This window comes from Mustela nigripes, chromosome 3 (genome assembly GCF_022355385.1).
Source record: "Mustela nigripes isolate SB6536 chromosome 3, MUSNIG.SB6536, whole genome shotgun sequence".
Classification (NCBI taxonomy): domain Eukaryota; kingdom Metazoa; phylum Chordata; class Mammalia; order Carnivora; family Mustelidae; genus Mustela; species Mustela nigripes.
This window is the reverse complement of record NC_081559.1, coordinates 161,659,240-161,731,328: the sequence shown is the minus strand read 5'-3', so window position 1 is coordinate 161,731,328 and position 72,089 is coordinate 161,659,240. Positions and strand designations below refer to the sequence as shown.

The following is a 72,089-nucleotide window of genomic DNA, read 5'->3' as shown; positions in this document are numbered from 1 at the left end:
AAGAGGAGGAAAATTGATTCCTCAAGTAAAAGGGCACCTGTGTTTATACCCAGATGCCTCTTGTCCTTCTCCCAAGGAAGGAAAGGAAGGAAAATTCTATGGAAGGCAAATGCCCAGGATCCTTTCTTCCTTCTCCAAATTCAGTAGACTCCATGCCAGACAGTGACCTTGAGAAGTCTCTGTTCTGGTGGTTCTTGGGGAGGGAGTTGACTGGCTGGTCACCAACAGCTCAGAAGGGCTGTCATTCCAATTCCGGTTTAGCCTGACGTACTGTAGGATATCTGAGGACACACGCAAGGACCTTCTCTCTGGCCTCATTAGTAAGGAGAGTTGTGCTTTTCCAGGGCTGGGTTTGTTTTTTATCTGGGAATTATGAATCTTGTAACAGTTCCGGCTTCTCCTGAGGAGGCTTAGCAAATCTGTAGCCTCCTTGTAGTGAGTTTCTGGGGCTTATCTCTTGTACTTTGTACTCACCTCACCCTAGTTCCTGACTTACTTGGCTAACTTTATTTCTTTTCTGTCATTTCTCTTACTTGTTTTATAGGATCGTCCTTACTTGTCTCATTTTGTGATATCGTACGTCCCTTTTAAAACTTCTTAACGTCTTTTTGGGGACAAGGTGGAACAATAAAGCCAAATCAACTTTTAAAATATCTGTTAGGGGTGCTCATTTTTCTACTATTTTTATCTTCTTAGCAGTTTCCCCCTAAATCCAAAAGTAGATCCCAATTCCATGATTCTCATTATGCAGATATCTTAAACTTCAAAAATGTGGTATTCATTCAACTACAAATCTTTAGCAGGCAGGGATCAGGTCAGATGAGGCATAAGGGGACTATGGAAAGCAGAAGGAGCCTTGGCCGGGAGTTTCATTTCCAGCTCTACGGAGTACTAGGTGTTTGACCTTGGGCACGGCCCTTCTCTCTGGATCTCTTTCCTTGTTTATAAAATGAAGAGGTTGGACCAGGTCACCGTTAAAATCCCTTCCAGCTCTGAAATTCATTGACTCTCTGACCCACTGCGGGCGCTTAATAAATAACAAGCGTACTCACAAGAATGGCTTGCTTTTGGACACTTTGGTCAACAAATGTTTACTTGGCATCCACTGGAATGTGGCTGCGGTGAGGGACAAATCGGAGACGGCCCCCTGCGGGTCCTGTGGAGGCCTCAAACCTAAAAGGGAGACTTAGACATGTGTTTGTCCCCATTGCCTGAGGGTGCCAAGTTTTTACAAGATCACTAGAAGCTGAAACTCCTTGCCAACAAAAAGAACCAAAGGCACAGGGAGGAAAAAGTAGCATTCATGAGAAAGGGACTTCATCTACTTTTAGACAGAGAAAATTGTGTAGTCATTTAGAGTAGAGGGGGACAGAGGCTTAAAAAAATAATAATAATAAGGTCAATGGTTGATTTTAATACTCTAGAATTCAAAAAGAACCAGCTTAAGAATATGAAAGATACTATGTGTAATTTAGTTTTGCCATAAAATTATTATGCTTGGTATAGTTCTCCTTTAAAATTAATCATTGTTCATTATAAATGTGCTGATTGTTTTTGTTCTAAATTGTTGCACTTTTTAACACACATGGAATTCTAAGCTGCTGACGGCATCTCTTAGGGCTTGCCAGTTTATGACGATTGGGGCCAAGCTAAGAATAAGCCATCAATACTATAAAGAAGCTTGTGTGTCCATTAAGTATCCCATAATTATAAGAAGGACCCCCCCCCAAATTTTCAAGGAAAAAGCCCAGAAAGAAAGAAAGGAGGAGAAAGTCTTGCCAAATATAATTTTGCCACATACACAAAGGTAACCTCCTCATATCTCTTAGTTTTACAAACCATTTCAGGAAGAGTAGTTAAACTATTTGCTGCATTTTCATCATCCCAGAGGATCTCGAAATACGGAGGATTTCTTTTGAGACAACGTGTCTTGATCTTTCTAAAGGCCATATTGTCACACTTTGCCTCATAAGTATTGACAGAGGCAGATTCGTGTTCCCGTTTTCGAGGGTCCATGTGTCCCAGGCAGAGCAGGACAAAGACTCACCATCTGGAGGAGGGAGGGACGGGTTTGCAGACTCCCAGACCCAATGTCTGGACAAAACACCTGAAAATCTTTTCCTGTCCTGCAAAATTTAAAACCCTACCCCCCACATCAGGGCCATGTGGGCTTTGTATTAAAACAAACTCAGGAGCACCCTAATTCACATGCGTGCCTTCTGCCCCAGGAGCTATGCCTCACTCTGACTACTTTCTGCTTCATAGTAAGCATTTCGATTTCCTTCCAACCTTCCAAATGGAAATAAACGGGAAGACTTTTTTTTTTTTTTTAAGATTTTATTTATTTATTTGACAGTGAGAGAGGGAACATAAGCAGCAGGAGTGGGAGAGGGCAAATCAGGATTCCCCACAGAGCGGGGAGGTTGACTGGATCCCAGGAACCTGGGATCATGACCTGAGCCAAAGGCAGACACTTAACGACTGAGCCATCCAGGCACCCAGTCTTTTTTTTTTTTTTTTTTTTTAATTGTATTTATCAAAGTCTTTCCCTGAGTGTTAGTTGGCACAGAGACACTTGGCTGTAGATATGACCTCTGGGAAATTAAAAAAGGCTGGAGTCGTTTCCCTTCTTTGAAGGTCCAGGTCTAGTTTTCTTTTAATGGAGACATTCAAAGTAGGGTAAAACTATATGGTATTTTTTTCAAATGCTGGGTTTTAAGAAGCTGAAGCTTTTAAAGCACACACACATACAGAAGTACAATGCAATAAGAAATAACGAGTAATTATAATAGTGCAATAAAATAAGGCTAGACAGTTCCAGAATGTATTAAAATATTAATTTATCACACATAACAAGTGGTGCAGCTTGTCATGGGATTAAGTCAAAGTTGCATGAAGATCATTTTATTTTGATCCCATCAGGCTTTTCTGTGATTCTGTGATTTTTTTTTTATCATGCAATATTTTCTTTTCTTTTATTATGTTCAGTTAGCTAGCCTATAGTTACTACTTCAACTAAAGATGAAGATGAAGCTCTTAAACTGAAACCCGAGGCCCCAGCACAATGCTCCCCTCCCCCACCTTTGGCCACATAAAACCCGCTTTTATTTTTATTTTTTTTAAGATTTTATTTATTTATTCGACAGAGAGAGCACACGTAGGCAGAGCGGAGAGGGGAGGATGGGAGAGGGAGAGGGAGAAGCAGGCTCTCTGCTCCATTACAAAGCCCGATTACAAAGGCCCTACATGGACCTCCATCCTAGGACCCTGGAATCAAGACCTGAGCCAAAGGCAGACGCTTAAGGGACTGAGCCATCCAGGTGGCCCTAAAACATGCTTTTAAAGTCTTCAGGGCCACTTGCAGAAAGCATCAGGTACAGTTATGTTAAAACTAAGGAACTGAAAAGTGGCCGCCCTAAATAGAGGACCGCACCTCTCCTATCAATGTGCTAGGGTTTTAAAAGACATTGTTTTATCCTACGCAATCCTTCCTTTTGAAGACAGCAGCTCTCCTATGAATAGCTTTTTATATTCCTTATCCCTTCCTTGGATCTCCCATAGCTCTGGAGAGCACCCAACTTGATGACGTCACGAGGAAGCAAGTTCGGGCCATGCAAAGAGCATCCTATGTGGTAATCCGAAGTCCTCGTTTCTGTTCTTCTCCACTGTGCCCCTGTTCTGTTCAGTCAGCAAACCAGTCACCTCTCCCTGTCTTTTGGGGGGGCCTCCCACACTGATCACTGATATCTGCAATCTTTCTGTCTTCTCTCCGTGAAACAAGCTAACCAAAAATACGTTGGGGTGTTGATATCACAGACACTGTGACCTCTCTCTCCGTTAATCTGTAAATATTTTGAAAGATAATGCTTGACGGATTGCTGCTTAAGCAGAATCCCTTCCCCAGTCATACTCTGACTCTAAGGGAAGGCTTTTCTCAGAGCCTGGCTGCAAGGCAAACAATATGCTGATCTTAATAATTAAAGCACTTCCTGCCAGGATGCATTTTTGGTTGTAGGCTGTAAGTGCTCCAGAAAATATAAATTGGTCTAGTCATTACCCTTCCTCCAGCCCCTGGATCAGTGACGAAGCCAGAAACATTTTTTTTTTTTATAGAATAGCATCAAATATTTGATTTCTTGAGACTAATGATTAGATGCTTCTGGCAATGATGCATTGAAAAAAAAATAAGAAGAAGGCAGTCGTGGGAGTTCTAGATCGAGAAGTACACGAAAAGTTAGATGGGTGGTTGCAGGGAATTATTCACTGTGAGGATCTCATAATCACGTTTAAACTTTTTTATTTTGTTGAAGATACAGCTGGAAAGCCTTATGAATAGCTCATCTTCAATTGTATTTTATCTCTTTTAAACATGCCAACACAATTTTTTTTTTTTTTTTGAGGAGGAAGAGGAGGAGGAGGTTTTCAGGAAAAACAAACAGGGCAAATGACCATACATGGCTCCCTTTTATATCCTCAACTCTTCACCCTCTCAGTGCCTGGCAGCTGCCCTCACATGAATGCCACAGAGAAAACAGAGGTAGTGAGAAGCACTCCAACAAGTCAGGGCTGGGTTCAAATTCTGACCCCAGCCATTACTAGCAGTGAGACCCAGAGCCACTTCGTGCCTCCATTTACTCCTAGAGCTTTCATGAGAATGAAAGGAAAGAAGATACCTGGTTTTCCTGAAATAAATTTGTAGTAGACCATGCTACTTCACAAGACCATTCTTGTGAGATGGTGAAGGTTCTAGAGGACATGAGGAGCTTCTTTGACAGTCTCAGTGTGGTGTGAGGTCTTAAGAAGAGGATGTAGGGGGGATGCCCGGGTGGCTCAGTTGGTTAAGCAGCTGCCTTCGGCTCAGGTCATGATCCCAGCGTCCTGGGATCGAGTCCCACACGGGCTCCTTGCTCGGCAGGGAGCCTACTTCTCCCTCTGCCTCTGCCTGCCATTCTGTCTGCCTGTGCTCGCTCTCTCTCCATCTCTCTCTCTGACAAATAAATTAAATCTTTAAAAAAAGAAGAAGAGGATGTAGGTACCGCCATAAAGAGGAGCCCTTGCCTTGTCGTGGTGGGCCATGTGGAGAACCTACCAGCCCCCACCTCTACTCATTCTCGGGTCCCTCCACCAGGCTGCCAACTGCCACCTACCTGAGTTACTGTCATTTGCCATCTCTTTGCTGTTCCTCCTCCCCGGTGGTCAAAAAGCAGGTGTGGTGGGTGCCACCATATACAGGCAAACAAGAATCCTCAACCGTGTAGGACAGATGCTAAAGACATTCAAATGATCACGATCAAATGCGGCCTTTAAAAAGAGACTTCACCCTTGCTTTTTTGACTGTTTTTGAGGAGTATTATTACGTGGCATGAGCAAAGCTTTCTGTATAGATCTAGTAAAATTTCTCATTTGCCTATTTGCGTTTTGCCCTGCTGACCTTCAGGAGCAAGGACTCGGGCCAACCCTGTGGAAAGCCCACCCCGCCCACGGTCACGGCACTTCCTGATCCACCCGTCACATAGAGTCTTGTCTAGTTGGTGCTCCTCTCCCAAGTTTGTTCTTCTGATGTCGAGGACCGTGAAGATCACTTAGGATAGTTATATTAGGTGGGAGGAGATATAAGCTCTTACTGGGCTTTTCAGGTCCCCTCTCTCTGCACCGAGGTCCTCTCTCCTGTTCTCTGAGATGCACTAGAATTAGGGTCTGGAGGCTGCTCCTATTAGGGCTCTGGTTTTTTCTACCAGTTTATTCTCTTCTTCCTTTTTCTCTGTTGTTTCTTTCTTGTTTCTGTACATTGCTTTTTCTTGTCTCCTTTCTCAACACCAGCATTATTTCTTGCCTTTCAATTCCTCATGTCTCATCTTTTCCATAGAAGGAATAAGCTTCATCATTGCTGACCAAGTCTATTTTTTGTTCTCTGTGGGCTTACGCTGAAACTCCATTCAAAACTGCCCGCATACACTGAGTCCTGATAAAACTATAGAAAGTGGAGAACCTACCCCCAAAATAAATAGTCACTTCCTTCTTGGAAGGGCCTTCAGTAGTGCAACCAATATGTCTTTCACTGAAAGCTGTGGAAGGCAAACTATTTCCATACCAAATGAGCTCCGTGAAACTAGCCTCCTGGGTGTAATCGACAAGTATTTCTGGAGCCTCAGGAGGGCCGGGCAGTATGAGAGGTGAGGAGTCCCAGACACTAACTGGTTTGGTATCTGTCCTTGAGAAGGTGAGTAAGCAAAAAGGCCCAACAATGATACCCCTTCTCCCATTCTATACCCTTTCCCCTACATTATTTTTCTCCATATCACTTGTCATCCTCTGACATGCCCTATAGTTTCCCATTGTACCGTCAGTTTTCCCACAACTAGAAGGGAGCTCCATGACAGAGGGATTTTTGCCTCTTGATTCAGGGCTGAATCCCTAGCACCTGAGCACTGCTTGGCATCTGAAGGTCCCAAACATAGACGCTGAAACAAATGAAATGCAGGTAGAATTAGAAATGTGGATGCAGGTCTATGGAATTATAGGAATCCACCTGAAACTAAGAGTCATCGTGTGTGTGTGTGTGTGTGTGTGTGTGTGTGTGTGTGTGTGTGTAAAAATGAGATTCAAAAGACCCCCCCACATGGGCTTCCTACTCAGCAGGGAATCTGCTTCTCCCTCTCCTTCTGCCCCTCCCCACACTGCTCATGCCCTCCCCACCCCACCCCCCAACCCCCACTCTCATGCTCTCAAATAAATAAAATATTTTCAAAAAATCAGATTCAAAGACAAATTTGATGCTTTTGGAGCGATGTAAGTAGATTATCAAAGAGTTCAGAAGGGGCACAGTCATCTGGTGCCAGGTCAAGATCGGCACAGGAGGAGGAAATGTGACCTTTTCTACCCTTAAAGCTTATGAAAGTGTGTGTTAGAAATGCCTACATTGTGTTAGAGTTGTGTTAGAAATGCCTACATTTTCATTCAGAAAGAGAGGAATGGGAGCATTCTCAGGGCTTCCTTAGAACACAAAAGGCAACTTAGGTCATGGCAGCCATAGGCATAGGGAAGGAGCCTAAGAACTCAGCTGCAGGTAGTCCTGGTTTCTTTCTTGGGCACTGTCTCTGCTACATGACCTTGAGTGTGTTACTTTTCCTCTCTGAGCCCTGCTTCCTCAGCATAGAATAATATAGACCTTGTAGAGGTAGCCTAAGGATTACATGAGATAATGAATGTAGCTTTTAACCCAGCTTCTGCCTTTAAGCCCACAATAATAGAAAAGGTAGCTATTCTTATAGTAATTACGATGACAAGAGCAAAAAACAGAGCTCCTATCCTTGTGGCGTCCATATCACTGAGGAATGGGGACACCACATTGCTAAGAGGACATATGTAGTTTCAATAAAATCTAAACCAATTTCCCTCCCTACCCCGCTCTTTATTCCTATACAAAGTGACACTGAAGGCAACATGAATATTAATATTCCCAACCTTTCCCAAACCTAGTAAGAAACTGAGAAGAGAGAGATCACGCTCATCTCTTTTTTCTCCTGCTCCTGAGAAGCCAGGATGGTTTTCTTCCACTCAGAATATGGTTACCTGGGTGACAACATCCTTTTCCGGCTCCTCCCCTCACACTCACACCTTTTCCACCCTCCATTACTTCTGCTAAAAAAGCTTTTAGCAGAAAAACTTTAACCCACAATTTTACAAGCTGCTATAGCCATCTATTTAAAACATTCTTGTTCTTTTCTGCATGCATGCAAAACATATTTGTAATATAGTGTAGAAAACTCCTCTTGCCTGTGGCAGAAGAAGGGAATTTAAAAAAGGCACACAAGGGAAGAGAAAGAAAGAAGGTGCTAGAAAGCAAGAAAGCCAGTGGGTCCTCTGGGCCTGCAGGGCTAACCTTCCTGGGGGTTGACTTTCTGGGATTGAATGGCTTTGTAAATTTGTGTTTGATTTCTGAAAAAAAAGGGGGAGTTCTCAAGGTCAGGCTTGGCCTCTGAGTCTTCCTTTTCCTGCTTGGACTACTTGGGCACTAGATGAAATTTTGGCCTCATAAGGTAAAGCTCTCTTCTTTCCTGAAAGTTTTAGCCTAAACTTGTTATCCTCAAGCAGAGTTTGTCAGCCTTGGCACTGTTGTTATTTGGAACCAGATAATTTTTGAGGAGCAGTCCTGTTCATGGCTATAAGATGATTGATTGGCAGAATCCCTGCTCTTCACCCACTAGATGCCAGCAGCAACTCCCCCTCCAATGCAATAGTCACAACTAAAAATGCTTCCAGACATTACCAACCAAATGTGCCCTGGGGTACAAAATTTCCCCCATTTAAGAAGCACTGCTCTAAAGTTATCATTGAAGAGAGATTAGAAGTAGGCACAATATTTGCTGGATTCGGAGATGGTACCAGATTATATAATGTTTCGAAAATATTTGATTTACAAAAGTCGAATCAACGCATACCTTATTTCTCCCCACCACCAAAAAAAGTGCTTAGTTAAGCAAAGTATACCTATATAAAAACAATCCGTTCTTGGGGAGCCTGGCTGGCTCAGTCAGTAGAGTATGACTCTTGATCTCTGGGTCCTGAGTTTAAGTCCCACATTTGGTGTAGAGTTTGCTTAAAAAAACAAAACAACACCACAACCCTTTCTTAAAAATAAATGGCACAGGGCTGCCTGGGTGGCTCACTTGGTTAAGCGACAGACTCTTGATTTTGGCTCAGGTCATGATATCAGGGTTGTGAGACTGAGCCCCACAGTCTGGCCTCCACAGGCAGCAGGGAGTCCCCGGTGGAGATTGTCTCCCTCTGCCCCTCCCCCCCAATTGTACTCTTGCACTCACTCTCACTCTCATAAATCAGTACATCCTTTTGTTTTTAAGATGGCCCAATTAATACATACTATTGCTAAGTTTGAAAAAAAGGCACCACGACGACCAATTCAACTTCAACCTTAGGATTTAAATAAAATATTGAGGTGATTTCTCCTATGAGCCTCCCTTTGAAACAGGAACAGAAGTTAGTCTTACAGTAGAGCAGTCCAAGGAACAAGTCTCCTAGAATATGTCTTTGCGTTTCCTGTTCCCTCTGGCCAGTAGACTTTTTCCAAAGAGCTATGCGTCTCGCTTACTTACTTCGTTCGGGTATCTGTTTAAATATGTCCCTATCGGAAAGGCCTCCCAAGACCAACCTTTGAAAATGGCACCTTCTCCAATCTGGCATTCCTTTTCTGGGAAGGCACCTCTCACTAGTGGATATACTGTCAATTTCATTTCTCCTTATTGTCTGCCCTCTGCACCCCTAAAATGTCAGTACCAGGTGATCAAGGTTTTTGTTTTCTTCTCTGCTGTCTCCTTGCCCCTACGAGTAGTGCCCAACACTGGAGAGTTCTTAGTAAATATTTGTAATGGAGGTAGTGAGTGGTGGGCAAGGAGATGCCTGTCAGATCCAAGGAGGTCTCGAAAGTAGTCCCCTGGGCTGGGGCAGGAGGGAGGCTTTTCACTGAGTAGGATGCCTTTTGAGTTTTGAATCCTATAAAAACAGTAGCTGCTTAAAACAACTGAAATGTAAAAGCAAAACATGGTTCATTTGGTTCTTCCTTTCACCAAAGGGGGCCAATCACTCCTGCCCCACACTACTGTGTAGGAGGGGGGTACATCAGACGTGTTTCTGCCACGTCTCATGGATCCTTGGTGTAAAACTGGCTTGTGTTTATTGTTTGCATAACATAAAATGACAAGATTGTTTTAGATCCTCATTCCTCATTTTGATGGACTTTTGGCCTCTTTTAAGTCATGTATCAGTGTTTCTTCAGTTTTTCAAGTATTTTCAGCCTTATAAAAGCAAAAAAAAAAATAGCAAAACTATCACTATGTGTCATCTACGATTATGAAGAGCAATTATTTGAAGCGTATTATATCCACTTAACTTGATAGCTGCTTTCTGAGAAAAGTGAAGTGCAAATTCAAATTTTGTAAATCAAAGAGTTTAAATGCATCATGGAGACATTCTAAGATGATCCTGTGGTGAATATTTTTATTTTTCAAAATAAGTGACAAAAATCCTTGTATGACGCAAGTAATTATTCCTGGGGTATTGTGATTTATAATATGAAATATATATTTGGTCTTTGTCCCAGGTTTCCACTGTAGAGCTCCTAAAACCCTTGGGATTTCCAAAAAGATGTGAGTGACACACGTCTTTTGTTATGTTAATAAAGTGACTTTTGGACCACACCTAAGGATGGGGGCTGGTTGCCACGGGAACCAACCTAGGGATTAGAGGGTTGGAACTCTCAGTCCCAGCTGGAACTTCCCTTCCCATCGAAGGGAAGAAGGGCTAGAATGGCCAATGATTTAATCAATCACGCCTATGTCCATTCTGGAAAAATCTAAAAGGACAGGATTCAGAGAGTACATGAACACGTGGAGGTTTGGGGAGAGTGGCATGCTTCCAGAGGGTGTGGAAGCCCCTGGTCCCTTCCCCATACCCTGCTCTACGCATTTCTAACTTCTGGCCGTTCCTGAGTTATCCTCCTTTTATAATAAACTGGTGATCTAGTAAGTAAAGGTTTCTCTGACTTCTGTGAGCCATTCCTGCAAGTTAATTGAAACCTAAGAAGGGTGTTGTGGAACCTCTGATCTACAACCCATTGGTCAAAAGCACAGGTGATAACCTGGACTTGTGGCTGGAGCCTGAAGTTGGCGGGTGGGAGCAGTCTTGTAATAGGGAGCCCTTGGCACGTGGAAGCAGATGCTATCCTCAGGTACGCAGTGTCAGAATTCAGTTGAATTGTAGGACACCCGACTGGTGGCTGAGAATTGCTTGGTGGTGTGAGGGAGAAAGCTCTACACACATTAGAAGTGGGTGTGGAACTGTAATCCCTTATTCTATCCTGGCCCATCCTTATCAGACCCAAGCTTCACACAAACATCACATCTGGCTTCTTGAGTGGCACGATTGAAAATACAAAGGGCAGGGTAGAATTACAAAGATCCTAAAATGTATCTGCCTGCTCAATGCATTTGAGCTCTGATGGGCAGGGTACATGGAATGGTCAGGGTCAGGGTGCACAAAAGTGAATAAACATATAAATGAATGAGTGACAAACAGATTTAGGACTGCTTTGTGGCAAAGCAAAAGCAGAAGTTTATTGCACAAGTCATTGCATCTTTTTGGAACTCAGTGCCAGGGAGCAATATAATGCGGAAAGCAATTTACGCAGAAAATAATCACTTTAGGCAACTTTTGGGTAGCCTGATAGTTTTTCTGGAGTGCCATAAGTATGCAGAAGACAGGCCAGCCTGACATTCAAAATTTAGAGAAGTGACAGCTCCTGCTGCGGCCAACACAACCACAGGAGGTGACGAGGCAAGCTGGGTATGCTCAAGGCATCCGAATTTGCCCAAACCGAGAACTAAGGGGTAGTACTGAGAGCCTCAGCGCCAAGCAACCTTTTCACCTGCTTTTACAAAGAAGAAATAACTATCAGCACTGTCATTTTGAAATTCAAAAACCGACTCTTTAAAGAAGCAACATGCCCAGATCACCTGCAATGATACAAGGATATTGGGTGGCAAAGGACTTGTTGCTTCTTCGGAGCTTCTAAGTCCCTCTGCTCTCTGGGCAGCTCAGTGCGGCAGGGTAGAATTACAATAGCTTAGTGTCCTTCAGGATACAGCCTGAGCACCTCCTTCAACTTCTCCATGTGCACTTAAATGTTTGAGCTTTCCAAAATGACAGTGTTGAATTGGTGTCCCCATTTAAAATGGACAGTTTCACATCAAGCTGCTATTAGTCTACATATGGCTGGCTTGGGCTGTGGACCTATCCCCTGGCCAGCCCCATCAGCTGCAGCGAAAGAGCACAGTTAGTCACTCAACATAGAAGGCACAAGCCATGACAACTTGTGCAGGAAATGATTACGCTACTTTGAGTAAAAGGCAGGTGTGCTTACGCTGGGAAGAGCTTATTTCCCAAGCAAACTGTGTCTCTTGATGGTTAGGATGTCCTAGCCTTCAGGGTTATCTGCAACCTCTTGCCTGTATATCTGACCAATCGTCAAGACTTCTCAGGACTTCTCTGTCAGATTGTTCCATTCTTCCCCTCTCAGAGCAGACAGACATGCCTTGCTCAGAGCCCGGTGCAGGAAATGATTTGCTGTCCAGCTGTGGGGAGTGTGACTGTCCAATAGCCTCCAGCAGTCGGCTGTTTCAGGCTCTGCCTCAGCTTCTCAGGTCAAAGTACACTTTTCTTGGGAGGCTCCCAAGCCAGTAACTGAACAAGATGGTGATGCAAACACCTAGCCATTTCCCCTCAGCTCAAGATTCCTCTAGCAAGCTATTGTTTTGACGGGGCTCCTCATGGGGCTAGCCAACTTGGTCAAATCTGATGGCCTTCTGACTGCACTGCCTGCCCAGCTCTGCTGCCTCCCCTACTCCTTGATAGGTCTTTTCCTCTCAGTAAACCTTTTGTAGGTATGTCTCTTTCTCAGCCTCTACTTCCTGGAGAATCTCTCTTCCCTCAACCCTGAGGGTTTGTCAGAGCCCATAGCAGGTTGTGGTGTCATTTGAAAAAGTCTCCCAAGATCCTGGACCCGTCCCAGTGATTCTCATATTTCCAGCTGGGAATGGTGGAAAATACTGCTGACTTTTTCCTTGAGAGGAGGGGTGTCAAGGGAAACACAACTGACGTGTTCAAAACTTGAATAATCAGCAGGTGAAAACAATGAAAAATGGGTACAAATCACTAGGCTTGGGTTCCATGTCAGGATTTTTTTCTTTTTTCTTTCCTTTCTTTCACGTAAAAAAAAAATAGCAGAAATATTCAGCAGCAATCAAATTAGTGGCTGTCTAAGACGGGAAACTCCAAACACTCGGCTATTCAAAAGGCTGTATTTATTCAGTGAGCGATTGGGCCTTATGAATTCTAAAGTCTAGGTTCTATGATTTGAATGAGAATTCAACTTTCTTCACCTGCTGCAGGTGACACAAAAAAGAAAACTGTCCTTGGGCGCCTGGGTGGCTCAGTGGGTTAAGCCGCTGCCTTCGGCTCAGGTCATGATCTCAGGGTCCTGGGATCGAGTCCCACATCGGGCTCTCTGCTCAGCAGGGGGCCTGCTTCCCTTCCTCTCTATCTGACTGCCTCTGTCTACTTGTGTTCTCTGTCTGTCAAATAAATAAATAAAATCTTTAAAATATATATATATATATTTAAAAAAAAGAAAACTGTCCTTGACTCTAATAGTTCACAATCTAATTAGCAGGACCCTGCCTCAAGCAGATCTCATTTAAAGTTATTCTATATAAATAGAACTGTTTACAATGCCATCTATTCTATACCAAATCTGTGTACTCCACCAATATGTAAAGTCATAAAAACATACTTAAAAACTAGAATTGAGCTACATACAACCACACACACACATATTAGAAGCAGAGACTCCTTGTTCCTGTAATTTCCTCCCTCTACTACAGGTTTGGAACTTTGACCTCCAGGTCACGGAATAAGAACCATCTATTTCTTTGAGCTTTTGTCCAGGTAGGAGCCAGACTAAAATGGAAAAGGGGAACCATCAAGGGGTTGTGTTGCAGGGGATTTTAATTTTGAAATAAAATAAAATAATTTTGAAAAAAAATTGTAGTTCAAAATTAAGATTTTAAGAAGTGCAAAGGTGAAAAAGCAAAGAGATAAGCAAAAGCTATAAGATAATACTCAAACTCGTTTGTTGTTTTTCAATATGCTAATTAAAAATTAATATTGGTCAATAGCAATATTCATCCTTTACACTAATCCTTGGGAATTTTTTAATATTTTTTAATTGGATGGAATATCAATTGGAAGAAATCAGCTTCTAGATATTAGACCTAAAGGGGAGAAAACCTAGGTATGCTTACCAGATCACATACTGTTCAATTTATACATATGAGTTTCCAAAAAATGAATAGGATAATATATATGTTGATATCTGCAAATATAGTTGAGGGCAGGTTTAAGGCAAGGTGAGTTTTAGGATAGTTCAAGCTTAGAAGTACAAATAAAGATGGGAGGCAGGAGACCGTACTGCCTAAAATCCTAGTGCTTAAAAAACCAGTGTCAGAATCTGGCTTTATTTGGATTCCTGCTCTGCCTCTTCCTAACTGAAGAATCTTGAGGGAGTTACTTTAATTTTGTCTGTCTCTGTTTTCTGTGAAATGAGAATAAAGAAACCTATTTCATATTAGTTATAAAGCACTTGGCACATAGATTGGCACATGGTAGGTGGCCAATTAATAAAAATGACCTATAAAAATGCAACATTAAAATAAAAACCTAATCACCTAATGATGACTTCTAATGTTTAAGTAGTTAAGCTATAGAATAGGAAGACTGAAATATGAAAATAATAGTTATTACTGATTGACCCTCTACTGTGAGCCAAGCATATTAGCAGATATTTTGCTTACAAAATACTAATTTTCATGTTATTCTGATATGATTATCTCCATTTTATAGATGAAGAAACCAAGGATCAGAAGTTCAGAGAGGGGGCAAGGTCCTCTACACCCCAATCTCCCTACTATGCCAATTGCCTCTAAGAATTGTGATCAATCAAATCAATCTATAAATAAAATTATGAAATTTTTAAAAAGATTTTTATTTATTTATTTGACAGACAGAGAGAGATCACAAGTAGGCAGAGGGGGAGACAGAGAGAGAGGGGGAAGCAGGCTCCCTGCTGAGTGGAGAGCCCGATGTAAGCACTGATCCCAAGACCCTGAGATCATGACCTGAGCCGAAGGCAGAGACTTTAACCCACTGAACCACCAAGGGACCCCCAAATTATGATATTTTAAACAATGTAATAAATTGCAGACTTCCACATCATTCCTGTCAGATGTCACACAACATTTGTGGGAACATTTCCAATGGTGGGAAGCTTACTATCTTTGAGGTGGCACATTTCGCTACCAAAGGGCTTCTTGCTACAGAATTCTCCTTTATTTTAGTGAAATATGCTGTAATGGTTGATTGATAGCAGTGAAAGTAGAGGAATTGCCCTCTGTTGTAGTCGGTATGTTAACACATTTTACAGTGTGATTAACTTGTATTGGCATCATAGATCTTGTAGTGCCTGGTGGACCCTGGTCTCAAGTCTACTGCCAGTTTTTAATCTACTGGATTGAAATGAAAAGCAAGATGGGAGAGCCCACTGTCCTCCCTCCCTCTCAAGTGCCTTACTTTCTGGATTTGTGGCACTTACTGCCGTTTCTAGAAGAGGCATGCATCAAGGCACATTTTTTGCAAAATAGAGAAGCTTTTCAAAGTTAGAAGAAGGAATGATTACCTTTGGGAGGGGCTGGAAAAATTACTAAGAAAAGTTATTCACTAAAATCCTAAAACACTGGCTTAAATAAGTTAATTCCTTCAACATGTAGTTAGCAGTTTGACCACCAAAATATCATGTTTATTTTAACTCATCAATGAATGAGCAGTAAGCACTCTATGTTTTTCAGTTATTCGATTATATACCCTTCTTTAAACAACTTAGTACTGTACATGGAAATCCAAATATATGTACCAGATAAATTACAATACTTCTCTCTCTCTCTCTCTTTTTTAATGAGGGGCAACATTTTGTTTTTTGTAAGACCTAAAATCTTTAGAACCTGGGAAGAAGTACTTCAAGATTCCTTTGAAGGTACGCTTCCTCAAAACACTTACTTGGTGTTTTTTAGACACATAACCAGTAAGACCAAAAAAAAAAAAAAATTTAAAAATGAGGAAAAATAAAAGTTACACAAATGGCAAGTAAATACTTGAAAAAATGCCCAACATTGTTTGTCATTAGGGAAATGCATTTTAAAACCACAAGGAGATAGCACTACACACCCAGTAGAGTGGCTATTATCAGAGACCAATAGTATTAAGTGCTGACAGGATGTAGAACAATTGGAGCTCTTATATATTGCTTGTGGGGATATAAAATTGGAAAACAGTATGGCAGTTTCGTTTCTTTTCTTCTTTTTTAAGATTTTATTTATTCATTTGACAGACAGCGATCACAAGTAGGCAGAGAGGCAGGCAGAGAGAGAGGAAGGGAAGCAGGCTCCCTGCTGAGCAGAGAGCCCAGTGCGGGGCTCAATCCTCATGACCTGAGCTGAAGGCAAAGGCTTTAACCCACTAAGCTACCCAGGTGCCCCAGTATGGTAGTTTCTTATAAAATCAAACATATACTTATCACAATCCCTCAATCCCATTCTTAGATATTTATCCAAAAGAAAAAAAAGCATATGTCCATGTAAAAACTGGTATGTGTTCACAGCAGCTTTATTCATAATAGCCAAAAACAAAAGCAACAACAAACAAAAAAAAATAGCTGAATGTCCAATATCCAGTGAATGGATAAAGACCTTCAGTATGTCCATACATGGGATACTATTCAGTAATAAAAAGAATGAACTATATAGACCAGCGCTAATAATGCCCAACTGATTTTTGGCAAAACTGCTAAAGAAATTCAATGGAAGGGGGCACCTGAGTGGCTCAGTGGGTTGAGCCTTTGCCTTCGGCTCAGGTTATGATCTCAGCGTTCTGGGATGGAGCCCCGCATTGGGCTCTCTGCTCAGTGGGGAGCCTGCTTCCCTCTCTCTCTGCCTGCCTCTCTGCCTACTTGTGATCTCTGTCTGCCAAATAAATAAATAAAATCTTAAAAAATAAAAGAAATTCAACGGAAGAAGGACAGACTTTCCAAAAAATGGTTCTAGATCAATTGGACATCTATAGTAAAAAAAAAAAAAGACCTCAACTTTGAGTCATAGCATCCATGACAAGTATACAAAATAGATAACCATTTTAGGGCTACTTATACCATTATTGGTAAGGATTAGGTATGACTTAAATGATATAAACCCCAAATTAATAGGGACTTAAATGACATAAGGGTCTAGTCATTAACAACTAAAATGTGGATTAGGGCTAGTACCCCAATTCTCATAAGTTGTGAGAGCCCCAAGCCACTTGTGCTTTGATGTTCCCTTTCCTTAGAATTCTAGCTTGGTCCAGGTTGGCTGCCTGAACCATCCCTGGGTTTACATTCTGATCATTAGGAAAGAGAAGGGACAAAGCAGTGGTCATCCTTTTCCTTTATGGACACTTGCCAAGAGTCTCATCTGAAATCTCTCCTTCCACTTCTTGGCCATCAATTAATTTACAAGGCCCACCTTGGTGAGTGGGCTGTGAGAAGTATGATCTTTATTCCAGGTAACACTGTGCCCAGATATATATTAGAAACTGCATTGCTATTGCTAAGAAAAAAGGAGGAAGGTATATTGGAGAAAACTATCAGACTCTCCCACAGGCTACATTTACATTTTCTTCTTCAAAGGTTCTCAAGCCTCTATCATCTTGAAAGCTCTGAACAAGAAATACACTTTTTCTATAAAAATCTAAACCCAACACTTACTAACTGAAGTGTCATTCATTCAATAAACATGGAAATAACACAGAAATACTTTCCTTTTTCAAGAATCTGTGCTAGTCCAGGACCAACAAAAACTAAGAATCTGTGATCACCAAACCAGCCCTACAAGAATTATTGAAAGGGGTCCTCTAAGCAAAGAGAGAGTCTAAAAGTAACATAGATCAGAAAGGAACGGAGACAATATACAGTAACAGTCACCTTACAGGCAATACAATGGCACTAAATTCATATCTTTCAATAGTTATCCTGAATGTAAATGGGCTAAATGCCCCCAATCAAAAGACACAGGGTATCAGATTGGATAAAAAAACAAGACCCATCGATATGCTGTCTGTAAGAGACTCATTTTGGACCCAAAGTGAGGGGGTGGAAAACCATTTACCATGCTAATGTACATCAAAAGAAAGCTGGGGTAGCAATCCTTATATCAAACTAATTAGATTTTAAATAGCATCCTTTCTTGATTAAAACTCTTCACAGAGTAGGCATAGAGGGTACATACCTCAATATCATAAAAGCCATCTATGAAAACACACAGCGAATATGATTCTCAATGGGGAAAAACTGAGAGCTTTTCCCCTAAGGTCAGGAACATGGCAGGGATGTCCACTATCACCACTGCTATTCAACATAGTACTAGAAGTCCTAGCCTCAGCAATCAGACAACAAAAAGAAACAAAAGTCATCCGAATTGGCAAAGAAGTCAAACTCTCACTCTTTGCAGATGATATGATACTTTATGTGGAAAACCAAAAAGACTCCACACCAAAACTGCTAGAATGCATATAAAAATTCAGTAAAGTGGCAGGATATAAAATTGATGCACAAAAATTGGTTCATTTCTATACAGCAACAACAAGACAGAAGAAAGAGAAATTAAGGAGTCAATCCCATTTACAACTGCACCCCAAACCATAAGATACCTAGGAATAAATATAACCAAAGAGGCAAAAAATTTGTACCCAGAACACTATAGACTACTCATGAAAGAAATTAAGGAAGGCAAAGAAATGGAAAAAACGTTCCATGCTCATGGATTGGAAGAACAAATAATGTGAAAATGTCTATGCTACCTAGAGCAATCTACACATTTAATGCAATCCTTATCAAAATACCATCACCTTTATTTCAAAGAAATGGAACAAATAATCCTAAAATTTATATGGAACCAGAAAAGACCCTGAATAGCCTGAGGAATGTTGAAAACAAAGGTGGAGGCATCACAATTCCAGACTTCAAGCTCTACTACAAAGCTGTAATCATCAAGACAGTATGGTACTGATACAAAAACAGACACATAGATCAATGGAACAGAATAGAGAGCCCAGAAGTAGACCCTCAACTCTATGCTCAACTAGTCTTCAACAAAATAGGAAAGAATGTCCTGTGGGGAAAAGAGTCTCTTCAACAAATGGTGCTGGGGAAAATTGGACAGCCATATGCAGAAGAATGAAACTGGGCCATTTCCTTACACCACACACAAAAATAGATGCAAAATGGATGAAAGACCTCAATGTGAGATAGGAATCCATCAAAATCCTTGAGAAGAACACAGGCAGCAACCTCTTCGACCTCAGTCACAGCAACTTCTTCCTAGACACATCACCAAAAGCAAGGGAAGAGGGGCAAAAGTGAACTTTTGGGACTTCATCACGATAAAAAGGTTCTGCACAGCAAAGGCAACAGTCCACAAAACCAAAAGACAACCGACAGAATGGGAGAAGATATTTGCAAATGACATATAAGATAAAGGGCTAATATCCAAAATCTATAAAGAACTTATCAAACTCAACACCCAAAGAACAAATAATCCAATCAAGAAATAGGCAGAGGACATAAACAGACATTTTCTGCAAGAAGACATCCAAATGGCCAAACAGACACATGAAAAAGTGCTCAACATCACTCAGCATCAAGGAAATACAGATCAAAACTTCAGTGAGATACCACCTCACACCAGCCAGAATGGCTAAAATTAACAAGTCAGGAAATGACAAATGTTGGCGAGGATGCAGAGAAAGGAGAACCCTCCTACACTGTTGGTTGGAATCCAGGCTGGTGCAGCCACTCTGGAAAACAGTATAGAGGTTCCCCATAAAGTTGAAAATAGAGGTACCCTACGACCCAGCAATTGCACCACTGGGTATTTACCCCAAAGATACAAATATAGTGATTGAAAGGGGCACATGCACGCCAATGTTTATAGCAGCAATGTCCACAGTAGTCAATAGCCAATAGCCAGAATAGCAACTGTGTTTAATCCCTACCTTCTTGTAGCCAGATTATGTAAAGAATCTGGATGTCCATCAACAGAAGAATGGAAAAAGAAGATGTGGTATATGTATACAATGGAATATTATGCAGCCATCAAAAAAATAAAATCTTGCCATTTGCAATGATGTGGTTGGAACTAGAGGGTAATATGCTAAGCAAAATAAGTCAATCAGAGAAAGATAATTATCATATAATCTCGCTGTTATGTGGAATTTGAGAAACAAGGCAGAGGATCATAGGGAAAGAGATAAAAAAATGAAACAAGATGAAACCAGAGAGGGATACAAACCATAAGAGACTCTTAATCTCAGGAAACAAATTGAGGGTTGCTGGAGTGCAGGAGGGTGGAAGGGATGGGGTGTCTGGGTGATGGACATTGGGGAGGATATGTGCTATGGTGAGTGCTATGAAATGTGTAAGCCTGATGATTCACAGACCTGTACCCCTGGGGCAAATAATACATTATATGTTAATAAATTAAAAAAAAAATCATTGCTTTGTGACAAAAAAAAAAATCAATGGAAGAATAAAAAGAATAACTGTGGTCTTTCCAGAACCCAGATCCATCGATGGTGTTCTGTTTTCCCAAAGATGATGAAAGTGATCCATGGTCATCTTGCACATTTCACCATATTCCAGAATCTCCTGGTTCCAATAATATTTACTTGCCCTTCTAGAAAGTCCTTTGAGAATTTTCAGCAAAGGAGAACAGTAGGATATCATAGTCAAGGCCTCATAATAAAACATGCTCTTCTTTCTGGCTATGCAGAAGACATCAGGTGTTTTCCCTGTGTTTAACATTCCCTTTATTCTTGGTCAAGTGCAACACCCACTTCTCCCTGACCTCTGACTCTCAATTTACTCTAAGAAAATAATCAAGCCTTTTTTTTTTTTAATCCCTACCCTCTTGTAGCCACAGATGCTGCCTAGCTGATATATTTATATATTTTAACTTATTTATGCTGCTCGTATGCATAAGCTCTTGCTGCCTGTGCTGCTGTGATAGGAAGAGTCACCAAAGGAAGGTGACCTCTTCTTATAAACTGCTTAGATAGATCTTTTAACAACTGGTGGTTTAGAGAAATGTTATATGCCTGTGTCCTTTCCTTTCACTGATCACTTACTAATTCAAATGTGCCTCTAGTTGTTATTTATCCTTTTTTTAATTGTTCAAGCCTGAAACTTACAACTATGTATTAGCCTGACTGAAAAAAATCAATGTTTAACAAATAAGTGAGGCATTAACTGTATGAAAGTTAGTCATGTCAAAAACACACATCTGACTCACCCAGAATAACCATCTTACGTCCTAGAGAGGGGGTTTGATATAAATTTCTTATCAAGTTGCTGAAATATTGAAATGTTTCAGGGATTCCTGAGGATTTCATGGCCAAGAAAGTGTGTGAACTCCTAAAAATAATTTCAAGTCGAGAGCAATTGCCCAGAGGAAGACCAGGAAAACTAGAAAACAGAAATTCTGCTCTTAGGTCCAGGAAAAATTTTATATCAGGGCCTGGGAAAACTGCCAGAAATTCACTTTGCCCTTGATTCCTTTTCCAGATGCCTGTTTTACTAGAGGGGGGATTTTTTTTTTTAAGTGCCTTCTGATATGTATGCATTCTTATTGTATTTTAAATCCTTAATGAATTCCAGATGTTCCCTTTGCTTATTCTTGGGTACTCCAAGACTGAAATACATGCCAGAAAGGAACAAATTCTTTTTCTGACCTCTTACTCCATGATTGCCACTGATCACTTCTGAATTGTAAATTATGCACTTTTGAAACTGTGAGCTCCCAGCTGCCTTTACCTTCCTCAAGCCATTGTCACCTGGTGACAAGCTCGACTGAACAAGCAGGTATGGTAGTACCTGTCTTTTTTTCCTTTTTCTTTTTTCTTTCTTTCTTTCTTTTTTTTTTTTTTTTGTACATATAAGTACCTCTCATATGAAATGACTCCTGAATTTAGACAAAATTCCTGGTATGTATTATAAACCAGTACCTTCATCTCAGATTACCACTAATCTCACTGGTGACTTCCAAAAGCTGTTCTAATACTTAACATCAAATTAAAGTCTTTACCTTTGATTTTACAAAATATAAAAACTATGATACCTTAAAAAATTTAACAGGTCAAGAGAATTAGAAGACAAGCCACATACAAGAGAAAATATTTACAAAAGACATATATGATAAAGGACTGCTATCCAAAAATATACAAAGAGCTCTTAAAACTCAACAATGAGAAAACAAAAAACCAGATTGAAAAGTGGACCAAAGACTTCACAGACACCTCACCAAAGAAGATCTACAGATGACAAATAAGTATATAAGATGTTCCATATCATATCTCATCAGGGAAATGCAAATTCAAACGGTGAGGAAAAATAACACCAATAACAACGAGGAGCTGCCACTACATACCTATTAGAATGGCCAAAATCCAGAACCCTGACAACACCAAATGCTGACAAGGATGTGGAGCAACAGGGACTCTCATTCATTGCTGGTGGGAATGCAAGATAATACAGTATCTGTGGAGGACAGTTTGGCAGTTTTTATATGAAACCAAAACATACTTTCATATACAATCCAGCAATCGTGTTCCTTAGTATTTCTCCAAAGCAGATGAGCTTTATTTATAATTGGCAAAACCTAGAAACAAATAAATAAACTGGTAGTCCAGACAATGGAACATTATTCAGCACTAAAACGAAATCAAAAGCTAGGAAGGAAAGCTATGAAAAGACATGGAGGAATGTGAAATGCATATTACTAAGGGAAGAAGTCAATGAGCAAAGTTTAGATACTCCATGACTGCAACTCTATGACACCATGGAAAAGACAAAACTATGGAGACAATATAAAGATCAGTGGTTGACATGGATACAAAGGAGAGATGAACAGGTGGAACAGAAGATTTTTGTATGATACTATACGGTATGTGTGTATGTATGTATGAGATGATTTGCATGATACTGTAATGGTGGATACATGTCATCATACCTTGTCCAAACCCACAGAAAGTACAACGCCAAAAGTGAAACTTGATGTAAAATTTGGACTTCAGGTTCACAATGATTTGTGAATTTATTTTGACAAAATAAACCATTCAATTTTAACAAATCAATTCTAGGAATTTTAACGGATATACTACTCTGGTGCAAAATGAAAACCGGGGAGGCTGTGCATGAGTTGCACATGCAACATGAGAGGCTGTGCTATGGATGAGTATCTGGGAAATCTCTGTACCTTCCTCTCAATAGTGCTGTGAATGTAAAACTGCAATAAAAAATAAGTTCTATAAAATATATGTTAAAAATATATATACATATGTTTAGAAACACAATTTAACTGAATAGATTTTAAAGATCCAATTGGCTTTATTCAATAATTCATGAATTGTGTAGCATCCTATCTGGTATATACAAAGAACCCTACAAAATGAAAGACTTTTATAGGCAGAGGGGGCAGGGCAAAACAAAAGGGGGTTAGAAGCAAAGAGTGGGTTGTTTCAGGCAAGGTCACCTTCTTTTGGGGGATGGCAGGGGTCTATCAGGTGGATTACCTCTGGAGTACTGACCAGGAAATTCCAGACTCACTGGTTGAGATTGCATTCCTGGGAAAAGCTGAAAATACAATTATATTAGGGATTAAGTCTTGGCTTAGCGACGTGGGCTTAGTACAAGTGACTCCATTTGGGGCTTGTTGTCTCTTTCAAAAATATATATATATATAAAAGTGTGTGTGTGTGTGCATGTATACACACAATTGGCTGGAGACGTGAGGGTTAAGATAATAAAAATGGTGTCAAGCTAAATTCATCTTCCCATTAAAATATCATGAAGGAGTTTCTGAAAAATAAGAGTTGACTATTTATAAGAGGAGTTTTCACTTACAGTTTGGAGGAGGCTAAATCTAGAAACTTTATCATGGATAATTTATCTTGAAAAAGAAGAGTAAGCATTCCTGACTGACTCAGTAGGTAGAGCATGGGGCACTTCATCTCAGGGTTGTGAGTTCATGCCCCACATTGGGTGTGAAGCTTACTTAAATTCAAAAAATTTTTTGAAAAAAGGAGAGCGAAGTTGTTAGGTAGAAGTTAAGCCTTCAAACTGTTACTCCGTCGGAGTCTACAACCCCCCAAAGGTGGCGGCAAAAAAGGACAGAGGGCTAGGGAGGCAGGGGAGGCAGGTTACAGAATGTGATGCCTAGGCCCCAGAAATAAGGAGCTGCAGATAAAGCAGCCTGTGGAAACCCACTGAGAGCCCACAGTATTCATCCTTGCAGTTTTTACATTTATCACGGCTGATTAAAAAAGAACCACGGAGAGGCTCTGATTGTTGACAATGCAAATTCTCATCGCAGACAACTGGACAGTGAGTCAGGACAAGATCTTGTCGTGGTGGCTGCTCAGCAGGCGATAAATGTAAACGCCTGCTGGATTCCAGAATTTGGCCAAGGGAGCATGTACTGGCATGCTCCTGCAGCTTCAGACCCAACAGTTTTCAAGAGTATGGTAAAGAGAAGCAGAGGAAATTTCATCTATCTGTTGGCCAACTCAGATTGGAAGGCACTTCCCTCCTTGACATGTAATAGGAAAACAATCATCACCACAACATAAGAACGACCAAAAATTCTACAGTTCAAGGAAACAGAACGCTATCTGAAGATTCCAATGAAGGGCACATATTTGAAAATGACTTTCTGTAGGTAAAGATTACTCTAGAAACTGTCTGTGTCCTTAATAGAATGTGAGGAGCCATGATGTCTATCAAATAGTGACCCATCAATTAAGAATGCAAGGAAACAAACAAACAAAAAAGAATGCAAGGAAACTAAAAATTTCACTGGGAAATTAAAAATTTCATTGGAGGCCAGAAAGCAAAATAGACTCTGTTGATAATCAAGTCAGTAATTCATAGGAATTAGTGTGAGTTTTTTCAGGGAATCTTCCTCACCTTTCTATGGACAGTTGGTGCTTACAGCTCAGATTTCCCCAAACACACATAGCGTTACTTCACCATCCTTCACTGTAATTGCATTTAATGTCTGTGTCTGTCCAAGACTGTGAGCTCTTTTAGGGAGGGACCATGATCTACACATTCTTATCCCCAGTGAGCAACATAACCCCTAACCAGTGGGACCTCTTTAATGAAGTGCTTAATGAATTTATGAGATGAGAGCTCACAGTTGGCTTGGTTTTGCTTATGTCTTTGACTTTTAAATCATTGTGCAAAAAACCCCATCTATGACCAAAGTATCATAGAACATAGGGCTAGAGTCTGGGCTGTGAGGCTTGAATTTAAAAGGTATGGGCTGAAAAAAATACAATTTTTTTTTTTTTTAGAAAAACAAAGCTAAAGTAACAGACAAAGGAATGAGGATGGCATCAAGAGTAAATTGTTTTAAATTTTATTTTCATTCCAGTATAATTAACATGTGGTATTAAATTAGTTTTGGTTGTACAATATAGTGATTGAGCAATTCTATATAGTACTAGTTCTCATTAAGATAAGTGTAATCTTGGGGCACCCAGCTGGCTCAGTCAGTAGGGGCACATGACTCTTCATCTCGGGATCATGAGTTTGATTCCCACAGTAGGCATAGAGGTTACTAAAAAATTTTAAAAAGATAAAATAAGTTTATCCCTCAATAAAGTCTAAAATGATCTATATATTGACCATATATATATTATATATATATATATATATATATATATATATATATATATATACCCACTTTCCTTTAAAGCCTTGCAATCCTCTCCATTCAGTTGGCAGAAAGAGGTCTATTCAGGGACTGAACAGAGGTTCAAATGGGAAGATTTTATGGGACAGGCCTACAAGTGCAGTGCGTCGCTTTGGTCATACACCATTAGTCAGTGCTCACTCACATGGCCACACCAAACAGCAAGAGAGACACAATGGAGTCCAGCTGTGGCTCTGAGAGAGCACAGTGGGTTTGGTCAAGAGCTGATGAGTCTGTCTCTGGCACAAACTCCAGATTATTCCAACAATAGATAATCATAATCTAGAGTATTATGTGCAGCTCTCTCCTTTCTTACTTAATGTTTGCAATAATCTGATGGAATTGAGTATTAGTATGTGCAGTTTAGTAGCCTAAGGTCACATAGCTCTGATAGACAAACCAAGATTTGTACCCAATTCTGATTCCAAGGCCCACTGCACTATGCTGCATTTCTCCAATTAAATCATAATGTTAGGGGCGCCTGGGTGGCTCAGTGGGTTAAGCTCTGCCTTCGGCTCAGGTCATGATCCCAGAGTCCTGGGATCGAGCCCCACATCAGGCTCTCTGCTCAGTGGGGAGCCTCCCGTGTCCCCCCACCCCACCTGCCTCTCTGCTTACTTGTGATCTCTGTCAAATAAACAAAATCCTTTAAAAAAATCATAATGTTAAAGTGAGACTATAACCTGACTGATTGGCAATTAAACTTAAAAGATCACCTAACTGTTGCTTCATCAGTACAGTCCCATCTTTTGTGGTTTTTCCAATTTGAATAATGCACCTGTGCAAATTCCCCTGAACTCTTATTTTAATATATAGCTTAGATATGAAGAGGTCACAAGAGTCCCTTGTACATGAGTGGAGCCTATTCACTGCCTCATCCCTTAATTCTCATTAGTACTAATAAACTAACACAGATTTGTTTCCGGAGGGAACATCCTTATACCTCATTTTTTCTTTTTAGAGATTTTCATTTATTTGAGAGAGAGAGAGAAAACACAACCAGGAGGGGCAGAGGGAGAGGAAGAGAGAATCTCAAGCAGGCTGCATGCTAAGCAGAGCACAATATGGGGCTCAGTCTCAGGACCCTGAAATCACGACCTGAGCCAAAACTAAGAATCAGGTGCTTAACTGACAGCAACACCCAGGTGCCCCTTATCTCACTTTTTAAAGACAACTTAAATATATCATTTATTTTATCTTCATAACCTTTTGAACAGTAGAGACATCAGATATGTCCACTTATTAATAAATAATAGTTCTATTACTTTGTGCAATGAATGATGCTAAGCAATATATATGATTATTACTTACATATCTCATAATTATGAAAGACATATCTTATATGTAAGTTATTATATATTTATATCTTATATATATATATATATAAAACTTCATTTAATCCTCAATACCACTTAATAAGTTAAGTGTTTTTATTACCAGTATTTTATTGATGTGGCAGTTAAGGCATAGAAAGTTGAGTAAATTGACGCAGGCAACAAAGTTGAGCAGTGAAGAAAATAAAATAGGTCAGGCTACATGAAATTCTCCCAGTAATTTTTCCCAAGTTCAAGTTCATAGTTCTTCTTTATCTTTTGTCATTATCCTTGCCATATATATTCCTATTCCTCAAAATACTTACCACTTGAGACTTTTGTGACTCTATTCTTGCTTCCCTGCAACTGCATTACACCTTTATTCCATGAGCTCAAATTCCTTGAGTATGTAAACCTAGTAATTCCTATTGTTTCATACACACATGCCTTTCTATTTAAAACATGAGGTGGACACCTAATTTAGCTGTTTCCTAAAGTAAGTCCACAATTTATTGATGCATAGAAATCCCTACACTTCCTCTAAAACAAAAGGGAATATTCTATCTAGACACAGGTTGAGATTAGAGAAACATCGATTTCCATTTTAAGTAAGATTTAACTTAATATCTTTTTTTATTTATTTAAGTAATCAGTACACCCCATGTGGGGCTTGAACTCATGACTCCGAGATCAAGAGCTATAGGCTCTTCCAACTGAGCCAGCCCTAACATTATCTTCTGTCAAATTTCAGGTGCCATGCTTAGCACAAAGCCAAAGACAACTTAAAAAAGGGGGGGTGAAATATTATTTTAAATAAGTCACTCTCGAAAAGACTTTACCTGGGAGTCAAAGAACAGGGACTTTAACATCTCAGAAATAAAACCCCGATCAATTAAGTCTAGTATGAATCTGTTCTGATGTGAAGTTGGGAAAAAAATAAAACACCCTGAAACCGAACTGGTCACTGGAAAACTCCCTTCCTGGTTTATACTTTACTATCTAAATGCCAGCTGGAACCTCAGGCAAAACGTAATTTGCAGAATGGTCTGGGGCAGAAATACTGTATCCAACGGAACAGAACACACAGAACAGACAAGGTGCTGGGAGAGGGAGGACGGATTTTATGTGTCCGCCACTGATAAATTCAGTCCTTTGCACAACTGGAGGCTGAACTCTTTAGTGAAGCTCCTTTGTCAGCTGTTCTTTAGGCAGGCCCCCTAGTAGGTGCTCAATAAAGGTATGTTGGGAGAAATAGACAAACCAAGAAACATACTCTTGACTACAGAGAACAACAAACTGATAGATACCATTGGGGAGGTAGGTGGAGAGATGGGGGAAATAGGGAATGGGCATTAAAGAGTACACTTACCGAGATAAGGGGGAAATGATTTTCAAAAAGGATGTTTTGGAAAACTCAGGCCAAAATGGCGTTTGCAAAGAGGTGGTAGGAACAGATTTGAGGTTTCATTGCTAACTATATAAACTCTAGATGACTTTTGCAACTGATTTTGCAGGTCACTAATCTTTTCGTAGCTCTAACGTTCAAAGGGAGAAGAGGCAGGGGCATTTTACACTGTGCATGTATCTCTCTGAACTTCCTTAAGTTGACTGGGTGGAGGCTCTACGGTTTTAGGCTGGCCCGTTGGTAGGCACCTGCAATTTCCGCTCCTCTTTCCCCCTCTTCCTGGCTCCACTGCCAGCTGGGTCAACGGGGGCCCTGGGAAATACCACATCCCTCAAACCTTGCTTCAGGAGAAAACAGGTAATGATCTTTATGTTTTAAATCACTGCAACATGAACTCTTCCAGTGGATGCTTTATTTGGATAGAAAAATCTAATCTACGAGGAACGATCCAACCTGTTCTTTGCTCAGGCCTCCACCATCCCCGGAGCCCTCCGTCTAAGAAGGCTGCCGTTTCCCCGCGGGAGCTGAAAGCGGCGGCCTCTCCTTCCAGGCCTCACCTCCCACCAGCTCCGCCCCAGCCGACCCACCTCACCCCCACTTCGCGCCCCCATTGTCCCCTTCGCAGCTGTCACTGCGCACGGATCCGGAGTCCCCGATTGGAAAACTTTCCCGTCACTCAGCCCATACACTCCGGGGCCAGACTCCTCACTCTCTCTTCCGAGCCTTAAAAGGTCTCAGGCCGCTTTCCCCCAGCCGGCAGGTAAAGCTGCCGCGGAAGGGAGGAAGGGAGGGGCCGCGCGCTCAGGTAGGCCCCGCCTGGCGACGGGGTGAGGCGGACTGGGGGTAGCGCGCCACACCGCCCCTCCTCGACCGTCTGACCGCGCCCTCCCCCGCCACCCCCAAAATCCTGATCACAATGCCAGAGCCGCGGAGCCACTCGCGTAATGCAGCCCCAGGACGGCCCAGGAGGCAGTTACCACCGCGAAGCACGGAGGGCGGGGCGGGTCAAGGCGCGGGGAGGGGGGGTGGGGGGATGTGAAAGGTCCCGGATGTTGCTGAACCGGAGCCCCTTCTAGAGGGAGTGACTGGCGCAGGCGCAGGAGGGCCGCAGGGAAAGCTAAGGTGGGGGTGGGGAGGAATTTCCTTGCTGGTTTAGAGGAAGAGTGAGTCTGTAGAGGTTGCGGGGAATTCAAGAAGGCGAGGTAGGAAGGCACTGGTAGGAAGGAGAAAAAAAAAAAAAGGGAAGGCGCTTCCTGCCCAGGCTCACTCTCCCAAGAGCAGAGAAGTTGGGAGCTGAGCGGGGTGGGGAGGAGCGTTGGTAGCGGGAGAAGTGGTACGCTCCTCCGCTCGCCCTCTAGCGCGGGCGGGCAGGACGCGCGCGCTAGGGAGCGGCGGTTGCACTGGGCCCCCAGAGCTGTGGGCACCAATCAACGGTTGCCATAGCAGCGTTTGACGTCATCGTGCGTGTGGTGCCCCTGCTGTCGGGGCTGGTGATTGGAGGAAACCCCGTGTCTGCGGAGCCGCTGTAGCCTGTGAGCAGCGAGATCTACGGACAGAGTCTCAGCCTCGCCGCTGCCGCCCGGAGACTGCTGAGCCCCCGTCCGTCCGCCGCCACCCACTCGGGACACAGGTAAGGGACCCGGCCGCCGCCACCTAGTCCCATTCCTTCCTTCCCCAGACCAACCTTCCAAAAGCCCAAGGGCCGTCCCCGCTCCACAGCCCCTCAGCCCCGCTCGCCCGGCGGTAGCGGCGCTGGGCTGAGGCGGAGTCTCCTCAGGCGGAGACGGGCGGCGGCTTTTCCGCTGGGTTCGGGCGGGCGGCTCGCGGCTGCCTAGGGCTACTTGCTTCCGGACCGATGTCTTGGCCCCGATAAGCGCCCCTTCCCAGCCCCCGTCCCCGGGCTGGAAAGGGCGCCCACACGCGAGATCCCCGGGGACCCGCCCGGTCGCCGGCTCCCGGGGGTGACCGAGGCTCCTCTGGGCGCGTTCGGTTCCCACCCGCGCCCCCTCCTCGTCGCCGCCCCTCTCCCGCCCGAGATAATGACTTGGCGACTGCGGGCATTGCAGTGGCGCAGGTGAGGCCGCCCCCTCCCCTCGCGGCCCTCCCCTCCCCCTGCTTCTCCCGCTCGCTGCTCCGCGCAGCCTCCGCGCCCCGCGCTGCGGCGACGGCACCCAGCCCTCCCCCACCCGGGCGGCGGCGCGTTAGCAGGGCCGGGCCTGGGGACCGGGCCGCGAGCCGAGGCCGTCCCGGAGGCGCCCGCCAGGTACTCTAGGGCGAGGCCTCGTTTCTGGCACGAGGGGGAGCCGGCTCTGGGGTGGGGCTGGCCTGGGACCTGGGGCCGAATTTCCTGGGTTCCTTGGCGGGGTGGGGGATGGGGCTCAGGTTTTTTTTTTTTTTTTTCTTTCTTTCTTGTTTTTTTTTTTCTTTTTTTCCTCCCCCTCACCTCATGGTGAGTGGGGGGCTCCGAGTCCTGGTGGGGATAGAGAAGAGAATGGGGGAAGGCGGTGGACCGGCGTCTGGCTCGCCTGCCCGGTGGGCTTGAACGGGAGGGTCGGCTTTTTAGACGGTGTCCCCCTCACGCACGGGGCGGGTGAGGCTGAGCGTAACAGCCGGCGGTGGCCCAGCTCGCCTGGGTGTGGCTCTTGTCCCCTCCCCCACCTGCTGCAGCTGTCGGGTCCCTACAACCTAAATGAGCACCAGTGGTGTCCGGTGGCGGAGGAGACGCGGGTGGGAGAGTGGGGTGTGTCCGCCGCCCCGCGGGTCGTGGTTCCGCTTCTGCGGGCGGCGCTGGCGTCTCTGCCCCCGGGGCGGGCGAGCGGCTCCCCCCCCTTCCCCCGTCTCGGGCGGGGGCGCGCTGCTCCTCCCTCTTGCTCTGGTGGGGGGAATTAACACTCGGCAGTAGGTTGGGCTCCTTGACACAGATCCGCCATGACAAAGAGGGAGAATCGGGGACTTGGGCGGAGCCAAGTAGGGGTGGTTGCGGATAGCGCGCATGCTAGGATTTGCACTTTAAAAGTCAAGGTCTGTGCTTGTTCGTTTCACCTCAGTCTGCGTCTCTCGTCGGCTAAGGGTTAAAATGGGTGCGGCGAGTCCTCTCCGCAATACAGAGGCGAGGCCTTGGAGTACTACTCTGTGAGAAATGCACTTCCCCTTGTACCCGAAGGGTTGGGAGAGAAACCTTTGTACTGGTGTTTTGATAATTTTTCGTTAGAAGCAGCATTAACCTGAGAGCGTTTTGAGTTCCTAAGGGAAAAATCAGTCATTTCAGGGGTGTGTGTGGGGAGGGTATGAGATCATAAATTTTAAATAGTTTTGCATTGACACGGTATACCTCACAAATAAGCTAGCTGATTACGTCTTTACCCTGTTCGATTTGGCTTTTTTTAAAAGTGTTGTGGGATTTCCCTAGGAAGTTAAAGGATGTGATACTGGAGAGTCAATAATTCTTAGACAGTGGCAGTGGCTCTTCCGTTCACCCTTTATTAGAGCACTTCAGACTGTATACTTACCTTTAAAATCACTTACTCTGTTGGATCAGTGTATGGCTTAGTATCTTTCTGTGCTGTTTTAGCACCATCCAGAAGGGTCTTTAAGGAAAAGCATAACGTTTAAATTAGAAAGGTCTAGGGAGCTTAAAAATGAAAGGATTAGGTGAGAAGTTAACGGTAAAGGCAGCTTGAATGATAATTGAATTTTGACTGCTAGAAACTGTAATTCTATATTTAAATTGGAGCAATGACAGAAAACACTGATCACACGAGATGCATTTCATATATCATACATTTTAGTGTTTGTGATGGTAAGTTGTAGGACTCGGTATGTGTTAAGCATGTATGCATATAACAAGATACAGGTAATGAGTCTTTAGGGTCTGTTAGCGATTGTGGGGGCCTGTTTTATATTCAGAATGCCTTAAATCAAGCTATTTGATCTATTCTCCCAGAAAATTGTCATGTTCAGCTGGCAAGTGTTGCAGAGATCAGTGGGTTTGGAGTGGGGGTAATACCAATAAAATTTAAACTTAAACACTTCTGACAAGAATAACAGGTATTATTAAAGTAAAAATACATGAATTACATTAAACTGACCTGAATCACATTAAACTGACCTGAATGATGATTCTGGAAGTATGGTAGAGGTTGTAATGTTGTTTGCTGACAGTGCTTTCTCAGTAAAACAAAACAAAAAAAAAATTACTTAATTTTGGATCAGTTACGATATTGGAATTGAGATTTTGGCCAAGTAAGGTAAGGGTTGGAAAGCCTCATTACCAAATGTGCTTTGGCTTTATGTGAAACTAGAATCTTCTGGACAAAGATGGTGCAGTGCAATTTTAGTTTTGCTTCTCATTTGTTTTATATTAATGTATTTAAATTTGACTCCTGAATGTTGAGTATGCCCTCTTCCTCCTTTTCCCCCCACATTCTGGCCATCCTTTTGTGAGGCTGCAGTCAGTTCCTCATGCGAAGACGCTTCCATGGGCATTTAAGTTTGAGGTGTTAATATAACTTATTTACAAAAGGTATAATTTTGAGTATATTTATTTCGATGGAAAAATCTAAATGCTGCTTTTTTTCCCTGCAGAACATCCAGTCATGGATAAAAATGAGCTGGTGCAGAAGGCCAAACTGGCCGAGCAGGCTGAGCGATATGATGACATGGCAGCCTGCATGAAGTCTGTAACTGAGCAAGGAGCTGAATTATCCAATGAGGAGAGGAATCTTCTCTCAGTTGCTTATAAAAATGTTGTAGGAGCCCGTAGGTCATCTTGGAGGGTCGTCTCGAGTATTGAGCAAAAGACGGAAGGTGCTGAGAAAAAACAGCAGATGGCTCGAGAATACAGAGAGAAAATCGAGACCGAGCTAAGAGATATCTGCAATGATGTACTGGTGAGAATCATTCAGACTAGCTTCATTATAAAATAAGGCTCCTATAATGAATATCAAGTGTTACTTTCAACTTCTTTGGTTTTTCTTTTCCTTTAAAAAATTGAATGTTCTAAATTTTGAAATCTTCAGGGTGTCATTACTAAAAGGTATTAAACAGTTGTAGTTAAATTGGTATAAAATAACTGCAGTACTGATTATCAGTTCAGGTAGACTAAGAAAGACCGGTAGTGTATTTTGTACTAATTGGAAAACTATTACAATTTCAGTTGTGGTTAAGGTATTTATAGTAGTTATAGAGCTCATTTTCTTAAGCGTACATTTGGGGATTCAGGAATTTTAGGTACCTTGTTTTATGTAAGAAAAATGTAATAGGAGACTCATTATAGATATAATATTCTCCCTGGTTTAGCCACTTAACTATGCAGAAGACTATGGCTTCAGAGTTGCTTTTTGCCTCTTCCTGCATTAAATGTTAGAAGTTAACTTTGTACACAAAGATTATGAATGAATAACAAACTTGATTTTTCTAGGTTCAATCAGGCAGTATTTTAAGAAGTTAGTACCTACTGTGTTGAAGCCCTGCTTCTCTAAAAAGCTTAAAAGAACGGAACATTGCATTTTAGCTAATTGTAATCAATCTTCTTTAAGTGATAGCTTTCTTATTTGGAAAAGTTTAAATCTCAGGATAAATTGGTAGGAGATCCAATCATTTAGCATGTAACATAGATACATTAATACTTTTCCTTTTTAATGATTCAGGAGTGATTTTACTAAATGATTACATGTAGGACTTCCAAGTTACATACATTGGGTCTCAGTATGGCAGTATTGAGTATCTCATTTTTTCTGGACAGGTTACTGATTCTGGGCCTCAGAGTAGAAATCCAGGTGTACACTTACTTGAAACTTGTTCATGGAAGGGCTACTTTAATGAGCAATATAGGATTATTTCTGATGTGGTTTTAGGGGTAGGGCTTTTGTTTAAGTTATGCTGATAATAAGATTCCTTTACACAAGTTTTAATTACTAATGGGATAGCTTTAAGTCCTGAATTATCCTCAAATGAAAATTCCTTTAAGCTATGTTTTAAAGAAAAATATTTTTTTATCTTTACATGGGCTTACAAAATCTTCTCTTGTAGTGTCTGTCTTGGGTGGGGTCTTGTGGTTTTTTTCTTTTTTTTTTTAACATGAATAGGAGTCATTTCTAAGGTGGGAAAGGATTTTCTGTGTCTTTATTAAGGCTAAATAACATGTTTATCTTGTGATTTGCTAAGGTAATAAGAATATTTAAAATTCAAAAAATATGTCTTTCTATAATAAAATGTGTTGGATTTTTCTCTCTTGCTCTCTTTATGGACTAATAACTGTACACATTACTGAATTTTGTTCACTCGGTGTATTTTCTCCAATTATTACACCTGATAGGTCAGATAATTTTTATGTTGGTTTCAAAGAGTTGGTTGTTTTGAGTTACAATTTAAGACAAAAGCCAACTTTAGGAATAAAGGGGATGAGTAACATTTACTCTTTCCTAACAAGCTTCTTTGCTATTCCAGGTAGGTATTTGCATGTTTTTCCTACACAAAATACAAAGACTGTAGCAGTTTTTATTTTGCTTCCATTTGATTTCCTTATCCAAAAAAAAAAAATTTACTGCATAAAGTGAGTGGATGGTAATAACCAGGTAATCTCTAAATAGCTTCTTTGTTGATATGATTATTAAGGGGATTTGCTATTGGTGACTTCCCATGTTCTTCAGAATAGTACTGGCCTCTTGCTAAGTCTAAATGAAATTTCCACCTTGAGCGTATCTATAAATGAGGTTAATTCCTTTGCCATACCAAAGCTAAACAGATTTTTGCTTCCAGCCTTGGTCTTTTAGTGATCTAAAAGCTAATCTTTTAGTTCTGCTCTGTTAGTGATCTTTGTGTAGTTCATGCTTTCTTACATAAAGTATCTACTCAAGTATTTACTGAATAAAAGAACAAAAAGTCTTCTTTTGGAAAAGAGGATAATAGAACTGGTCCAGCAGCACTGCTAATTTTCTAAGGCCTTTTCTGTTTCATCTTGGGAAAACTCGGTATTTACAGATACTGTGGTTTTTCAAGAAGACCTATCATCTTTTTTCAAACAGGTCCTGTTGATTCTGGAAAAATATCACATAAAATCCCATTTCCCCCTTTGAGTAAAATGGAAGAATAAAATACAGCAGAACAGATATTTCTCCTAGAGAAAAATCTTTTTGATGTACTTGATGATTAGTGAAAGTCTGCCTTAATAATATTTTAAGGTCTTAAATGGTTAAAAGAAAGAAAAATACAATTTTAGTATAGTTTTTTCCTAAGCTTTGATATCCCCCCGCTGGCCATTTGAGAAAAATAAGGAGGTAGTCCCTTTTCGGAATTAAAGTTACTGATCAATTGCATCAGTGATGAACCAGACTTAAGTATTCTGTTAAGTTTTTGAGCATCTGTATCGTACTGGCCAAAGACCTCTTTCCATAAAAAGGAGCTCAGTTTTTCTGAAGAGCTCTTTAGTCTTTTATTAAGTGGTTACTCCCATTCTGGTTATAAGCATTTATCAAGTGTTTAATTAATTAATATCATTTACTAAACAGAGAAAGGGTAGTCATGTTACTTTGTGCAAGAGTTATAGAACATTACTGTGGGAAATGGTCATAGGCATTCACAACATGGACTTCTCTTTTTGCAAGAGAACTTGGTTCTTCCTTATGTTGTTAATTTGAAGTTTGCCATATGTGAACCAAAATCTCTCTTGGTAGTGGGGTGGGGACTAAACAGTAGTGATCTCTGCTACTTCCTCTGCATAAATAGACAAGAAGCAGCCAAAAACTGGATAGTTTTGTCTTGAATGTGAAATGACAAAATACATACTAGAAAACCCAGTTCCAGCTTAAAGAAGAATGTAGTGGTGTAAAATGAACACCACGTTCTGAGTCAGACCAACTTTTACCATTTAATAATTGCAAGGCCTAAGGAAATTCTTCAGTTCTCTGAGAAAACTGAGTTCACTTAAAGGACAGTAATGTCTACCCCCATAGGATTGTTACGGAGAATGAAAATGAGGAGTCTCTTAACTCAAGTTCCGGAATGGGATTTAAAAGGTCTAGGAAGCCTTAAAAACTATTTTTGTGGGGCAGAGGGTCCATACTGACTAGTGAATTTTCCATAGTGTCATTAAAAAATCTGAAAGGCACTGGTATAAGGCAAAAAACAGCTTACAAGAGGTGAAGCAGTAAAATCTTGTATCTAGCATCTAACAGTTGGGAGCAGTAGTTGAGTAATCGTAGTAATACTTAGTTAACCTGAGTCCCATTTTATATGCTTCTCTACATTTTTATTTGCCCAAGGCAGTTTTAAGGTGTGGTTGCTGGGCACTACTTTTATCTGTAGCCTACAGAACTGCTGTTAAACAGGAACAAGCTAGGAAACCAGGTAGCTTTGGGTGCTTTGCTGGTCTGAATATATTACGTGCCTTGGGCTTTAAAAACTGCTATATGGATTGTAAGCTGACAGTCACTAGATAGTTTATTTATTGGAATTGGGTTTCTCAAAAGAATTCTACAGTGTTATGACTACTTAATATATTTACAGGTTTTTGTCAAATGGATTTTGGTATGTTTGAAAATACAAAGTCCTTTTGTTGCTTAGTAGATACCTCCATTCTTCCAGGGAGGAATACATTGGACAGAGTCTTTTTGATAATAAAATTCATTATTTTTGAGGAGTTGTCATGATAAGCAGTAAATATTGCACCTGGTGAGCAACTTCATACAGTTAGAAAGTCTAAAGTGGAAATGAAAGGAAATAGAGGAATGAAAATAGAAAGATAGGTGTTTGCTCTTTGGTGGGAAGGGAAAAAATAACCAACAACTGAAGAGCAACAGGCTACCCTATCCGTTTTCAGTATAGCAGTACTTCACTAAGAATCTCTTTCTGCCTGTTACAGTAAGAGATACAGATGATAGGAGATGTTTAGTTTTAGTGATGAGCAGTGATGGTGATGATGAAAATGGGATTAATGTGTTAAAAGTGAACTAAGAGGAAAAGTTGAAAGGATTTGAAATTAGAATTAGAGTGAAAAACCTGAGTTAAAATCTCAAGAATAGGAAGTACAGACACATAAAAAATGATTCAATTCCTAATCTACCTGAGAAAAAGAAAGAAATTGTATGTGGCCCCCCCCAGAGGCATTTTGAATTAGAAAGGTGGAAAATAAGCCAGTGTTGAGTTATAGTAGCTCACCAAGAGTAATTTTGCTTTTCATTTTTTTCTTTTAAGAGCACTCAACTTTACTAGTAAAGAAATCCTAGTGGTAACACCTCAATAGTGGTACAATAGAAGCATCTTAATTGGCTAATTGAAAAGTAGTTTTTATATGATCATACTTGTTTTAAATATTTGCTTTAAATTTAAAAAAAAATTCATGTATATGTTCATTTGTCCATTTCTAATGTGAGACCAAGTCTTTGCAAATAATTGGCTTAACTACCCTTATCAATGTATCCTTAACAAAATACAGCTTGAGTCTGCATAGTAGAGTGAGAGCTTAAATGTGTGGTATGCATTTGCTTCAGAATCCTTCTAGAAATGTGTAATTTTTTTCTTTTCATTGTTCAACCCAAGCTGTTTTTCTGTATGTAACTCCCTTTAAAAACTGGTTGCTCCTTAGTTCTTCCAAAGCACTCCATTTAGTTTTTATAGTAACATATCTTTTCACCCTTGTATATTCTAACATTTAACATAATACTTTAAGTAATTAGAGCAGTATAGTGGCATGGTTTGGGAAATAAATATCGGACTCTTAATCAGGTATCTTAATAAATAATCAGTAACTGCTATTAGAAGCTGAGGAGGATTCCAGAAAGTAGCTGAAAAGTGTATCCTCAAGCATTTAGTCTAAGTCATGGGTATTGTTGAGTTTGCTTACCTAGGAGTGAAGAATATGATGTAATCCAGGTTATCAATTAAGTGAAATTTGGTTAATCTTGCATCTTAAGGGTTTTGTAGAAGAGTTGTGGCATTCCAGATCATTCTGTTTGAACGTTGGCAGGGGGGATTGCTTTCCGTAAAAGGCTTTTTCTCAGTAATTTTCGCAAGAGATGGGACTAGGAGAGCTGGGTACTGGCTAGATTATACTATACTGTTTACATACCTTGTATAATGGTATAGAAGCTAAGGAGTGGGGGACTTCAGAGGCCATGGAAAAACTTCAGGCCCTGGAAGGTGACACCAAATTTTGCCTCTTAGGTGGTGATTGGTAGACATGCAAAAAGAGTTGTTTTTATAAAGAAAATATGCTTTTAAAATTTTACAAATTTTTTAAAGATTCGATCTGGCTTTTTGGACTCATTTTCTTTTACTAATATCAGAATAGATTCTCAGTGCCTGTATAATAGATATATATATTAATCATTGTTTATTTACTAATCTTGTTTTTTTTAACTTGAGGTTTAACCTATGAAGGACTTGGGGTTTTCCCCCCATTAATATATAGTATCTTCATATCTGGTGAGTGCTTCTAGCATATAAAGGGAGCCCAGTATATGACATAGTAATGGGTTATATTATAATATTGAGTTAAATGTTACTGGGCTATTGAGATTCATTTGACTATACATTTTTGATCCTAAAGTAAGTTGGCACATTCATAGTGAAGAATGCGCATGGATATGAGAAATTCTCTTCTAAAAGTTAAAATTAAAGATGTTCTAATGTTAGCCACATTAAAAAAAAAAAAAAACTTGTCTATTGAAATTACAATAGATTAGAATTTTTTCCCCCTAGAATTACTAAGGTCCCTGTTGTGATTTCATCCTGGTTCTTGTACTTTCTTTGGTATGACAGTTTTACATTGAGAATGAACAATGCACTTTAGGGGATTTAGAATTGCTGTAAGTTTCAGTATGCCAAAAGCCAGAGTTCATCTTTCTTTTGAAGTTCCCTCTCCTTTCTGTCGACTTAATTTTGGTAGTTCTGTGCTGCATACAGCTCTTAATTATTTCTGTAAAGCACGGATTCCCTTGTCCTTCTGTGTGATCTTTGCAATCCCATATATAGAGCCTTTCGCTGTAGTTTGGTCTTAGCGCTGTCCTTGAGACAAGCAACTGCTAATTCCCGTCTTTATGGCCTGAGGGTTTCTGCTTCATTACTCTGATTTAGAATTTACTTTAATTTTGTTCATTCCCACCCCAGCTTCAGGGGATTGATTCCATCTCATCATCCTCCTTGAAAACAGAAGGGAACTTTGATGTTTGTGGTATTTAATTCGATATTAAGCATATATATATATATTTTTTAGGTAGCACAGATTTTAATTTGGCTTGGGAGGAATGGAGTGTTTAGCCACTATATTGCAGCAGTTTCCATGGTATTAGCACATTTCTGTGCAACGGGTCATTCTTAATTTGTTCTTTCTGAATCAGAAATGTGTATCTGCAAAAATGTAGTACCGGTTGTCATTTGTCATTGATTTAGTTTTGCATTTAATGTGACATAAGTAGTAACGTGTTATAGAAATAGTCTTTTTTTTTTTTTAATTCATGTATTTGACAGAGAGGATACAAGCAAGGGGAGCTGCAGACAGAGAGAGAGGGAGAAGCAGACTCCCTGCAGCAGGGAGCCTGATACAAGGGGCTCATTCCCAGGACCCTGGGATCATGATCTGAGCCAGATGCAGTTGTTTAACCAACTGAACCACTCAGGCGTTCTATAGAATAGTCTTATATCTTGCCACAGTTCATTTTTGTTTTCTGTTGGCTTATTTATTTATTGCTACAGTTTGTCTCCTGAGGCAACAAAGCATGGATATATAGCTGATTGGGTATCAGTATGATCCTATGATATGGACATGCACATTTGTTTACACTCGAATAAATTATACTAAAAGGTTTCAGCATATAAACTTCTGCGACTCTGTTTTGATAGTATTTGTTGTGAGCATTTTTCCCTTCTCCCCCCAAATAAAAATACGCTTGCAGTGGTGTTAGCCACAGGTACGATGGCAAGGTAAGACTGTAAGGACAGTCTGTCAGATGTTAATATGTAGAGTTGAATAGACCAAAAATAAGACTTTGTTCAGTGGTTTGACACTGAACATGCCTGTTCATTTCTTTTAAATGTAGGAAAGACCCTATTGCATTTAGTTTGCAAAGAGTACTCAATTTTGTTTTATTGGGATTTCATTTACTTGAATTGTTTAAGTGGCTAAAAATGTTTTTTAGTGGAGGTTAATTCCTATCTTAGAAAACAAGTTTTGGGATCTAAGAGGATTTTTGTTTGTTTGTTTAAATTAGCAGTATTACCAAGGAACCTACTCTGAGTTGAGTGGGTTTCGTCTTAATGGATTAATTACAAATGCTTTTCTGAGAAAAACCTACTTGTTGATCCAAGACTCATGAACTGTCTGCTTATAACTTTTTTGCTTCTTTAAACATATAATAAACACGATTGCCCAGAGTTTAGGGAGGACATAGACCTAAAATTGGACCACATTTTAACATTTAACCCAGAGACATTTGGTGAAATCCTACCCCAAATGATTTATTTGTAAAATGTGACTCTGTGAAATTGACAGTTGAGGGCAGTATTACATACAGGCAGGCTGTAGTATACTTAGAACAAATTCTCAATTCAGTAATTTGAGTATTTTACTACTGTGTTTGGAAAAATATTCAGAAATAGGACTTCCTGAAGTGATCCTGTTCTTTGTTATGAGTAATGAATTTTCCCTCCAGTTTCCCCTTTGGTTGCTTTCATCTGATAGAGGGTCTTGTCATCCAACTTGTAAGATCACAGGGATAAGACTTAAAGAATAATCTTGTGTAATTTTTCTAAAAATAAAGGAAGCTAAAGTGTGTACTACCTTTAAAGGGATGATAGAATCTAAATCTAGCACAGGCAATGTAAACTTTTGGGGTTTGAAATTTTTATTCATTTTATGACTTGGGGCAAGTTATTCCATCTCTGTGACTGTTTCCACATCTTCAGAATGGGAATGATGATAGTATCTACCCCAAGGATGTTTTTGTTTTTGTTTTTAAAGATTTTATTTATTTATTTATTTGACAGAGATCACAAGTAGGCAGGGGGTGGGTGGCAGGCTCCCTGCTGAGCAGAGAGCCCAGTGTGGGGCTCAGTCCCAGGACTGCAAGATCATGACCTGAGCCAAAGGCAGAGGCTTAACCACTGAGCCACCCAGGTGTCCCTACCTCAAGGACATTTTGAGAATTATTGAGTTAACACACACCCATGGTGATAATAAATAGCAAATATACGGCTTACCTTTTTTTGTACCTGATAATTGTTTCATTGTGGTTTGATTTATTAATTTTGAGGTTAAACATAAGACTTAATTAACTGCTTAAATTCCTTTTATTAATATTTATTTCATAAGCTCCCTGTGCTTTTGAAAAAGAAATATATGTGATATGTAATATACATGTATAGAAATAAAAGAAATACATATTAAGTAAAAATTTTAATAAAAGCCCCTGCTCTTAAAAGAATCTTGATAACTTAGGGAAGTGGTCACATACACAAATAATGTAACAAAGACTTCAAGTTTGGTTGACTATAAAAGAGCTGGTCTTAAGCTTTTTTTAAAAAGCAACTGATAAAATCTAGTCCTACTAGGAAGTTTATAATCCTAGACAGTGTGCATATGCACATTAAGAAACACTAAAAATGATGTGTTTTAAGCAAAAAGTGTTTTGTGGTGGAAATACTGAGAAATGGGGCCTTGGTTGGTGGTCAGCCCAGATCAAGGTTGATGCCAACTATAAAAAGGGTTGTGTGTCAGGGAAGGAGGAGGAAAGCCCCTGAGAATGGTAGAAAAATTTTAACAGTTGTTCTTTGGTGCTCTATATATTCTTTTTGATACTTCTACAATTTACCATTTTATCATTAGGAGCTACATTTTGAATGTGAGGTAAAATATAGATTACCCTGGGATTATTTTGCCTAGTATTAAGGATCCAAAGGTAGACAGTTCTCTGAACCTGATTTAATTTATCAGTTTTTCATCCCACTTACTGTGAGTCCTTTCACCCAGTTGTTTTTTCTAAAGACATACATACAAAATGTTTTAGAACAGCAGGCCTTTTTTTTTTTTTTTAAGATTTTTATTTATTTGACAGATCACAAATAGGCAGAGGCAGGCAGAGAGAGAGGAAGAAGCAGGCTCCCCACTGATCAGAGAGCCCAATGCGGGACTGGATCCCAGGACCCGAGACAACGTCAGAGGCTTTAACCCACTGAGCCACCCAGGTGCCCCAAAAAAAAGGCTTTTTATCAGCATTAAGTTTTCTGCAGATACCTTTTGATTCATTTTAGGGAAAATTTAAGGAGCAGCTACTCTAGCTTTCAACAGGAATTAGGATAAATATTTAAGGCTTACTTTAACATTCCTTAACACCAGGGTTAATATATCTTGGTTTTCTCAAATTCGGTGATTTTTTTTAGAAACTGAATGGTGAAGATTGCCATTTATTTATTAATGGAAAATGCATTCAGCTAAGTGGTTACACACCTTTGTGATCCCATCCTTGAAGTTAAGCGGCTCTGTCTTTTCCTAGATGACCATATTCATAGGACACCTAAAATTTTACTCTTGTAGGCCAACATTTCATAGAAGGATGAGTTTAAGTCAAAATGTCTGCAAATTAATTTTTGGCAGTGGCCTGATTCATTAGCATTTCTGGTGGAGCATTTTTCTCATTGGTTGTTTGGAAGCAACTGTGGTTGAAAGAGGCCATTCCAGCCACAAGGGGGAGCAAGAGACTAATTTCCAAGTTGGCGGGCCCCAAATGCAACAAAAAGCCTGCTTGCTTTTTAGAATTTTAGATGTAGGAATGATAAAAGGCACAGTGGCTCTGCAGAATAAAGTGAAAATTCTGGTAAAATTCTCTGCACAAGGAAATTGTGCAAGACTAGAAATTCGAACTTAAACGATGTGCTTAAAATTGGAATTAAATTTCTTATTGAGGGTGTTATTAAAAATGACTTTAGGATGTTATGAGTTTTGTAATTAATAAATAAATTGGAAGTTGAGCTTTATAGAATCACTGAATTTTAGACTTGAAGCTGCGTCCATTCTAGATTTTTTATTTTCGCAGGTGAGGAACTGAAGCTCAGAGGTTCAGTGACTTACATTAGGTCATACCGTAAACATAGTATTTAGTCTTTTCCTGTATCACCTTAGTTGTAGATTGAGACATGTTTACTCTGGGTAAATGCGTAAGGTTTTAGGAGGGATTGAGGATTGTGCGAATAACTGGATAAAATTAACAACTTCAATTTCACTAAAAACAATGGCTTCAGTTTTAGGCTGTTATTTTAGTATTCTGTACCTAAATGAAAGTAATGAGAATCTCATTTGTGAAAGCCTTTGTGCCTCAGCTTCCTGCCCCCTTTTTTTCTTTTAACCACTGGCATTTTTCATGCATAATTTGTATGAAGTAGAATATCTGTATCCTAACCTCTCTCTATTCGTTTTCATGGAAGAGGGCCATGGTAGTACAGTCTAAAACAGGAATGGGTTATGGAAGCTTGATCTTTCCCATTCACATATTTGGTGAGGTTAAGTCAAAGGAGACATCCTCTAGGTATATTTTCAAATTGCAGTCTATAAATGTCTCACTAGGGGTTCTTTTGCTTTCATATTCAGGGGCTATTTACTATTTGCTAAAGACATTTTATGTATATTTATTTTAATAGAAATTAAATTTAGCATTATTAGGGGAATACTTTTTAAGAAAAAGTGGGAGCCTGCTTTCTATCCCTCATATTTTTGTTTACAGATGTATCAGCACTTGTTTTCTCCTAAATACAACTTTTTACCAATCCAGTAAGGAAGTTTGAAAAACACAGTTTAGCAAAAAAGGATATAAAGGTGGAGAACAAACTCACTGGTATTGTCATGTTTTAAAAGTAGTCACTCTTAGAAAGAATTTTTTTAACTTATTTTTATATAATATTAAATAACCAAAAGGAAAAATAACTTTTTTTTAACCTGTGTTAGTTAAATTCTTTCTAACCAGTTACCCTATTTTGAACTTTCGATTTTGAAATAATTCCAAACTTAGGGAAAAAATATATACCCTTTATCTGACTCCCTAAATATTAGCATGTCCTATATAACCACAGTATAATTGTCAAAATTAGCATTTTGTAAAATAACTGATGAAATAAACTCTATAACCTATACAGTTTATTCACAGGCAATACCACTTATAACCTCCTGGTTCACTGTACTGGTGGTCTTAATTTTGTTGACTGTCCCTCAGTTTGGATTTCTCTGGTGAGTTCTTATAATTCAGATTGTGCATTTGAGGAAGAATTCCATTTCCTAGAAGTGATAATTGTGTCCTCTAGGAGATATATGATACTGTCCTGTATCTAGATAGGATACTAATTTAAACCACTGAGGACTTGTAGAAATCAGTTGAGTTTTTTAAAGATATTTGCCCTGTTGTATGATTGTTCTGTCAAAGGTTATGAACTGAATGTATTTTGCCAAAGTACTTTCTGAATGGATTATGTCATTTTCTGATGGATTCTTCTTTGAAGAGGGGAAGATGTCTCTGTTCTATCACTTGTAATTTTACTTTGAAATACATAGTTCATTAGCTAGCTGGCTTCATGTATTCTAATTGGCAAGCCCAGATCACAGCACATAGGCCAGTGATTTAATTGAAGTGCATAGTCCCTGTTCTTTAGGGCTGAATAAATGTATATAAATACTTGATAACGGGTGTTCGTTGATTTTTAGAGCTTAGTCTAAGGACCCTTTGTCTATAAATTCTGATTGTCATTTAGGAAAGAAAGAAAGAAAAAGTAAACTTGAATTTAAAGAAAAACTAAGGAATAGCGGTGGGATAGGAAGTGCATTAGAGAAGTTTCCCTGGAATAAAATTTGGTTTTGAAATTAATGTTGGAGTGAAAAGCAGGAAGACTTTCTCTCTGGATTTTTGTCCCTCTTAGTGTCCTTCAGGGTTATCACATAGAACCCTGGAGCTTATCCAGGGGTCCTGCAAGCATATTAGGATATATATGTACCTAGCCTGCCCCTTGGCTGCTATTTCTGGATATAGTTGGCCCTTGAATGATGTGGGGGTTGAGGTGCAGACCACCCCCAATGCAGTTAAAAATTGGGTAACTCCCCAAAAACTTAACAGCCTGCTGTTGATTGGAAGCTTGACCAGTAACATAAACAGTCTTTTAACACATGTTTAGTATGCTATATGTTTTGTACAATGTATTCTTAAACTAGAGAAAATACAGTGTTATTAAGAAAATCATAAGAAAGAGAAACATGTCTCTTTTTTTTTAAAGATTTTATTTATTTGGCAGAGAGAGATCACAAGTAGGCAGAGCATCAGGGGGTTGGAGGGAGCAGGCTCCCTGCTGAGCAGAAAACCCAGTGCAGGGCTCACTCCGAGGACCCTAAGATCATGACATGTGCTGAAGGCAGGGGCTTAACCCACTGAGCCATCCGTCACCCCCAGAAACGTCATTTTTGAGCAATGTCTTAAGTCTTCAGAGAGGACAATATAGTTTTTTTTGTTTATTGGGTTTTTTTGCAGAGTAATCATGATCTAAGGTATAATACTAACCTTAAGAATTGGTATTATACCAATGATAGACATATAAAATGTCTTTCATATTTTAACTAGAAGTTTAGTGAGATGATCAACTCTTGATAGTTTTCAGGTTGCTAAACTCAGTTTATTTCCTCCTTTACTCAAGATTATTCTATGTTTCTTCTGTTTTATCAAAGTGAAGCTGTTACTATGCATATGTAATTCAGCCTGGGAATTTAATATTTAAGTGCTTAATATGTATAAAACTTGAGTCTTTAAAGAGCCTAGAAGTAGGTTAAGAATAGATACGTATGTGAAAAGTTGAAGGTATAAAATTAAATTTTTTTTATTTTAAATTATAATTACTCTGGATAATAATTTAGGTGTTACAGAGCACATAGGATACGAAGTAAAAAAATAAAGATTTCTGATTTTTGTCCTGCCTGCTCAGAGGTAATCTGTTTTAGTCCTAGTCCTATTTTTATCCTTCTGGGAATTTATCATTCCTATGCAAACAATTCTATCCTTGAAGAAGACTCATGAGTTAGTATTTATACACAAAGTATTCTGAGGGCACCTGGCTGACTCAGTGGAGTATGGGACTCTTGATTTTAGAGTTGTAAGCTCAAGCCCTATGTTGGGTGTAGGGATTGCTTAAAAATAAGAAACAAGCAAAACCAAGGAAGCCCCCCCACCCCCAGAAAATAATTCTGTAAGTTGTGCATACACGGACTTGCACACATACATGCACTTCGATGTGTGTCTTAGGCTTCATTCCATACTGACACACACCTCGTGTTTTTTTTTTTTAATGTTTTATAGTGTTATATGTGGGTGTCATATAATTTATTTAACTAGTCTATTATTGACAGAAGTAGGATATTTCCTTTTTTTCTTTAATTAAAAGCTCTTGGAGCACCTAGATGTCTCATTTGGTTAAGCATCAAACTCTGAATTTCAGCTGAGATCATGATCTTAGGGTTGTGGGATTGAGCCCCGTGTTGGGCTCTGCTCAGTGCAGTCTCTCTTGTCCCTCTCCCTCTGCTCCAGTCTCTGCTTGTGCTTGTTTGCTCATTTGCTTGCTTGCTCTATCTTTAAATAAAACCTTAAAAAAAAAAATCTTCACTTAACACTAGAGGTATAGAAAATGAAGGCCTTAACTGGATAGTTTTTAGAATTAGCTTTAGGGAGAATGTTGAATTAGAGCTGGATATTGAAAGGTGGATGGTATTTTAACACAGATAACTTTAAATTTAGTTCTTAAGAGTGATGCGTAGGCTCCTTGTAGAGGGGGTCTGTGAGGTCACAATTATCTTCATGATAATACTGAGTCACCATTGACTCCACTGTGTGGACATTAGGACTGATGGAAAAAAGTGCCGGTCCCAATACTAATAAAGATAGTGGCACCATATTGTATTTTTTTTTTTTAAAGATTTTATTTATTTATTTGACAGAGAGAAATCACAAGTAGATGGAGAGGCAGACAGAGAGAGAGAGGGAAGCAGGCTCCCTGCTGAGCAGAGAGCCCGATGCGGGACTCGATCCCAGGACCCCGAGATCATGACCTGAGCCGAAGGCAGCGGCTTAACCCACTGAGCCACCCAGGCGCCCCTTAATAATTTATATATCCCTCACCACCACCCATCTAGTTTGGCCAGGGTGGGGCGTAAATACTGGCTTTACTTACTGTTATGAAGCTATAAAATCAATACTAGCCCTTATGTAGATATCTTTTTAGTATTCTGAGGCATAATAGGAAGTCTAGCAGTTATTTCCAGGAAAATTTGGGGGGTTTGTTGTTGTTGTTGTTATTTTATTTATTTATTTTTTTGGTAAGATTTCATTTATTTATTTGACAGACAGATCACAAGTAGGCAGAGAGGCAGGCAGAGAGAGAGGGGGAAGCAGCTCCCCGCTGAGCAGAGCGCCCGATGTGGGGCTTGACCCCAGGACCCCGGGATCATGACCTGAGTTGAAGGCAGAGGCCTCAACCCACCGAACCACCCAGGTGCCCCAAGGAAAAGTTTTTGTGATTATTTGAATCATGAGCTTAACTAGCTGCTCCCTTATTTCCCCCCACAGAAAACTCTTCAAAGAATGACAGGCAAGCTGGTTATTCATACTTTTGAGTATTTGGCAGACATCTAGAAAATGAAGGAGTGAGCTTGTCACTTTAATGAAAACAAATGGTATTTGTGACCAGTGATAAAAGTTAAGCTTTGAAGCATAAATAAGAATTTTGGAAAACTCCTATTCACTTCCATGATCTTGACAGCTTTCCAAATTTTCTTAATGAGTATAAAGCAGTCCTAAAACCAAAAGTCTTTAAACCTTAAATTAGGGGGCTGTTGTTATTACTTAGTTTTTTTCCCAGAACATGTATCTATTTATTTTTTAATTTTTTAAAAGATTTTATTTATTTCGAGAGAGAATGCCCAAGCAAGGGGAGCAGCAGGCAGAGGGAGAGGGAGGAGCGGGGAGCCCAATGCGGAACTCAATCCCAGGAGCCTGGGATCGTGACTTGAGCTGAAGGCAGATGCTTAACCGACTGAGCTACCCAGGTACCCCAAAAGTGTAAGTTTAGAGAGCAGTAGTAAGTACTGTGGTTGGGAGGAATAAGTTAGCATTTTTGAAACATAAGGAAATAGAGCACCTGAGAGGAAGGGAGTCTGGAACTAAGGTGGGTTTCTGGGTTGGCTGGTTAAGGTGTCATTTTAAAGTTAATTATCTGTAGTCCAAGTATTTCCTTTGATAACTTATACTTGATTAGTTTAGACAATACTTGAAAGAAAATGGTTGGAGAATGCTGGATCAGATTATACTGTTCTGTCCTCCAAAGGGTATCCCTTCTTGCTCTCTTCTAAATGCTTTCTATATATTAACTCATGTAATCCTCTCAACATCTTTGTATATTATATCTACTAATAGTTTTACAGTTGGGAAATCTGAGGCCCAGGGAGATTTCAGAACTTTGTCAAGGTGATGGAGCTAGTAAGCAGTGAACTGGGATTTGACTTTAGGCAGTAGGCAGGCTGTCTCCATAGTTTTTTTACAAGTCCGCTATAAAAAGAATAATTAAGGAAAACGATACCTTCCCTTTTAAAAAAAAAAAAAAAAGATTTTATTTATTTATTTGATAGAGACCACAAATAGGCAAAGAGGCAGGCAGAGACAGACAGGGAAGCAGACTCCCCACTGAGCAGAGAGCCTGATGCGGGGCATGATCCCAGGACCCCAGGACCATGACCCGAGCTGAAGGCAGAGGCTTTAACCCATTGAGCCACCCAGGCACCCTGATACCTTTCCTTTGATATGACAGTACTGCTTTAAAATGAAAGCTCTTTGCATGTTATTTCACCCCCTTAATAGTTACACAAATTTAGATTATTGAACTCAGAGTGTTAAAATGAGATTATTTGAATGTCAAAATCTCATATGTTATATCTGAATAGAGTGCCTGCTCTCAGGAACTGTGATTGGTGCTCTTCTGTTTACACTGTCATTTAAACCTCATAGCAGCCTTTTGAAGTAGTTCATGTAGATCATTTTATATAAATTTTCATTTAGTTTTATAGATTAGCTCTGAGATAGAAATTTGCCCAGTATCTCAAAATTAATGATGAGCGAGGCATTCAGAATCTGTCTGATTTTAGAGTTTATGCTTTATTACACCAAGCTGATGTTCTAGGAAATGCTTGAATACCCAGAGGTTAGGGTCTTGCACCAATTCCGGTAGTAGTTTTGATGATCTGTGTGGCTTCTAGTCCAATTGTTGCCTGAAGTTTTGATATTTTACTCTTCCTCTTAATTTGAGACTGGAATCATACTAAAGAACCAATAATAATGATGTATTAGTAGAATAGAGATAGGTTTTTCAGTTTATAAACCTTTAATTAGAAATATTTGACGACAGTCAGGATTGAATGTTGAAGTTTTTGTTAATGAAGGCAGGTTGAACCTACCCCAGGAAGGGCAGTCATATTCCACAGTCAAAGCATTGATGGTATGTAGCTCATCCTTTGATCAAAGCATGTGTTAGAAACTTGCTTATATATTCTGCTTTGGTAAATTGACAGGTTGAGGGAGGATCATTACTTGACCCCATATATCTTAAGTGTTTTTACAACCTAAGAAGTTAATTGTATCTGTAAAGAGAAAACTCTTATCTCTTAAGATCTCAAGGGTCACATAATTTATTTATTGATTAGATTAAATTTCAGTGCCTTCTCAAGAACATAACATTTAGCATTGGATTATGAACCAGATGTTGGATATGGGCTTCTAGTAGCATCTTGCTGCTTCCTCTCCCACTTTACCTTATTAGGTTGACTACTGTGTAAGGTCAGAATATGTGTTAATTAACTCTAATTCTGCAAATTAATCATAGATATTTTTGCAGATGTTGGCCATGGCATCTTTAAAATACAGTGGTTGTCATCAAAAGCAGATTTTTTAAATTACTGAGGCAATACTGTGAATTTTTAAATCAAATTATATTATAGCAAGATTCATACAGATTATGTAGCCTTAGGGTTTGAGTGTAAGATGTTCTTTAATTTTGTGTTTGACTTAAATATCCTTTTCCATTTTAATTACATTTGTCTTAGAAAGTTAATGTACTGTGTTATATGAAGAATTTTGTAAATGGAAGTACATCAGTGGTCCGTTTACCCTTTCTTTCATGGTTGGAAGTTGTAATATCTCATCTATCACTTATATAATACTATGTTGCCCAGAGCAATCATCACTTTCATTATACTATAATAGAGGAATGAAACTTATTAGAAGGTTGCATTATGTATTTAGTAGGATATTCTCTTAAGCTTCTGTATGTTTTGAAAATAGCTACTATTGGTCCTGTCTTCCATTTGACTTTTAAGTTTGTTCACCTCCAGTTTTTTCCTTGTCACTGCTGCTTTCTGGTAAATGCTGCTTCCTTTTTTCATTTTCTTCTTATTCTTTCCATCTTGGTCTTTTCCATACATTTGGGTCTTTTCTGTGGCTTCTAAATCTGGAAAATGTAGCTTTTATTTCTCTTTGGTCAGTTTGACAAATTAACATACTTAATCACCTCTTTAGTACTAAAACTAACTTAATTGAATAAACTCTATCTCTTCCATATCTTATGTTAGAGTTGAATGAAATTTTATAGAGATGTGCGAATCTCTGTAAAATACCCCAAGTGATCACCTTATTTTTCCTTAAAATCTCTAAGAGTAGATGGAACTATTTTGACTAGGTGGCTTATTCCAAGATTGGACCACTCATACAAATCTCTTCTTAATGAGCAGAAATCTGTCTCTTGCTAAACTTAACTAGTCTTTTCTAGAACCATCATTTAAAGTCTAGCTTCTCTGCCATTCTTGCTTGCTTTCCTGGATCTTCTCCAGTTTGTGAATGCCTGTCTTGATACATTTTTTTTGAAGAAGCAATATACTGTAGATTTGGTCTCATTAGTACATTATAGAACTAAAACATTTTCCTTAATATTGATTCCTAATTGTATTAGTAATGTCTTAGAATCACATTATCCTTTTTAGTAGGCATAGCACCCTATTGGGGCAGAAAAAAATGCGTAATTATAGTAGTACCGGTCAAATTGCCTAGTTGGAGTTGTACCTTCGCACATTAGTTGTGGTTTTGAGCACATTGCATAACGTAGCTGGGACCCACTTTCTTCTGTAGGGTACTTTAGTTTATCTCATGGGTGGGATTATGAAAGGATCAAATTAAATAATTTAAATATTGGAAGTGTCATCTTTATTATTGAAATAGCTTTGTAAACTTTTGTCTGTTGCTGGATGACCATTCAAAACATAGTAACTTAAAACAGTGATTTATTCTTTTTTATGATCCTCTGGTTTGCCTCAACTGCAGCTCTACGCGTGGTATTGGCTGGAGTCACTCATGCTGCATTTGGCTGGGGCTGAAATATCCTAATGGTGTTACCTGACACGTCATATTCCTGGGGCTAGCTTGGCCTTTCTCTCCAGCAGGGTAGTTTGACTTTTTATATACTGGCCTAGAGTTCCAAAAGCAAAAGGGGAGGCTGCCTGTCCTCTTAAGGTTTAGGCTCAGAAATGGAACTCCGTCCCTTCCACTGCATTCTCTTGGTCAAAGCAAGTCATGAAAGTTAGCCCCAACTCAGGAGAAAGGAAGTGAATTCCGTATCCTGACAGGAGGAGGAATGGCATATGTGGACAGGGACGTCAGGGGAATTAGTGAAGCCTGTCTTTGGAGACCGTTTTTTTCCTAGTCTGCTGAACCAAGTGTTAGCCCTTTATTTAATCTTTAATATCTAGTTTGTCTTCTTGTGTTTAAGTTTTAATGGTTCTTAGTGGTATGACATCAGAAGATATGATAGACAAAAGTATGCCATTTATCCTGTTCTCAGCTTTTTACTTAAACAGCTTTATTGAGGTATAACTAACATACTAAGAACTTCATGTATTTGTAGTGTTACAGTTTAATGAGCTTGCTTTCTCATCTTGTAGTCAGCATTTACTAGAAACATTTGTTTGCCACTGTTGATACTTAATTCTTGGTCCTTTTAGTCTATTGGTGGGGCAGTAAGCTGCTTGGTTACTTGCCAAGGAAGGTCTTGCCTTCCTATTATTTGTAATTTCTGGTTAATATTTTTTAAAGTTGCTTTTGTTCTTGTTTTCGGTGTTCGGGCTTACGCAGTGTTCACTTTGGGGGGTGAGGTGCTCAACTACTGTTTAAAAAATTTTCCTTGTGAGTTACTGTAGTGTAAAACAGTGTTACTGAGGATACAGAATTAGTTCTCATAAAAGATGGGTTACCAAGGATGGGTTGTAACATTTCTTGTCACCTTGCCTTAGTAACTTCTACAAGTTGATGTACTTTAAAGTTTTACATCTTAAGTGATTGACTCTTGACTGCACCTGTTTGTGGTCTTCCTCTTGACATAAAATGGGTTAGTCATTGAAAAGTGAAGGACGTGAGTAGGCAATGTTATTCTCAGTTTCATTTTTCTTCCTTGCTAGACCACTTATGGACAAAGTTAGAGATAATCTTATTCACCATTATATTCTCAGTGTCTAGCATAGGCATTTAAGTATTTAGAGAATTAAGTGAATGTGAAAAATACATTGAAGTAGAAAAATATGAAATAGAAATGCATAGGTGAAAAATAACTTTCATGGTTGGGCTTAGTTATTGTTAGTGTTTTATTTGAAGATATTTTAGTATATAATCTTACATATGTGAATGAGCCAGAGACTTGTATATGGAGCCTTCTTTAAATTTATGTATTATTCTCTTGCTGTTTGAAATTATTTGTGAATTCTGGTTAATCACATTATACTTTTCTTTAGTTAGACTTTGTAGTCTGAGCTTTACCTTAGCTAGTCAGAAATAGAATTTACCCTTTGTCTTCTGGAATGCCACCATTTAAACCTAGACTGACTCCAAAGCCATTAGGCTATATTATTTTCCATAGTTGAATGAATAATGTATTTGTATTAGGATATAAAACTTGAAAAGACCTACTCATTTGTTTAAGTGAAAAATTAATACTTAAGTGAAAAATCCACTTATTATATTAAACGGAACTATGTTCTCTTTTTTATTATTATTTTGTAAGACTTAATTGTTTATTTGACAGCAAGAGGGAACAAGAGCAGGGGGAGTGGGAGAGGGAGAAGCAGACTTCCTGCTGAGCAGGGATCCCGATGTGGGGCTCGATCCCAGGACCCTGGGATCATGACCTGAGCTAAAAGCAGGTGCTTAACGACTGAGCCACCCAGGTGCCCCACTGTGTTTTGTTTTTTAGGCAGATCCCAGTGTTCAAGGTGCTTATGTCCTAAAGAGCGTGGTGTTCAAAGGACAAAGCACTTGCAGCTGATAGGTCTTTGAATAAGAAGGTATGGGTATGGTGTAATAATGAAGTTTTTGTTATCCTAACCAAAGTGTTCATCTGATTTTAGGCCACTAGTTTCAGATACTGGTTAGTAACCACAGGAAACATAGTACTTTGACTTCTTACCTTGAACCACTTCCAGTAATGCAGTGCAGCTTGGCCTTACTGCCATGTTGGCCCCTACCCATTTCATGTGGTATCTGTAGCTTCAAACTGTTTTGTATAAAAGTAGACTAAAACTGCTGCATAACTGCCAGAAAGATAGAAATCAAGAATTCGAAAACTCTTCTTGTAAAAATAGACTAGTTTGGGACTAAGCCCAGTTGAAAACTGATTTCACCTTGATTCCTGGGGTGTGTTTAGCTAGGAGGAAAATTTGGGGTGGTGAGAATGATTTTGTTATTTGAGTATTTTTATTAACATTTGCCTAATTGTACTACTGGAATTCTTTTTCCCTCTTAAAAAAAACCCCACTAGTTTATAGTACCTTCTCCCCTTAATACAATGATCTGATTTTTTTGCTTTAAACCAATTGTAGAATGTAATTATCACTAACTAGCTTGTTAGGATTTAAATTAGTTTAGATTGTTAATAGTTTCAAACAAAATTATACAGGATGAAACTTTAGCTGGTGTGATCTGTAAATGTGCATTTTATTAGCTAAAAATCACTTTAAGGAAATTAAAGGTTCACTTTTCAGATCTGTAATTCTCATAAACCTATCTACCACTGTCTCCCCCACCCTCCCCCCACCCCCCCACCCCCCCGCCAGATTTATTTATTTGAGAGAGAGGGAGAGAGCGAGCAGGGTTAAGGTGAGGGAGAGAATCTCCAGCAGGCCCCCTGCTAAGTGGGAGCCTGGTGCAAGGCTGAATCTCACCATCCTGAGATCAGGACCTAAGCCAAAACCAGGAGTGCAGTGCTTAACCAGCTGAGTCACTCAGGTGCCCCATACCACCGTCTTACTTTAATTAGGAACAGTGAAACTTCAAACAACTTTTTACCTCTTGTGGCTTTGCTTGAATTGTGTTCTTCTAAATAAAGTTAATTTTATTCTGCTTTCTCAGTTTGGGACTCTGGTAGTATCTCTTACATTATTGGTTTTTGCTTGAGGCATAATCCTCCAGAGTCCGAGAAGTTTAATCTCTTGTGTGCTTTCCATCCTAATGACTACCTTGAAAATGGAAAGTTTGTCATCTTGTTAGAAAAAGCTTGTTAGGAGCTGTCACTGTTTCACATTCACTGAAGCATATGGTCGTTAACAGGATGTAGATAGATAGCACTGTGCAGGGTAGTCACATACTAAAAATGTGTCCTTAAGTAATGAACTCAACCTTAACTTCACTTTTTAAGTATTGCTATCCAAAGCATTCTGCTTTTAAACCACAAATTCATGAGTCTACTGCAGCCAACTATTGTAGTACTGGCAATAATTGGGTATTCGAATTTTATATTGGGTATTAGAATACTTAGGCTGTATTATAATATGCTGTTAAGAAATGAGGATTTTTATTATTTTTTTTTTTATTCAGTCTTGTAAGTATTTTCTTCTTACTGTGACTGTTTCTTTTCTTCCAAAGTCTCTTTTGGAAAAGTTTTTGATCCCCAATGCTTCACAAGCAGAGAGCAAAGTCTTCTATTTGAAAATGAAAGGAGACTACTACCGTTACTTGGCAGAGGTTGCTGCTGGTGATGACAAGAAAGGTAAACTGTTTTTCAACATGTTTGTTGAACTTCTATAAAATAACATAGTATGGAAGTAGTCTCTCTGAAATGTAAACAGTTGTAGGGGTTTTTTTGTTTGTTTAATTGCTTAGAACACTAGTTCTAAGAAGAGCAGTAATTAACTTTTCTCTTTTTTAGAGAGGTAGGGGCAGAAGGCGAGGGAGAGAGAATCCTAAGCAGGCTCCATGTTGGCCTTGATCTTACAACTCTGAGATCATGACCTGAGCTAAAGTCACCCACATGCTCCAGTAATTAACTTTTTTTAAAGTCCTGCGAATGTGTATCTACTGCCTAATACTGGTATTCTAAAATGCTTGCTTGCTGAAAAACCAATTTTGTGCATAGTAATGTTTCCTCACAATTTTAAAAGATCATGATCACAGCATAACTGTAGAGCAGTGTGAACTAGTTATTAAAAATATAATAATTCTGAGATGATCACAGGAGTTGTTTTTGTATTGACATTGACTAATGGTTAGTGTGGTGTTCTTTGAGATTTTTTATCTTTGAGATCCTCATTCAGTCAAGGTTGCTACAGCTTAATATTTCAGAGCATACATTGGATATTAAAGGTCTGGCTTGAGGAGTGAAGAGGAAGTGCAGATTGTGAATACGTTTTGGCACATTTTATTTTCCAGGGATTGTAGATCAGTCACAACAAGCATACCAAGAAGCTTTTGAAATCAGCAAAAAGGAAATGCAACCAACACATCCTATCAGATTGGGTCTGGCCCTTAACTTCTCTGTGTTCTATTACGAAATTCTGAACTCCCCGGAGAAAGCTTGCTCTCTTGCAAAGACAGTACGTATTTTACCTGTTTTCTGGAAATTTAGTAATCCTTATTATTTGAGCACTGACATGTCCTTTTTTGTATCATAGGCTTTTGATGAAGCCATTGCTGAACTTGATACATTAAGTGAAGAGTCATACAAAGACAGCACGCTAATAATGCAATTACTGAGAGACAACTTGACAGTAAGTACATAACAGCATCATGAATGGCCAGTGTGGTTGAAATTACGTTCTTTTATAGATTATTACTAAGAATATTTCTGGACTCTGTTGAATATGAAATTGTATTTGCTATTAAAACTATGAAGGAAAACCGCCTTATAGAAATTTAAATACTAGATCAGGGACCAAAAATGTGTTCTTTAATTAGTTGCATATCTATTGTTAGAGTTTTAGTTCTCAAAATAATTTCGTAAGCTATGGTTTTGGACTTTCAATCACATAGGCTGTTTCATTTTCCATTTCAATTTGGTTATTTCCATTTGTTCCATTTTAGTCACAGAATAGTTTTTATTATCAAAACTGTGCAAGTTCTCTTCATGTTTAATTTCCATCAAAAATGGTTTTCTTGGGGCATGTGGGTGGCTCAGTCAGTTAAGCATATGCCTTTGGCTCATTCAGGTTGTGATCCTGGGGTCAAGTCCATGTCACGTTCCTTCTCAGCGGATAGCCTGCTTCTCCTCCCATTTCTCCCAGTTCATGCTCTCTGTCTCTTGCTTATTTTCTGTCTCAAATAAATAAAATCTTTTTTTAAAAAGTGATTTTCTGGATCATAAAGTTGCTTCCATATTTAGATAGCTGTAGTACTCCCATCAGTAACTTCAGTTACAAGATTTCAGATACTCTGTGGAATTCAATTGGAAATGTTTTGCCTAGTTTTAGCCTCTTAGTAAAAAACAAGGCTTGTTATGGAATCTCATGCTTATCCTTAACATTCTCCAGACCAAGAAAAAGAACCACAATGCCATTAACACACAGAAAAAATTGGCAGTAATTCTTAATAATGTACATCTAAATAGTACTCAAACCCCAGTTTTTTTTAATTGTCTACTTTTTTTTAAAGGGTTTTTTCTTTTTTTTTTGGGGGGGGTGCCTGGTTGGCTCAGTGGGTTAAAGCTTCTGCCTTCGGCTCAGGTCATGATCCCAGAGTCCTGGGATTGAGCCCTGCATCAGGCTCTACTCATCCGGGAGCCTGCTTCCCCCTCTGTCTCTGCCTGCCTTTCTGCCTACTTGTGATCTCTCTTTGTCAAAAAAATAAAATCTTAAAAAAAAATTTTTTAAGTTTTTTTATATGAATTGAGATCCAAATAAAGTCTACACCTTGTATCTCTTTAGTCCCATAGCTTTTCCCATTCTCCTTCAGATAAATAATTGAAGTTTTGAGCCTTAGGTGTAAAAATTATCAAGTGCCTGCTATGCCAGGTAATGAGCTAGGAGTGAAGACTTGCATTGTAGAGCTTGAGAACTATAAATCATTTTATACATTTTGCTTCCAGCTTTATTCTAACTCACTGCCAATTTTCTGAACCAGGTCTGTATTCTAGTGTTGAGTTACCATCAGAGTTTTTTGAACCACATTGTGTACTTGGTTATTATTAAACACCTTAAATTATTTTAGGATGTGTAACTGGAGGCTACTTAAAACCTTGGGGGATTTTTATTTTAGTCAAGAGAGTAACCTGTAGTTTCTTAAAGAATGAATTTTTATGTCGAATGAAAGAAGCACTTCACTTTGTTAGCTGTTTTTAATATAATGAATTTTCATATTTTCTGGTTTGAAGTGATGAGATAGTTGTCATTCCTAAAAGGTAGAAATTATTAACACTGTCATCATTTTCTGAGAGGGCCTGACCTGAAATAAATACTTACAGCTGATTTTGGTTAGTATAGCATGAAAAAGCATACTTGCAACAGCTGAGTGAAAAGAAAACCAAGATTGCATTCTGATTCTATCACTAGTTACTGTGTGTCTTCTCTAAGCCTTGGTAATATCACCTGTTATTATAGGTGGATTGGATCATTTATCTGTTTGGTTTTTACTTAAAGATTTTATTTATTTATTTGACAGACAGATATCACAAGTAGGCAGAGAGGCAGGGAGAAAGAGAAGGAGAAGCAGGCTCCCTGTTGAGCAGAGAGCCCGATGCAGGGTTCAATCCCAGGACCCTGAGACCATGACCTGAGCCGAAGGCAGCGGCTTAACCCACTGAGCCACTCAGGTGCCCTGGATCATTTATCTGTTAAGAAATTTTGCCATAACTACCTAGTATTTGAGATTGAATCTGGTTGACTAATACTGCCAACATACAACTCTAGTAGAAAAATGTGTCAAGTATTTTCAGGTATTTATGGAAAATTCAAGAATCCTTGAAGGTTAAAACTGGGAAGAGATGTTAAAAAGTTTCATTTTACAAAACCCCTGTTTAACAGGAACACAGACTTGCAAAGGTCATTTAGCTTAAATGTATGACCTTGGATGAAGTCTCGCTTCCAGGGCAGAGATCTCTTTGGTTAATAAATAAAGCTAATGGGTGATTTGGGAGTTAGAAAAATATTACTGCGGCTTTTTTTCCCCTTCATTTTTCATTAGAATTACATCTGAAAGTCATTAATGGACTGTGTTAAAAGACTTGTAAAAAATACTAATTTTTGAAGAAACTGAAATAATTTTGAGGGTTTTTTTTTGTTTTTTTTTACTGCCAATAAATTAACTTTAGTGAAAAAAATTAATAGAATCTGTAGTCTTACCACTGTTGGACAATTCAGTTTTTACCTCTTATAAGATGGGGTTCTGACCATACTGTTTTCTGTTCATCTGTCCAGTTTCACAAAGGTATGTTTTCCTAAGCTAAAAACATTAGAAAAGCTAAATTTGTAATTTAATTCAGGATTGATATCCTCACTCCCAAATTTCATGGAATGTGAGATTGTCTTTGGAGTAGGAATCTTAATGTTTTATGAAAGGAAAGTAGTCATCTTGAGCTTGAACTTGGGTTGAATTAAGAAGATTCTAGTTTGGATACACTAAACTTATACATTGATCTCTCGTGTTGGGGCTATTCAGAGCAGTTTGATATTCCCATAGCTTATTAATACTAAGTATTGTGGAGCACTTTGGTATTTTTTATTTTGCTTTCTTTTCTATGGTAACCAAGTTTCTTGTATCCGACTTGGTTGAAAACAACTTGTTTTGTACTTAACAGTGTTTACCACACAAAGGTTAGGGAGAAAATGAGGGTGTTCTGTATCTTGAAGCTGTCTTCATTGCAGTGATCTTTTAAAGAAAGCTTTCAGCAAAAGCTGTGTTTACATTCTGGTACCATGACAAATTAAGATTTTTTTCAAACTGAAACATGCTGAAAAATCTTTCCTTCTTTTACCAGTTGTGGACATCGGACACCCAAGGAGACGAAGCTGAAGCAGGAGAAGGAGGGGAAAATTAACCGGCCTTCCAACTTTTTGTCTGCCTCATTCTAAATTTACACAGTAGACCATTTGTCATCCATGCTGTCCCACAAATAGTTTTTTGTTTACGATTTATGACAGGTTTATGTTACTTCTATTTGAATTTCTATATTTCCCATGTGGTTTTTATGTTGAATATTAGGGGAGTAGAGCCAGTTAACATTTAGGGAATTATCTGTTTTCATCTTGAGGTGGCCAATATGGGGATGTGGAATTTTTATACTAGTTATAAATGTTTGGCATAGTACTTTTGGTACATTGTGGCTTCACAAGGGCCAGTGTTAAAACTGCTTCCATGTCTAAGCAAAGAAAACTGCCTACATATTGGTTTGTCCTGGTAGGGAATAAAAGGGATACTTGGTTCCAGATACAGGTGTAGTTTTTGTGGGTACTTTAAGGTTTGGAGCACTTACGAGGCTGTAGTAGAAATGGGTATTCTGTAGATACCGTGTATGGAACCATGAGAATCTGTGGAATACTCAACTCTCAGTGTGCACACCTTTGATTACAGTTGCAGAAGTGTTCCTTTAGTTGTGACCCAATTTACTCTGGATAAGGGCAGAAACGGTTCACATTCCATTATTTGTAAAGTTACCTGCTGTTTGCTTTCATTATTTTTGCTACACTCCTTTTATTTGTATTTAAATGTTTTAGGCAACCTAAGAACAAATGTACAAGTAAAGATGCAGTAAAAATGAATTGCTTGATATCCATTACTTTATGTGTATCAAGCACAGCAGCAAAATAAAAATCCCATGTATTTAACTTTTCTTTTTCTTTTCTTTTCTTTTTTTTTTTTTTTTAGGTTTTTTGTTTTGTTTTGGGGTTTTTTTTGTTTGGGTGGTTTTTTTTATTTTTGTTTTTGTTTTGGGGTTTTTTGTTTTGGGGTATTTTTTGGTTTTGCTTTTGTGATTTTTTTTTTTTTTTTTGATACTTGCCTAATAACATGCATGTGCTGTAAAAAATAGTTAACAGGGAAATAACTTCAGATGATGGCTAGCTTTGTTTAATGTCTTATGAAATTTTCATGAACAATCCAAGCATAATTGTTAAGAACACGTGTATTAAGTTCATGTAAGTGGAATAAAAGTTTTATGAATGGACTTTTCAACTACTTTCTCTACAGCTTTTCATGTAAATTAGTCTTTTGGTTCTGAAACTTCTCTAAAGGAAATTGTACATTTTTGGAAATTTATTCCTTATTCCCTCTTGGCAGCTAATGGGCTTTTACCAAGTTTAAATACAAAGTTTATCGTAACAAAATACTACTAATATAACTACTACTGTTCCCAACCATGTCCCTTATTCTTCCTCTCCTCTTAAAAAAAAAAAAAAAATAGTTTTGTTTTTGTCTTTTTTTGTTTGTTTGTTTTTTTCAGAGACAGGATTGATTGGAAAAAAGTAGTATGTTCCATTTAAAGTTTTGGTATATGGCATTTTCTAACTTAGGAAGCCACAGTGTTCTTGACCCATCATGATATTGGGTAGCATTAACTAAGTTTTGTGCTTCCAAATCACTTTTGTTTTTAAGAATTTCTTGATATTGTTATAGCCTGCCTTCAATTTTGATCCTTTATTCTATTTGTCAGGTGCACAGGATTACCTTTTTTAGCCTTCTGTCTTGTCACCAACCATTCCTACTTGGTGGCCGTGTGTACTTGGAAAAAAGGCCGCATGATCTTTCTGGCTCCACTCAATGTCTAAGGATACCTTGCTTCCTTTGCTTGCATCCCACAAACTATTTCCCTCATCCTATTTACTGCAGCAAATCTCTCCTTAGTTGATGAGATTGTGTTTATCTCCTTGTAAACCCTACCTACCTGAATGGTCTGTCATTGTCTGCCTTTAAAATCCTTCCTCTTCCTCTCTTTAAATAATGATGGGGCTAAGTTACACCCAAAGCTCACCCCCAAACTATTTCCTCAGTACCTTGCAGAAAACACCAAACAAAAATACCATTTTAAAAGAGGTGTATTTTTTTTTTCTTTTAGAATGTAAGCTCCTCAAGAGCAGGGACATTGTTTTCTGTATGTTCTATTGTGCCTAGTACACTGTAAATGCTCAATAAATATTGATGATGGGAGGCAGTGAGTCTTGATGATAAGGGTGAGAAACGGAAATCCCAAATAACTGTTTTGTTGCTTGTTTTATTATGACCTCAGATTAAATTGGGAAATATCAGGCCTTTGGCACAGTTGTCCCCCAGATACTACATTCAAATAAAAGTGCAATGGAGACCTTGGGGTCTTTCTTTTAAGGAGAAAAAAATCTCTTAATGCATTAGGGCAAAATAATCCTCTTCTTGGCTCTTTTTTTACTCATTTCTCCTGACCCCCAGGCCAAGGACATGAAGTAATCATTTATAGCTAAGGCGCATTAAGCTAAACTTGAGGAGATGGATCTCATTCAAGTATAAATTATAAATAAAATCTAAAGCTTGTCATATTGCCTATTTATGTGCATTAGTCTTCTAGTTTGATTCTGAAATAAATTGTGATAATACTTCATTAATATTAGCTGTTAATGTTTCTACGTACTAGTGCCCAATAGACTGAAGGAAGATTCTTGCCTTGGGATTTGAATAATAAATTTTTATAACATTTCTTTAATTGTCCCAAATCCAGGCTTCATGTCTGTTTTTGTCAATATAACGATATTTCCAGGAATTTGGAGAATATAATGTATTTTCTGTGTGTGGAGTACCGGGATTGTTTAAAAAAAAAAAAAAAGATGTCCGCCTCACAGTTGTCCTTTGAGAGAGGAGCCACCATTGAGGTCAGTTGAAAGTATGGACTTGGCTGCAGCTCTGACTTACGGTCCTAGCTTTTCCATTTAATTGTTTTGCTACTACTTCACACCATAAAGATCATAGATATGGGTGGGGGGATGGGGGAGTATAAGAGAATTAAAAAGAATGTCAAGTAGTTTTAACTTAAAAATTTTTTTTCTTCCTGTCTTCCCTACAAAATGGTCAGTAATCCTGCCATGGCCCAAAACATATTTGGAACTAGTAATGGCTTATTTGTGGTTAGACCTCAGTTTGAGAGTGAAACCTTGATTGGGTAATTGAGGAACTCTGACCAACAGTGAAAAGCCATGGGTACAAATCCAAGAATTTTGTAGACTTCCCAGCAGTGGCGGTATCATTGAAACAGTTTCAGGTCTACATTAGGGGAGAATGGCACTTATATTTGGATGCAAGTACATCATCACTGCATGAGAGCCTACAGTGTGTTAGGAACTTCCTAACTGGTGCTGTGTGCTCAGAGTCTTACCCATTCCTGCAGAGAAAGATCAAGGAACCACAAATGGCTTTATTCTCTTGTATATGGGAAAATAAGCAGTGGAATTCAAACATCTATAGTTTTAAGGTGGTCACTGAAACGGCACTTGGAAGATGGCAGGACTTGGATCTTTTTCTGAATGTGATATTAATGTCAATAAACTGCTCTTCCATTCTCTGTAGTGTGGCTTAACAGCAGTCACAGTCTTACTGGTTAATTGTAACTTTCCTTTTATTCTAAAGGCCTAAAAACAAAGATACTGCTGGGTCTGCGTAGGTACTTTTAAGAAACTTTACAACAGGCCTCTAGGAAAAGGGTACTCTTGACAAAATGGTATTCAAGATCTCACCACAATAGATCGACTTCAAAAACTTGAAAAATAAAAATGTTGCTGAGTACATCAAATTATAATCATGCTACTCAACCTGGATTCTTTTAAGTCATCTTTATATATGATTGTCAACCCCCAAGTGTTTCAGAACTTGAAAGTCACTGAAATAGCAAGACTTGATAAGCTAACTTTCTGGAAGACATCTGCACCTGCTCTGTATCATTACCATAATTACTCAGTTTATGAGGATGTCATCCTGGACAAGCAAGCATATGTGTCTTTTGGATATAGAAACCAAATTGAAAGTGGATGTATTTAGGCACAGCTATTACCAACCCTAGGTAATGCCAGAGATTCACTTAATAATACCTTTTTTCTGTATTTGAGCTCATTCTATGAAATTTCTGAAAGCCCAAGCTTAACCTGTCAAATGTTCTTAATAGACTTACGTATGAATTTCCAGATAATACCTTTTTTCCATATTCGAGCTCATTCTATGAAATTTCTGAAAGCCCAAGCTTAACCTGTCAAATGTTCTTAAAAGACTTAAGTATGGATTTCCAGACCTTAGAACCCATCAGTATTTTAAGTAGGTGCTTGACTTTTTGTTAATGAATGCTGGTTTGGGTCAGCCGCTTTTCTGAATGTTCAAGAAGGGCTTCTTCGATTTATGTTTTGAGTCAAGGCTGAATGAGATCCAGACAGAGGTTCTAGCATGTGCAAAGGCATCAAGTTAAGAGAACTTGACAACTTCCATGCACTCACAAGTGAGGGACTCTGTAGAAAGAAGAAATAGGCTCCCCTGTGCTGTAATATTGAGTGTCCTTGCTGCCAAAATCTATGGGGGGGGTGGAAAACAATATTTGGCAAAACGTAGTGTGACATTACATTTTGAGTCAAAAAAGGCTATTTCTAAAACAACTATTGGTCTGCAAGACAAGTTCGTGGTTCTGCTCAGCCGATGATTCCCAAAGCAAGGAAATGAAGGATAAAGTTTACCTGTCCTAACAGGTTCTTCATGTTAATAACTGATGCAGTTTGGAAGCAGGTACCATATAACTTCAACTGTGTCAAGAGAAGAAAGTAACCAGTGTTTTTTTGTGCTTTAAGAAAATGCTATTTGCACTTATAAATCGTGCCGTGCACAAAAATCAAATCCAGAAGAATGAGTTAAAACTTAAGATGTTCAGAAGATGTAGGTGATCGGATCTCTCCTATGTGATGTAAGATGTGAGAAAACATCTCTCAAAATGAGCATAGCCTAACTAGGAAAATTATATGTAAACTCAGACTCCATATATAAACCTCAATATAAATTCAACTACATAAAAAATTTTTAGATAACTGGGAGTAGAAAAGTACATAACTTTAAAAATTGGTATACATACGTAAACAAATAGGAAAGTGGGCAAAGGTTTTGAACAGGCATTTTTGGGGAGGAGGAAATATATGGCCAGTAGATACATGAAGAGGGGTTTAACCAGGGAAATGCAAGCCAGGACCACAGTTAGATACCACCATTTTACCCCCACATAATACTGTTTGAAAGTCTGGTCTTACCCAAATGTTGGGAGATGTGGTTTGAGACCTCCCAGTACTGATGGGAGTTTAATTACTACATCCCTTTGGAAAATAATTTGGCATTATCTCATAAAGTTGACATTCACATCCCTATAGTTGAGCAATTCTCTCCTGGATGTATTTCCTGGAACACTTGCCATGGTACACCAGGAAATTTACAGCTGTTCTATTTAAATAAGCAAAAAATGAAACAATCCAAATGTCCACTGAAAGAACAGATAGTTATTTTACCCAATGACATAATCTTCATTAGTGAAAATGAATCAATATTTAGTGAAAATACAGTATGATATCCTTATTAGGTTAAAAAATGAACAAGAAGCTTAAGCATACATATACATGATAAAACCTCTTTCCCATGGATATTTCTGAGAAAATTTAGGACAGAGTTTACCTATGGAGAAGCAGGAAGACAAGCTAGGGCAGGATGACATCAGTAAATGTAGTTTTTAGGTAATGTGACCATTGTGGGAATGGGATGGTGAGTTCACAAATACTTGTTAGAAAGCAATCCTTTCAAGCACAGGGATAATACAAGGATTATGTTTAATCCAGCTCTGGGCACTAGAGATCACAAAGGAAAGGAACTAAAGGGGAACAGTACAGTGGGCCAATAAATTCAGTAGTCAAAGGCTTGCTTGATGGTAATAAGATCAGGAGAGAAAATATGAAAAGCAGTCACCAAGTTTGGTAAAACACACAAGATGGTTAATTGCTGTCCTATTCATTACACCCTAAAATTGTCCTACTGTCCCTTCCATTTGACTCTGGAGAAGCAGGGAGCAAGACTTGGAGATTTGGTCAGAGGAGGACAGCCAGGAAGGCTTTATCAGGAAACACTGAAGTGAAAAAAGTACAGGTCTCCAAAGTGAAGGAGCAGGGAGTCTGTGAGAACTTCGGGTAGCACGTAGCCTATCTTTGTAGGGCCTAAAGAATTTTATGTTCAGCAGCCAAAACACGTCAGGGAATTCAGACTGAAGATTCCGTGCTTCTCAACCTTTGGAGGAAAACCTTTAGAAGAAATGCACTGCATTCAGTCCTGAATCGCTGAGATAACTATCCCACCTCCTGAATGACCAAGTCAAGATTCTCACTATTTTTTCTCCCATTCCTCTGTGATTCTTCAAGAGTTTAACTGGTTTCTGTAGGAGAAGTCTACTGATGATGAGAGTTGAAAGTACAGAATCTATTCATAATCCTTAAATAGTACTAGATAAAATATAAATATGGTTGTTGGGTTTTTTTTTTCCTTTCCCAGGATTTGCAAGGGAGCTGCTCAGAAAGTCATTTTTATAGACCTTAGTCCACTCTTAGAGAACTTTATAAGGAGTCAAAGTTGAGCCCAAAAATTTAGAAGTGGAAGAATTTGGAGAAAGCTTTGGAGTGCTGGGCTTTGGAGTTCCTCTGCACCATCACCTGACTGCTCAGTGAAGGAGGGGACAGCGTTCCAATGCGGACACTTCACAGACTATTCCAGAATCTAACCTATGTGGCCCAGAGTGACATTAGTTAGGCTCATTGGACATTCTCCAGTCAAAAGCCGTTGTCTAGCTTACTTTGCTGACCGCAGAGCAGGGAGAATTAACTCCATTAGAAATGGCCTGCCCTCTCCAGGTTTGTGGAGGCAAAGAATGTAGACATGTTTCTAGCCGGCAAGGGGCAAGACCAGAAACTTGGCTTCAAAGGGCTGCCTGGACACTGGAGTCTACGGGGCAGTCAAGCAGCAGCTGGCAGAGAGAGAATTGGTGACTGGCCTCTAAGGATCAGGGAGTAACTAAGAAAGTTGGTTTTAACATCTGTCCAGGGATGGCAGAGAGAACAATGGCCCAGTTCCCTTCCAGTCGAGTTAGACCTTTCCAGCCCCCACAGATGCAACTGTGGGCGGAGCCATGCCGTCAGCCACTGAAGAAGGTGAGGCAGTGGAGAAGGAGGCTGACCACAGGCACCCAGGCCTGGACCACGGAGAGGAGAGGTTGTCACAGGAAGCTCTGCTCACTTGTCAACAATCTCAGCTCCCAGTGGAAAGTGACCGCAGCCGGTCCACAGGTGATAAACTGAAAGAGTAACACACTGGGAACTCGAGTGAAAGAGCCTCCTGAGAGAAATCGTAACACAGAGACGTCTGATAGGATGAAGAGCCTGAAAGAAAGAATGAAAGCCAAAATGAAAAAAATAAGACACTGAAAAACAAAAACAAAAACAAGGTGACACTAGGGAATTAAATAATCTGGCAGATAATCCAATTTAGAATTGAAACCCAGTTCTAAACTAAGAAAACATATTCCTACTCCCTATTTTGTTGGTTGGTTGGTTTTTCTTTCAAGTCGCTCTATGGCAAAGCCCTGACCATGGGGAAGTCTACCTGATACAAAACAGCTTTATCCTGAGAATACAGTCTCATCATTCTCTAATTAAGAAATAAAAATTCATATTTTAAGATCTAATATAATCTGTGTGTCTTATTTTAAATAACTTGATTGCATCATACAGCAAATACTTGAGAGCAGCTTCTCTTCAAAAGAAGGCTGTTCAATGTTGTGGAATTTCAGGTGATTTGCAGTTAAAGGCCTTCTTTGGTTGCATATTCTAAACTATGGTAGCAAACAGTAAGCTTTTTTATTTAAAAAAATTTTAGGCCTGCGGCACCTAGGTGGCTCAGTGGGCTAAAGCCTCTGTCTTGGGCTCAGGTCATGATCCCAGGTCCTGGGATTGAGCCCCACATCGGGCTCTCTGCTCAGCAGGGAGCCTGCTTCCCTGTCTCTCTGCCTACTTGTGATCTCTCTCTGTCAAGTAAATAAATAAATAAAATCTTTTAAAAAAAATTTTTTTAAGCCTACAGAAAAGTTGCAGAAATAGTACAAAGAATTATATATACCATTTTACCCAGATTTTCCAAATTTAATTTAATTTTGGATAAATTTCCAAATCTATCCACATTTCCTAATATATACACACCCTATTACTGTTTATATACAAGTATCTTTTCCAGAATCATTTGAGAGTAAATTGAAGCTATGAGTCCTCTTTACCTGTGTGTATTTCAGTGTTTCTTAAAAAGATAGTTTCATATAAAACTATATAATTATCAAAACCAGAAAATGTACGTTGATGGGATTCTAGTATCTAATCTACAGACCTTATCCAACCCTGGGATTGTCCTACTAGTGCCGTTTGTGGCAGAAGAAAGAAAACTTCCCCTGGGTCTAAGGTCTAGTCCAGGATCTTCGGCTGCATGTAGTTGCAGTGTCTCCTCTGTCTCCATTAATCTGGAACAATTTCTCAGTTTTGACTTTCATTAATTTGTAGACTCTGTAGAATGTCCCTTTGTTTTGTTTTGTTTTATCCTGATGTCTTCCCATTAGATTCGGGTTATGCCCATCTTCCAGGAATTCTCCTGACATGATGTCACATCCTTAGGCCCTTGTAAAAGGAGGCACATGACATTTCTTTGTCCTGTAACTGATGCTACTAAAAAAAAAAAAAAAAAAAAAAAAAAACAGCTGCTCAAGAAAATGGAGGACATTGGGGCACCTGGTTGACTCAGTTCGTTGAGCAAGTGCCTTCCGCTCAGGTCATGATCCTGGACTCCTGGGATCGAGTCCCACATTAGGCTCCCTGCTCTACAGGGAGTCTTGCTTCTCCCTCTGACCTCTCCCCTCTCGTCCTCTCTCTCTCAGATAAATAAATAAAATCTTTAAAAAAAAAAAAAAAAGGACGACACATTAGGCAACATTTTCATTGGTTTAAAATTATACAAGTAACACACACTGCTAAACCACCACACTCCCCTTGTTAACAGACCTCTTCCACCAGCAGCAACTATCCTGTTCTCCAGCAGGAACTCCTGATGGCAAAAACCGTCCTCAGCCAGAACCTGCACGCACAAGACGACACAGGGATGAAGTACGCTGTGCCTACTGCGGGGAGGCATTCTGGAGACCCTCCAGCCAAATCCTATACGTACTACAGACTGCTGTCAAAGCTTCTAGAGAGCAGCCACTGCCCTGCTGATCATTCTGCTCTCAGCTCTCCGCATACAACCTGGCCCAGAACAGATAAAACTAGCAAACGTGTGTACATAAGCCCTGACTCCCTTCTAACACCTGTGCTAACAAAGATTTCCCTTTCTGAATTTGTAAATAGCTCACATAGTGACTTACTCAGAATAGGTGCTAAGAAAAAAAAAGAAAGTTGGATTAGAGAGAAGGAATCTCATATGTGGTAATCTGTTCCCAAAACCTTATTTCCAGAATCAAGTTTGCTTTGTATTCTAACAGCTACTTCGTTTTTAATATTTAAAAAAAAAAGTCATAGAGATATTGATAACGGTAGCATCCCTTTGAGTTACTGGTTAATTGGGAGAGGACTTCAGAGATAAATGCACTTGGCTTCTAGTCCAAGGTCAGTTTTACTGTACATGTCCGTCCTCGGGATTGGTGGGGGCTGTTCTTGTTCACATGGAGGCATGGAATTGTGGCCTTTTCTGCTCCCTGACCTCCACCAGCATCTGTTTTGCTCTTTTAAACCTACAACCAGCGTGTTATATCTACCTTCATGTGCTTGCAGTAGTTCTGACGCTCATTTGTGGTCGCAGGATTCTGTTGGGACTCAGTCCTCTTTGAGAATGTGGAACTCATCTCTAGGTATGACTGGGTCAGGCTGGGACCAGAGCCACATTTACCTGGTGACACGCAGAAATACAAATGAAATTTCTAGGGCCCGTGTGTGTTGTGTGTGTGTGTGTGGGTGGGTGGGTGCGTGTGTATGTGAGACAGAGACAGACAGAGGAAGGAGAAGCTAGACCCAGCAGAAGTTTGCCAGCTCTGATTTGGAAAAAGCAGCTTCATGTGTGGAGAGAAGCAATATCCAACTGTTCCCACACCGGCAATAAGTCTTAGAGTCTTAAGGAATAAACACTCTAGAACGGTGGTTCCTAAACTTGGCTGCCCATTAGAATCACCCTAGTAAACACCCAAGACCTACTCCTTATCAGTATCTGGGGTAGGACCTACGTATCATTCTTTTGAGCTTCCATGTGTATAAAGCATACATGAGTCAAAGAGCCTTTGGAAAGAATCTTACTCTCTCTCTGGTGTTGAACATAAGTCCTGGGCCACTGGGAAGATCAGGCCTCAGCCCACCTCCCACTGCTTACTTGTTCTTCCTCGATCCTGAGCTCAGTCTCCTCATCTGTTAAAATCCCAGAGGAGGAAGGGGATTTGTAAGAAGCTGGGATCTCGAAGCCATGGCTTGGAGGGGCTCAGGCAGCTGATGGCTTCCGGTATCGCTGTTTGGAGCCTCTGCTGTCCTTCAGGTGTAGGAGCTGAAGACATAAATAAAAAGAGAAAAAAAGTCATTGCTTCTTCATGTCATCTCTCTAGAACTGCAGAGTGAGATGTTTTCCACATCAAAAGACTCTTAGGCTGGAAGAAAGAGAAAAACAACCCACTGTGGATTTATCCTCCAAAATCCAGAGGAACTAGTGTTAGATTTCCATGACAAAAATGGAAAGGGAAAAAGTCCCAAAGGCCCTTCACACCTTCTCACATTTAACACACCTGCCTTGTGAGAAAGCGAACAGGTGCCTCTTACACCAGCACAATTAGCAATCCCACAAATCAAATTCCTTCTAAGCCCTCACAACAGACTTTAAAAATTCAGGATGACCGGATGTGCCTGTGCTTGCTGGTCCTTTCACATCAGTATTACCAGTCGTAATCCTTTACACTTGAGAGGGGCTTTGAAATTTGAAACCATTTTGACAATCGGGAACTTCTCACTACCACCTTATGAGCCTAATGGGGCTGATAACAGTTTCCCCATCTTGACACTGAAAAAAACACCTGTTTAGATAATTAGCTGGCTTGTTCCAAACCAGATATCCCCGCTGGCCTGGCCGAGCAGCCAGCGCTGGAGTCTGCGTTTGAAGGGAGAGAGCAGGTGAAGGGGAACAGATGATGGGACAGTCCGGGAGGGGAATGTGGGAGGCATATCTGGAGAAACCAGGGTTCCTGCATGGAAGCAGAGGGCTGGCAATGGGCATGGAGAAGCAGGCTGGGACCCCAGAAGATGTGTAGGGCATTGGACTTTCCAATGGGGAGTCACAAATATCCCTTAAGCTCCAAGGAGCATTTTCTGGAACTTTCAGGGCAGAAAGACAGCTGTTTGTTTCAGGGGTCGTGAGCTGCTTCCACTACCTTCTGCCTCCATGCACAAGCTGAGAAGCCCAAGGGGGCCCGTGCCCCCAGATTTATATCTGTGATAGAGAACTCCTAAAATGAGACTGGAGAGGATGCGACCTCTAGTTGACCCGTGAGCGGGACCCCCACCATCAGAGGCTCCTCACCCCCTCCCATGACCTTGCAATGTGGGCTCCTCCTGCCTGTCCTGCTCCCAGAGGCTGCTGCACGGACATGGCCTTAAGATAGTGCTGTGATGGTAAGAACAACCACAGATAACCCTGACTGAACTCAGATAAGCCCTCTAGATCGATGTTGAAGATCTGGCTGGTGCAGAGGTTTACTCATTGGCCCCTACCCAAGACAAGCCTAAGGAAAGTTCCACTGCTTATCAGACCTGCCATGGCCCCATCTGCGGAGGCCGGCCTCCTCTCCTGCATCTCTCTACCATCCATGCGTCCAGTGTGGGGGGCCAGGGTCCCAGTACCCCCGGGAAGCTCTGTCTGTTATTTCATTGTGGAGTCCCCACGGGACACACATTTTGTTAGCTGGGGAAGGCATACCCAGTGTGGTTTCCCCACGATGGTTTATGTAAAAGGAACATCTGCAGACTAATCCACTGTCTTAATCTAGGGCTCCAGTGACTTCCACCTACACAAGTCAAGACTTAGTTACAGCTCCTTAAGGGAGCAATCACTATGCAGTTTCTCTTTCTTCTTTGTTAGACACTCGCTTCTAATTTCCTGCACACTCTCTTGGGGATCCTCAGAAGGGAATTAACTTCCTTTATCTTCAATTGCTTAAGATTAACTGTAGAACTCCGGGAAGCAAGAGATTCCCCCCCCGCCCCGACCCCACAAAATACACTTTGAGGCCACAGAGGAAGATCACGGGCAGCCTGCAGACCTCCAGCCCTTCTCATGGTAACTCTGATCTCCCCACCTGCCCAAAGGGAGCAGCCCCTTCTTGGTTGAACGGGCAACCTGCCTGTTTCCAGCCTCTCTAACACCATGTATTGTAGAAATCGTGGAACACAAACCCAAGACCAGGAAGAAGACTCAAAAGCACCTGGCAACTTCCAAGAGCTTCCCTCCCCAGAATGTGCTACCCAAACACTTTCAGAGAATATTCACGAGGATGCCTGAAGGGACCTCAGGGATCTTCAAGTTCGAC

General features: G+C 39.7%; 1 protein-coding gene across 2 annotated transcripts; it reads left to right on the top strand.

Annotated features, from left to right (window-relative positions):
- Positions 1 to 29,331: 29,331 nt before the first annotated feature.
- Positions 29,332 to 60,306, top strand: YWHAZ (tyrosine 3-monooxygenase/tryptophan 5-monooxygenase activation protein zeta). Of its 2 annotated transcripts, none has more exons than XM_059394935.1 (6): positions 29,332 to 29,811; positions 32,766 to 33,070; positions 55,139 to 55,262; positions 55,922 to 56,085; positions 56,164 to 56,259; positions 59,460 to 60,306. In XM_059394935.1, the coding sequence occupies exons 2-6, from the start codon at positions 32,777 to 32,779 to the stop codon at positions 59,517 to 59,519; spliced, it is 738 nt and encodes a 245-aa protein (XP_059250918.1). In that variant the 5' UTR covers positions 29,332 to 29,811; positions 32,766 to 32,776; the 3' UTR covers positions 59,520 to 60,306. The 2 variants fall into 2 exon arrangements, with proteins under 2 accessions (XP_059250918.1, XP_059250919.1); XM_059394936.1 differs by lacking the exon at positions 29,332 to 29,811 and adding an exon at positions 30,377 to 30,444.
- Positions 60,307 to 72,089: the final 11,783 nt, after the last annotated feature.

What these genes read in the sequence shown, in the direction of transcription:
- YWHAZ (XM_059394935.1), top strand. Translation starts at nt 32,777, where the DNA reads ATGGATAAAAATGAGCTGGTGCAGAAGGCCAAACTGGCCGAGCAGGCT. An exon ending in ATATCTGCAATGATGTACTG is followed by an intron (nt 33,071 to 55,138) that starts GTGAGAATCATT and finishes TTTCTTCCAAAG; the next exon opens with TCTCTTTTGGAAAAGTTTTT. An exon ending in TACTGAGAGACAACTTGACA is followed by an intron (nt 56,260 to 59,459) that starts GTAAGTACATAA and finishes TTCTTTTACCAG; the next exon opens with TTGTGGACATCGGACACCCA.